Consider the following 72089-nt stretch of genomic DNA (forward strand, 5'->3'; position numbering starts at 1 on the left):
TGCTAATTCCCTCTCCTCGACTACCAACTCTTGCCTCTTTCAAAAATGGAATAGTTATATTTCCCTATATATTGCAGCAGATTCGAAGAATCTATTTTTACTCTGAATATCCCTGGAATTTAATCCTAAATGTAAACAGTGCCCTCATCGACAACCTTCTTAGCGCTCTTAACTAACTGCTATTTAAGAGACAAAAGCCTGTCATTGATTGGTGCTCCTCCGTAATTCCCTTGGTTTAATACGGGATGTTACTGTCCAATCAGCTGGGGTTTCCTAAATGGGTTCGGTAGGCCGGCACTTGACATGCTCAATGTTGCTGCGCAGTTGGACGTAATAAACATGTACATGACATTATGCAGGTGCGATGTAACGAGAATTTCGTTTGTCAAGTCGGGTGAAAACTGAAGGAACCGGTAAGCTTCTTGTCAACAAATTCGCCCAAATCTTACATCATCGGACCCTTCTAACGATGTAATCTTCTGGAACAGCAGACTCCCAATTTTACGGCTTCCACCATGAGCGGAGCAGCGGCGGCGTACAAGTCCGGTTACGATGGGAAAATCGCCGGCATGTACGATCTGGAAGAGACGCTGGGACGGGGTCACTTCGCCATCGTTAAACTGGCCCGGCATGTCTTCACCGGCCAAAAAGTCGCCGTCAAAGTCATCGATAAGAACAAACTGGATGACGTCTCCCGGGCCCATCTCTTCCAGGAGGTCCGGTGCATGAAATTAGTCCAACATCCGAACGTGGTGCGCCTCTACGAAGTCATTGATACCCAAACAAAACTCTATCTCATTCTTGAACTTGGGGATGGAGGGGACATGTATGATTACATAATGCAGCATGAAAATGGCCTAAGTCAGGACCTAGCACGTAATTACTTCTCTCAGATAGTCAGTGCAATCTCTTACTGCCACAAGTTGCATGTTGTTCACCGCGACTTGAAGCCAGAGAACGTCATATTTTTCAAGAAACAGGGCGTTGTAAAGTTGACGGATTTTGGTTTTAGTAATCTGTACATGCCCGGTGAGAAGCTGGAGACGTCATGTGGAAGCTTAGCGTATTCGGCACCAGAGATCCTTCTCGGAGATTCCTATGATGCTCCTGCAGTTGGTGAGTATGAGTGTTTTTTTAATAAAACTAAAGACATCAATTTTTAATAATTGCAAGATTTCAAGACAAGTTTCATTTATAATAATAACACAGCGATTGTACTTGTGAGAAGGTCAATGCCTTCATTAATGTTAGATTATCTGATTGTGAATGATGTTTAGCTAAGGAGAAATATGTTTTTCTCACACAAGAAAGGGAAGCAAGTTTGATTGTGTAAAACTGACATATTTCTTGTCATTTTAGAAAGTTTACATAGCAAAAACTACTTTAAAAAAAATGCAATCTTTCTTAAAACTATAACATGTATAAAGTTCAATAATATTTTAGTGGAGAGCTTTTTTTCTACAGAAATGTGGATTGCAAACGTTTAATGGAAATGGATTTTTTGTTTCAGGAATAACGCATCTCATTACCAACGTGACCAATTAGTCCTACTGTACATGTAATTCTATTACCAAGTTTCATACAAATACGTTCCTTGCTCTATGCATATTAAAAACTTCAAGTTCTGCCACTGTCTCTTGTTCATAGTAATAGTCACCAAAATCCAACAGATATTCACTGTTTGATGAAGGTGTATTGAGTGATTGGGTTTTATTCTTGTGTTTGAGTTTGGGAAATCTCATTACTTTGTTAGACGGCCAGGTGTGCTTTTTTTTCAGGTCTTTCTGCATGAGGTCTCAGGCTTAACTTTCGTCAACTTTGTACGTTGGGAAAGTTATTTAAATCTTGTGTAGTTGTATTTGGTTATATACACAAACATAAATGTGGCTTTTGAAGAATTTTTTTTTTTTTTAAATGGATTCTGTTACCCCTTCTCCTTTTGGCCAATTCAACCCCCCCCCCCCCTTCCCATCTCTTTTTCCACCCTGGGTGACCCTGGGTCAGAGGCAGTTTACGTTTCCATGGAAAACAATTCTTCAACCCACAAAAGATAAACTCACCAAGGCATATTGTTTACATGACATGAACCAAATCCGTGTCCTGAATTTGGAAGAGAAAGAAGGTCTGGTTTCAGTAATAACCCTGCAAGAGTTGAGCTTTTCTTTTGTCGATTTGGAAATTTAATCGGCATCGTGTCTCAAGTCTCAACTTAGAGTAATGAGTTCTGGTTGACTTGGCGAATTCAATGCAATGCATGTTATTAGTTACACATGTACATGTATACAGCGCACATCATGTATCAAATGACTTTCAATTTGTCACAGTGTGTATGTACAGGTATCGTCTTGAAAGTGGATTTAATCAACTTCTTCGGAGAATTACAGTGCAGTACAGGAAATGTATGGATGCGAAAGTGCAAGATTTAATACAGAAGTCAAGACAGGGTACCAAATTGGTCATGATAACACAAAGTACGGTGGAACTTTTTTTTGTAAATGTCATTTTTATTCTTATTGCAGATTTTCTCCTACGTTGGGCATGAATTTTATTTAAACTATATACTTCCTGTATTTATGATCTTAACAGGATTGTTGCAATGAAGCTGAACAAATTTTAATGGACATAAAACAATTTTGAGAATAATGTTCAACCCAACGGAAAAATAAGAAAAGTTGAAGAAAAGCAATTTTTTTCTTCAGACTGACTTGAAACATTCTTTCCAAACAAGCTTCTGTTGTTACAACTGAAGCTTTTTTGGAACGAATGTCGCAACCTGACACCACTTTTTCCTTCATATATAATCTCAGTAAAGGTCAGTTAAATTATTGCAGAATTAAGTTGAAAAGACATGAATCTGGGACTGAGAAACATTTCCAATTTTGTTAGAATTAATACTTTGAAATTGTTCTTGACTCTCCATGGACTTTGTACAGGATTCTAAGTGGCATCAGCCATTATAAACATTCTTTCCGCTTTTTTTTTTCGACCGAAGAGCAACAAAGGACAGATGTCATACAACAGTGTACATACGTCATACAACAGTTGCAGATTATATTTATAGTGATCTTCCCATAAAAGAGAAAGGTCAATTATTCAACTTCTATTAAAAAAAAAATGCCAAGCACTGTTGCAAAATTCTGTTGGGAAAAAAATGACAAAAGTCTCTTTAACATTTTGAATAAAGACATTAATGTAAATTCCTAGGCCCTCATGTTTTCCATATGTGCAGGCATGCAACTTTTCCTCAGATCCGCTGATTTCTTCGGTTTTTTTTTACTTCTCATGAATGCCATTACAAATTGAAAAATACTGTACAAAGTCTTGTGTGGTTTGGAGTTTCCTCGTTTTTTTTCTAAATTCCCAGTTGTAATATGCCTGCATGTGGTAAAATCTGAATTATTTTTTTCAGATGATGATTTGTCATTTTTTTGCTGACGTTTCTGTCATGTTGGTAAAGAGTTGTTTATTTATTATTTTTCTGTATGTGAAGTGCGTCACATATTTGCTACAAATCCTCAGCTACAAATCCTCATGCACCGGCAGCAAAAACAAAATGTGGCTACAGTAAGCATCAAGAAATGAACCAGCCTGATTAAATCTACAGGCCTGGCACAAGCATCGGTATCGATTTAACCTGAGTCATGTCTGCCTCTCCGGGGACCAGTTTGACGTCATAAACTACCCCATCGAATCCAAGCCGACACGCAGGTCCTGCACTCCCTTTGGGATCCGCGCTTGCGGTATCTTCATTTGAAATCTGGAAAGTGTTTTCTCTCTCAATTTTTTTTTCTTGTGGATTGCTTTTTCAGGAGATGCCAAAAATAACCGATAATGATCAAGATCGCAGGGGAAACATTATTTTCAGCTGTTTTTTTTTTCTTTCTTGATTTAGTCTGAAAAGTATTCCTTGACAAAAAAAAGTGAGCAAAACAAATTACATAAGTGTGTGAGAAACCTTTGGTGTCTTCGTTTTCATTCCTCGGGTGTTTTAGGATTGCTTTTTTCAGGAGATGCCAAAAATAGTCGATAATCATCAAGATCGCAGGGAAACAGTTCCTTGAGCTATTTGCTTTCTAGATTTTGTCTGGAAAATATTCCTCACAAAGTGAGCAAAAACAAATTACATAAGTGCGTTAGAAACCTTTTTAAGCAGTGACCTAATTTTTTTCTTTCTTTGGGGGAAGGGGATGGTTATTGTTTGTTTGCATGTGTATTTAGTTTTCTTTAACTTTATATATCACATTAATTATATAATTATAAATTCACCATAATATGCACAGCACAGAATATGTGTGTAGAATTATGCTTTTCTGTCCACCATATCACCATAACATGAAATTAGAAATATTTTACATGCTTCCATTTCATTGAGATTTAGGTTGAGTAAAAAAATGAAACAGTTTCTCATCCGGGTTTTGGGAAAAATAAAGGAGGTGGGTGTTTCCCCCCCCCCCCCCTGTTTTCCCCTTTTTTTCTTCCCCAAGATGGTGGATGTTCCATTATTGCGGATGGATTTTTCCATTTTCTCGACTCTTTGGCTGATATGTAATTGTGTCTAAAGGAGCCCTAACCTTTTCTTCATACCGCTAGCCACAATTTTGTCGGAAGTAAATAAAAAAGGCAGTATTACATATTGACAAAATGTTTGCAAAATATATTGCAAATGTATGAATAAAAAAAATTTAAAAAGGAAGGGGCAGGAAAAACAAGCAGGCGGGGACAAAAAAACATTGTTTTTTTACCAGGCCTTACTTAGTTGACCGCAGTTGGGCTGTACGACGAACCCCCCAATCGTCTCGATATTCCTTTGAAATGTAGGGTTTGGAGATTTCAGTCAGATTATGATTAGTCCTTGCCTTTTACTTCGTGTTCCATTAAAAATCTACACTGTTTACTTTTTTTGCTTCATTTTTATGGCATACAAAATTGTCAATTCAAATCAAAACACACTCCGAAAGTAATGAAGGATTGCAGTGTGTAGACAAATAAAATACTTCTTTTTTTCGCCTTAGGGTCCTACATGAAGAGTGTAGTGTATGCATGGATGAAATTAATTGGTCGGAAATCTGGAGAAGCCCCTAACGATGTAGGGTATTGCCATGGCAACTACACGTACCAATGCGATAATTCTGGCCTGATTTCTCACGGCATTTGCAACAAGAAAAATGTGAATGAAAAAAATGTTAAAGATACACGTTATGTACATATGCCATATTGCTACATGCAGTATCCTTAATTCATAAATACCTCAGACAGTTTAGCTATTCCTATTGGTCGAGAGCCCGTCACGTGGCCGGTATTAAACGGATGATAAAGACATGGCTAGCTGGTCTTAAACACTTTTCCAGTGTCACAATAAAATGTGGACTCCTAAAAATCCAGTGCCTCTTACCGTTTCATTGGTTGAACGTTCACAATACTCACGTAGGCATGCGCAATACTACAAGCGAGTCAGAATTTTATAGTTCTAAATTCAAAACGCAACGCCCCAGGTGCGTTCTGCGTGACATCGCGCAGAACATGTTACGCGCGCGTCAATCTCCATAAAAGGGTTGTTTACATCTTACTCGCCAGCTGAACACTCCATTATTTTGCTAGAGGGATGTTTCAAAAAGCATGAAGTGAACTTGTGAACAAAATCGGGATTTTTTGAACGAATTATTTGAAATTTTTTTACGGATAAGGTATTTATGAATGGGAATAAATATGTGCTCGGTTGGTATTTATCACTCGTTTAATACCGCTTAGAGTCTGGGTGCTGATAATTACCCTCGCCTCCGGCTCGGGTAATTATCAGCACCCAGACTCTAAGCGGTATTAAACGAGTGATAAAAACCTCCGGAGCACACATTTATTCCCTTATTAATGATAATTCATTTTCGTCTTAAAGTGTGTTTTACATGTAGTTAAAAAGTAAACCATGTACATGTCATTGTTTATTCAGTTGTGCTCAAACCAAAAATTATATTTTGAAAAATATGAAATTAAAAATATCTTTCAGCTGAAAAAATTGTGAATATTTCAAGGATTATTTGAAAATGGGTGCATGTACATGTATGTATAGAATTGAACCATATAATTAGAGAAAGTAATAATATTCCCAACAGATTCAGAACATATTTTTTTGGGTGGGGGGGGATGCAGTTTTATAATACAACAAGTTCCATAATTAAAATGCATGAAACTCAAATCTCGACAAGAAAAAAGAAGTCTTATTCATATCACGAAGTCTGGTGAAAGTCCAAGATATGTATTTCATAGAAATGGGGCAGTTATAAACTAAAAGTTAGTGAAAAACAGTGAACCCCACTTTTTTGTAAAACATGTAGTTTAGGCCCCCCCCCAAAAAAGTCGGTCTCTGGTCAGCGCGCGCGTCGATTTTAATCGTGCGCGTCGATCTTTTTTTCCCCAAAATGTTCCGCGGTAGCTCCAACAGCGCCCTCTATTTCCGCACCTCCTCAATTCTTTTTTACCAAAGAGCACCAAGGAATGGGAAATTGCACCAAGGCAAATGATCGAAAGCACCAAGGCAAATTATGGAGGACACCAATGTACATGAGGACACCAAAAAAACAAAATAGTACCCCATCTTGTCTGTACAATCCAAGCTTGAAGAAAAAAAAGAAAAAAAGCCGCGTGGCCGCGTCAATTCCGGAACTTTGGTCTGACCAGAAACCGAATATTATTTTTTTTTGGCCTTAGCACTAAATGCTCAGATTTTTGTAATTTAAAAAAGATCCATTTCTATTTATTTTTTTTCACATTCGTACACGTGTAGTCTGGGATATTAAACCAAAACATGTGAAAACACAGTTAAAATGTGACACTGAATATTCATACTCAGTCTTCAATTTATAAGATTTATTTCTGGAAAATGTGGTCTGAAGCTATTTTACGATTTAAACATCTCAAAAAATATAAGAGAGAGAGAAACCAGTTTATGAAACCCGGTTGTTGTCGAACAAACATTCCTGTAATTTACAAGATCCATTTCTGGAAAAAATAGGCACCGTAACATTCAAACATTTTCGTGCCCACGATATTACAATTCACATTGACTCACATACCGGTGCATATATTATACTCGTATCATGCACACAGCACATTCTTTATGCTGTGTCACTGCTTAGCCATCGCTAGCTGCTTCAGAGCCCGTGGCATTATAGGTGCAGCACGCGTCCGTCCGTACTTCCATGATCCATCGTTCCATCGAGAATTATGAGATTTCCTCAGGTCAGAGGTCACGCTGCCAAAGTGAACTACGCATTTTTTGTTCCCCTTCTTTGATAGGCATATAAAATTTCCTAGAAAAACGGGAAGTATTGTGTCCCTCAGTATTGTTGATAAGATTAAAGGGAATGTACATGTACCATACAACATTTGCTTAAATTACTGTAAGTTTCAGAAATGGATGGATTTGGGGGGTTAGTATTTTATAGCAAATTTATTTATTTATTTATTTATTTCATTTTCCGGGATATTACAAACAGTGAACTACAGACAAAACAATTACATGTACAAAATAACACTTAGTAGTAAACATAACAGAAAACATAACGGAAAACAACACCCAAAAGCTCCCGCAGGATTACCCAAAAGAAACAAGTTTCTGTCGAGGGGCTCTCCAAACTAATTGGATAACAGTGATTAATACAAATATTGTTAGACTGACTTGTTTGAAGTTTTGCGTTCGTAGATGCAGGAAAAACCAAGAAAAAAAATCATGTTCCTGTAGTCTGGTGAAGATGAAATGGAGGAATTTATAGACATCAGGGCATTGTAAGGTCAGGGAACCAGTCTAGCTGGCTTGTACCCACTCATACTGGATTGCAAACAAAAGTCGGACTAACTAAATATGGTAAATTGGGGGCAGTATTTTACAGGATGCTTAAGACTGTCATTCATTATAGTCCAGTAAGGTATTTCATAATAATTTGGTAGTTTTGTTTTTTGATGTTTGCAAATGTAGGTCAACTGGTTTTCCATGCAATTAAAAGACACTTTTTCAAGTAATGAAATAGGCCTAATTGATACGGTAGGATAATTGTAAAATGCCAAATAAAATTGTGTGTAGGCTTCAAATGTGTAAACTTTTGTGATGGGTTGTCCTTATTATTTGACTTAATTGAAAATTTGTCCGAAAATGCTTGATATTTTAAGGTACATGTACATGTACACACATGTTAATGTACACATGTATACATCCATGCTTGCTACAGTTTCCATTTGCAGTGTCACAATATACCGTAGTTTCAGTGTTGATATAAAGTTTTCAGCCAGAATCTATGGTACAAATTTTACAGAGATTAGGGGATTTTATAAACCAGAAAATGTCAGGGATACTGTCCATCATCCATGGGAATTTGTTTTTTTTAAGGTACAGAACTACGTACAGATGTATAGTATCCGTACTAATACTTTCTACAATAATTTTCTGACACACCAGGGTACTAGTAACTGCACATTTCTATGTAAAACAATTGCACGTATGGACTATGTGCATCATTCACACTCTACATTTGTATTATGAACGAAATTTCGATTCATTTCCGGGAAGCTGGTTAAAAAAAGATAACGATCAGATGAGATGTGAATACACCAAGCACCTGTTACAGATGCTTACACTTGCGCTAAAAATAAAGCAAAAGCCGGGACTATTTTTACATCCTATTGGAATGTGGCCTCGTAAAAACGGTCTTGCAGACTGATGGATCCTCGGAGGTTTGAGATTCCTACACGCCATGTTCAAGATGCCTTTTGCTTCTTCAAGAAAAGAGGGGGAAAAAAGAAGAAGAAGAAGAAGAAGAAAACTAGAGGTTTAGGCTAACGTTTGTTTTTGTGACAAACGCATGATGTGATGGGATGGAACCCTATTTCAGCTCAGTGAAAAGCCAATGTAAAAACAGCGGAAATGATGAAATATGGACTCGTTTCTCGATGCAGGCATTACAAAGAAAACCTGAGGAAGAAGAAGAAGAAAAAAAATCTGGCGTCCAGGACTTTGGCACAGATGACACCGTAGTGATGTATTTTTTCGAGTGGTCTCTGTCAAGTACATTGTGTAGTTAGTGCCTGTAAATAATCTCGGCATGCCCGATTACTGATAGTTGACTGATATCGCTTGAAGAGGTAATGGGGTCAGGGTAAAATAATTGGGGGGGGGGGGGGGTTGGATTATACTGGTTTAAGGAGTACATGTACATGGTTAACAGTTAAAGGGAATGTACATCATTGGCTTTTGCTGTAATTTTCAGAAATGAACTATTTTAGGGGTTAGTTTAATAGATAACATATTGTTACACTGACATGTTTGAAGTTTTGTGTTCGAAAATGCTTAAAAAACCAAGAAAAACAAAAATGTTCAAGTAGTCTGGTTCCCTGACTCCACTAAAGATAAAATGGATCCATTTATAGATGCCAGAAAATTGTAAGGTAAGGGAACCAGTTTAGCTGACTTGCACCCGTTCATGAACATGTAACCAATAAGCAAACAAAATTTGGACTGAAGAAATGGTAAATTTTGAGCAGTAGTTGCTAAATAGTTAGGTTTTTCCAACGGTGGTTGGCCGACCACTGTTGGAAATGTATACAAAAATACCATTTTCTTGAAAATGACTTCACACCAGGTGCCATAATTTTACAGGATGCTTTAGACTGTCATTTACCAACATCCTAGCAAGGTATTTCGTAAAAACTTGGTAGTTTTATTTTTCGATGTTTGCAAATGTTGTATATTCCCTTTAACTTTAAATCCATGGTGGTTTTGTTTATAATAATTTTTTTCAGATGTTAAATCATGTGTATGTATCTGTTTCTTTTTGAGGGGGGAGATGTATGTACCGGTACAACAGAAGAACATAAGCGGACTGCTGTATTGTACACTATATTTGTATCACTTGAAATATGGATTAGCACAAAAAAGTCGACTTGTGGGAAATACTGGAAAACATTAGAAAGACACATTGGGGCTGTTTTTTCCCGTCACCCACTGTCTCATTCTAGATGCCCCATATTTAAACATTGTGAACTTGAACGTTGTCATTCTGAATGGCAAATATTAGTAACAACAGAATAATGGTTTACATACATGGTACATGTACGTTGTGTACTTGCATTCCTTCATGTAGCGCTAAAACCTTTCAAAGTACAGTTCCCCATGTTAACGGTTGGCACAGTGCCAAGTGTTTCAGACGCCGTTTCTGATGAGATTTCCTAAGCAGGAAGTAATTATTTTCCTAACTTTGTCATCTACCGGTAAATTGGCAATGTTTGGAAATACCCAAACTCATACTCAACTGTAGGGCAAGGTCGGTCAAGTTGCTTAATTCTGTATCCTTTAAATATGTGGCATCAGGACTTGCAAAGCAAGTTGAAGGTAATATGCAACTACCATATTACGAAATACCTTACATGTACATGTTCTTGACTGTAAGTGAATAATAGTCTCAAGCATCCTGTGAAATCATGGCACCTGGTGTGCTCTCATTTTCAAGAAAAAGTGGAGTTTTTGTATCAAATCCGACGATGGTCGGCCAATCATCAGTGGAAATTTTTTTTTTTTTAAACTGCCCCCAATTTACTAAATGTATAGTTAGTCCACATTTTGTTTGCCGTCGGTTAGACATCCATGAATGGGTGCAACCAGCTAGCCTGGTTCCCTGACCTGGCAATTCCCTGTCTACACAGGTAAATTACTCCATTTCGTCTGAAGTAGAGTCAGGAAACCAAACTACACGAACTATTTTTTTTTTCTTGGTGTTTCTAGCATCTATGAATACAAAACTTTAAACAGGTCAGTGTAACAATAGTTGCTTTAAAAAAATAAAATACAAACCCCCAAAGCAATGTACACATGTGTACTTGTTAAAGTACGTGTTTGCTCACCATAGATTCCCATAGCCAATTCATGCTATCTCAGCGTCTAAGTTTAGCACATTGTGTACACAAATTTTTGCCGTCCAGGTGAGTCGGCACAAAGCGTGCACGCAGTTCAGTCGCACTCCATACTCTGACCCGGGACAAAAGTCATTAAATCCAAAAGTAGCTCGCAGGTGGCCCAAAATACCGAATTACCGATTGAGAATTCTCGGTAGACTTTGGCCATTGTACATTTTGTGAAACTGTCACGTCGTTCATGTAGACATTTAATACACATGCTTGCACGTCATGTGTTGCAATTTGAGTAATCGTCCATTCATGAACTGCTGAAATCCCTTTTGGTGCGCTGTGTGGATTAAGTTTGTCAGTTGTTACTCGATTTGCGTTGGTTTATTTGGCATTACTTGTATTTCCCCAGATTTATTCCTCCTACGCTTGAAGGCTGAGCATTCTTTATTTCCACTCAGAGGATTATTTTTTTGTAGTTATTGATTTAGTTTCAAGGGTGTTTGTGTCGTTGCCAGAACAGATTTTGCTGAATCCTTTACCTAGCTCCATGTACATGTACATACAATGTCTGTTTCCGCATTGTCTGGGTAGGCATTACATTCACTGTGTGGACTTTCGAACAAAAGAGGTCCACATAAACCAGGTAGAGGAGACGTTGTGTGGACTTGGGCAAGTCCACACAGTGTTTCTCCATTTCTGGAAAACAGGTTTAGAGGCATTTTGGGGTTAGGTTTATCCGTGGCAAAATGAAGAGAAACACTAAAGGGGATCATAGGAAAAAAAATGGGTTGAAAAGAGTTTTCACAGTTTGAGAAAAATGAGTTTTTTCACTGTTTTTTTATTAACTACACGAAAGCAATAGAATGTCCACACTACATGTACATGTAGGTATGTAACGTATAGCAAAAAACTACTGAGTGGGTGTGTGTGTGTGTGTGCCGACCTTGCCATCTCCCCACGATGCAGGTTGTGTGAACCTTCTGTGGACATAAGCCAGGTCTACATAAGGTTTTCCCCTCTCTGGGTAGAGGAGACGTTGTGTGGACTTGGGCAAGTCCACACAGTGTTTCCCCATTTCTAGAAAACAGGTTTAGAGGCATTTTTGGGTAGGTTATCCGTCGCAAAATGAAGAGGAACACTCAAGGAAATCATGATAAAAAAAATGGGTTGAAAAAGTCTTCACAGTGCTAGTAAAAGGATTTTTTTCCTCCGTTTTTTAATAAGTACACAAAAACAAAGGAATGTCCACAGTAGTTAAATATAAGGTACATGTAGGCTTGACTGTGCGTGTGTGCGTGCATCATACTTTTGGTTTCACAGTGATAATTCATGTTGGACTTTATGTATTGTACATAGTATGTCACGAACCTTTATACATGTAGGTACGGTAGCTTGCTAGTGGAACCTTAAAAAAAAACTGAATGAGTTTGGACCCCTTAAGACAATATACCAACTTCATTATGGTTAAAATAATTTTCCACCCTAACATAAACAAGACTTGTCATACTGGTATCAACTCAAAACTTGGTATTTTTGGTTAGTCCAGGGATCTTCCAGAATCCTGTCACTTTTTGGACCCCTTAGGCCTTAGTTTTCTCTGCATGTAACTCAAGAAAAACATGGCATATCAACTTGAGACTTGCATGTACATGTGCAGCTACGTGGGTTGTTTGTTAGTAAGATTTCCAGTCCCTTTTGCACCCCATAGGCAAAATGTCAAGGTTCTCATTATTAAAAGCAAAAGAAATAATGTAAATGAATGTTCCATGTGACCCCTGCAGTAAGTTGATGTTAAACATTTGTTAAAAGGGTGTGTCATGTCATGGAAACAGTTAAGGCAGGGGGCATTTGTTTTTTAACACAAAGTTGTCTTGTTTATTTTGTTGCTGGTCGCAGAGGGCCAGCCTCCTCTTTATGCCTATCACTCTGACTGACTGGGCAGTGCTATTATATAGGATTACTGCGTAATGCCAATGAATGGGTTAAAATCCAGCCCACTGTGTAGACCACATGCATGAAAAGGCTTCCAGTGAAGAGCCAATCTGAGTCAATTGATTTCAGAATTTTGTAATGCGTTCAAAAGTCTCTCCAGTGTTCCTCCCAACTGTCCCTTTCTTACTGTTGAGGGGGTACTTGTGCACGGAGCCCATAGATGAACCAATAGAATGCAACCTGGGCCCAATTTAATGGCACTGCTTAACAGTAAGCAGAAAATCATGCTGCTGCTTTTAAAAGCACTATTTCATGCTAATGGTTGCGCGCGCATGGAGATTTCTATTGTTACGTCACTGATTTAAAGGGAATATACAACATTTGCAAACATCGAAAAATAAAATTACCAAATTTTTACGAAATACCTTACTAGGATGTTGGTAAATGACAGTCTCAAGCATCTTGTAAAATTATGGCACCTGGTGTGAAGTCATTTTCAAGAAAATGGTATTTTTGTATACATTTCCAACGGTGGTCGGCCGACCAGTGTTGGAAAAACCTAACTATTTTTCAACTACTGCTCCAAATTTACCATTTTTTCAGTCCAAATTTTGTTTGCTATTGATTACATGTTCATGAACGGGTGCAGGCCAACTAGACTGGTTCCCTTGCCTTACAATTTTTCATCATCTATAAATTGATCCATTTTATCTTTTGTGGAGTCAGGGAACCAGACTACTTGAACAATTTTGTTTTTCTTGGTTTTTCCAACCTTTTCGAACACAAAACTTCAAAAATGTCAGTGTAACAATATTTGATCTATTATACTAACCCCTCAAATAGTTCATATCTGAAAATTACAGCAAAAGCCAATGATGTACATTCCCTTTAAGCAATGTTTTCTTCAGGGGCTAAGCGTGCTTTTGCTGTGCTTACTGCTTAACGGTCCCTATGAAATAGATGGAGGCTCGGTAAGCACAAAGTCAGCTGTTAAGCAGCGCTATGAAATTGGGCCCTGATGTTAGAATGCCTATTCTAAATTAACCGATCAATGTTCACCTGTGCGAACTTCAATAGGACTTGTAACCAACATTGGCAATACTCCCACACATACACATGCCCAGGCGTACTATACGTGACGAATGTCTCAGATAGAATGTCATGGGTACGTCATACCTTGAGGCAGGTTAGCCAGCCGGCTATGTACAGTGACGTCAATTTTTCAGTGATCTGCATTTCTCCGTAAAACATTCTCAAGTTATATATACGCGTAAATCCATGCAACTACATGCACATGTGGCATGTACAGTGACGTCAATTTTTCAGTAATCTGCAATTCTCCGTAAAACATTCTCAAGTTATATATGCGTGTAAATCACGGGCAACTACATGCACATGTGGCACTGTACACTTTAAAAAAAAAAAAAAAAAATGGAAAATGCCAAAACGGAGACACGCGATTGGCAGAGCACAAATTGCAAATGTGCCTACGTGCAAGATTTGTTTTATCAATCAAAAGACTGGAACAAATATTCTCAACAGACGTGTGTCTTCTTGCATCATGTACAAAATGTTGACGAAATCGTGACATGAAGAGTCATTACATGTGATGTCCTCATTTCAATTTTTTTTTAACTTGAAGTCTTTGCACACATGCAGGCGTGACAATGAACTATGTACACATGCAATAAATATGCAGCCTCTTTTCCGTGAACAGTATGTAAGAATGTCGGTTGCATTGCGCTCATGCCCCGACCTGCCATCTTAAATGTCAAGCTGCCTTTCATCGTTGCTCTGAAGACGCATAAAAAGAAAGAAAGAAAAAAAGACGACCCTATGCTGTGTCATTCATGTGAATTGACATCCTTCCCACGATGACGTTCTCTGGAAATGGATCCCTTATGAAAATTTTCAATATTGACGGAAATGTGTTGGATGTATTTCAAGTGTCTTATTCTCCACATGTGGTGGTTCTATGCATGCCTATCATCAATTACATTGTGCATTATGATTGCGATACTTTGATAATCACAAATGTTTCTGTAGTAAAATAATACTGCTCAGTGCTGTTATTATAATTTCAATACAATCATTTTCAGTTCGGTGCCAACATTTTTCCCTCACGAATGTACATATAAGTGATTCAAATTATTATGAGGAAATTTATACAAAAAATACGTGACATATTAGATTGGAGATTAAAGAAAAGAATTATTACAAAAAAAATTGAAAAATGAGACCTCCAGAAAATGTTTTTACTCACGGAAAGATTAACTATACAAATTGAAAATCTGATGATTATATTATTACCCTAAACAACTACAATCAATTTCATGTTTTTTTATTTTATGGAATTCAAGTATACATGCTTGTCTCAGCTCAAAATTAAATTTGTTTTTTTAGTGAATCAAATTAATGCATTACTATTCTGCAAAAAATAAATAACTACAAAAAATAAATAATACCAACAATCCTCTAGCATGTGCTACAAATTATCTAAAAACACAAATCAACAAAAAACATGGCAAGTGAATAGCATTTTACTTAATCTGTGAGCAAGGATGATTCATAAATTATATCAGTATGAAATTAATAATCACATGTATAGACATGTACGCTATGAAAAGGTTATACTGCGCTAAATGATTAAATTATTGATCCAAGCACCAATACAATAGAATTAACTCAGACAACACCTTTGTTTCATGAGTTAATGCTGTGCGACAATCGTATACACGTCATCGCACACATAACACATCCTTTGCACATTTTACAACTCACACACGCGCCCTTCACATCACAAACACCTCCCTGACACCGCGCTCAGCGCAACCCGAGTCGCTAGTTAATTTCCCAAGCATTTACCATCTCCCGTTATTCAATCCAAGCGATAGGCGCAACGCATAGCCCGAACCCTTAAGCCGCGAACAGAATGCATTATACGGCAATCACGCCAGCGCGGTCTGTTTATTTGCCAACCCCTTAAACACAATCCCGCAACTGAACACTATCACTCCTCCCAACACATCACGCTAGTTATCTCAATCCCCCCCCCCCCACCCCAACGTTTCTATATTTACCACAAACCTATGTTTAATACCCATTACAGACGCTGAACCTCCACCCTATTAAAAAAAAAACCAACCAGAGTGAAAAAACATACAACCGGAAAGTTAAAAATAGAATTCACGAGCGACACAGAGCAAAATTAAAAAAAGAAACAATGTTGTTTCCAGATTTGAAATTGATTAATTTCTTATCGTGTGCATCGTAGGGAGTCACTGTTACCGGAGAATTTTTTTCCCCCGTTTATTCATTTCCATGGCTCACAAAAGGCCAGGATTGACGTCATTCGTCTAGGCGCTCTGTCGTTGTTGTGAAGGAGGGGGGGGGGGGGGGGGCTGTAGATGTCCGGGTAGGTAAATCCAGCCAGGACAAGCACAGACTGGAGCTTTTTGTCCCCCTAGGCAGGGCTTGGTAAAGGATCTCCTCATCTGGCTCAAAAACAAGCCACTGACTTGTTGTTTGTTCCAGAACCACCGACGCAGGTCGCTGCCACGAATCCAAGCTGCATGAAATGACAAAGTGTGCTCTTCCCGCTGAAAGCGGAGCATTTATGAAGCTCTGCCAAAATATGTCAGTTTTTCTTTACATATTTAATTATTTCCTTATGAAATTTTTGAAGTTTCGTCCACGGATCACAAAAATGTGTGCATTGTTTAAAACTTTTAGCAAAAGGAAAACATTCACACACATCCCTATGTGACAGTGATTTGTTTTCGTATTGCCACTTACCTCTCTACATGTATGATCCATGGACAGAACTTTAAAACGTTGGTTGTGTTTAAAATTCAGTAACTTGAAAATTACCTGAATGATTTGAATGATTCTTGTACTAAAAGAAAGCTTATGAATTGGGCTTTCATATCCTAGATTGTGAAAGTGCTACATGCAGAACTTCACTAAAAAATACATTTGGGTTTCGTTGTTTTTTACTCGCCCTGTATAGATTTGTCGGGGGAGAAAGTCAATGTTATGCAAGTGCTAATTGGTTTATTAGAGTAAAACTGGAAATAAAAGGATTAGGGTTTGGATGAAGTAAATTGAGACCTCAAAGAAAAGAGAGCCACCCCCCTCCAAAAAAATCATGATTCCAAAATTAAAAAGACACCATTTGCACCTTGTTTTCTCTTATTCTTCATATGTCTGTTACAATCTTTTATTTCAATTTAAAAGCTCCTGTACATGTACCTCAAATGTAAGACGATTGCAGATTCATTCTAAGCTCATTCCAAATCTTGGTCAACCGTAAAATTTCCACTAGGTGAATGCCAAAAAATTCAAATCCAAAAAGTCAAAAGCCTTCCAACGAAGACCCAATCAATGAAATATATATTGAATAAATGTATCAAAATCTCGTTCCTCTGAGAGTGGCATTGGATTTTTCTGTGAACCAATTTGAAATTTTTTTTTTGTAATATAATCCATGTACTTTTCTTTCTTTTTTTTGGATACAAAGTGCAACACCTATTAGCCTCAGGTTTTTTTTCTCCGAGGACATGATTCAGCCAAGTTGAGATTTAAGTCTGGCGAAAGAACAGACCATACTTCAGCATACAGCGGATGTGAAGATTTATTCTGAGAGACCGGGAGTACAAAATTCTGGGAAAAAGAAAACCTATTTTTGTCCGTTTATAATTAGTGGATGTGTGTATGGACATGTACAAATGAACGTCATGCAAACTTCTAATATGTGATGTATTAAAACTGAAATCCCCTTTGCATTTTCATTAGGAGCCATCCTTTAAATCCTTCAAAATCCTTCAATGGCGCAGTCTAAATGTAAAGTAACAGTACTGGGTTGCCAAGCTCTACCTTCCTCAATCCTGCAGAATCCTAGATAAACCACCCTCTTCACAAATTTGAAGCAGGAGGGTTAGTGTAACAAGCACATCCTTAGATGTCATTAACCCTTACCCTACTAGACCCTCCAACGCATGCCAATATGTGCCTCAAGAAAATCTCCTATGTTTTTTGCACGGCCCTCCAATATCTGCCATGTCATTTCAAGGGTAACTGGACAGGCACTCCAATACATGCCACAGAGAACAATGAGAGTCCTCTGATAACAAAGTGAGTGCCCCCAGCTGGTCAGTATCAGGCACCCTCCAGGGCCTCCAACTCCTGCCAATTGGAGCCTTCACTGTTAAGACAAACTATCTGCCAATAAACTGCAGCTGGAGGGCATTGGCATAACCAACTGACATGCAGTAAACTACCCTCAGAGAGTAAGGGTTAAAAAAGAAGTCAGAAAATGCCATTAGAGATGTATTTATGATAGGGATTTTGACTTTCTTTCTTTTTTAAAATCTTGACAAAACACTTTTTTAGAGCTTACATGGATGCTTTAGAAAAAAAAGCCACAAAAGACACATTTATAAGGAAATTTGGCCAAAACATGCTCTAAAGAATTCTCGCAGACTGTAAAATTGTGCAAGCATCATGTACATGGACAAGTGGATGTTTTTTCTTTTTTTTTCTTTTTTACAGCCGAGGAATCTTCAAGTCGAAATTAGCCGTACAAAGCTCTTTTCCTTTATTTAGTTTTTGTAGTGGGTGGAATTACTCTGAAGCAGCAACCTTTCACATTTCGATGTGAAGGCACAACTGCACAATTGTATCCACCCACACACAAAACCTCAGAATACGTAATTCTGCAACCCTGCACTCATACTCCCTTCGGATTGGCCAGTTAGTAAGGAAAAAAGGCACTAATTTTTTTTTTTTCGGGGGGGGGGGGATCCATGTATTATTTACAGTTGTTTGTTATTTTTGAGATTGTTGTTGATTATTCGGATTAAGGGTCTTTCTTGAGGTCGAAATTGACTACAATTCGTTGTTAATCTAAAACCGTTTATTAAGGTACCCACTTTTGTGTGCATTGCCATGGCTTGTACATGTTCATGTAAGGCAATATAATTTTTTTTTTTTTAAAATGCGCATGTTTCTATTCAAACACACAATAATTACTTGGATGTGTATACACACATTTTTTTTATGATCACAGCAATTCTCATCATATATACATTGTACAAGCGACTTACAATACCGACCTTTATGTAGGTTTTTTTGGCGCAGGTACATACATGGACACAGGAACATAATGTACATGTAGGAAGTACATGAATGTTCTTCTGGGCTGGGTTGCTACCCAGCGCTGAAAAAGAACAGACCGTCCGAAAAATTTGGCTCCACTTTTTCATTAGTGAGCACTGTTTTATCAATAGCATACTCCATACAATTGATCAGTGCTGCGCAGCAACCTTTTTGCTTGATGTCGGAATTATGTACTTTTATCCCCAATCAATTCTGACAATCAAATTTTTAAAGAGCTTTTATACTGAAGGGCTCTGGTATTATAAAAATGCGACTTAACGTAACAAAGACTTTACAATGTATTCAGAGGCTACTGAATCTAGAAGCATTATTGTCTGTATGGATATTCAAGGTTCATGCATGCATGCACATGATGCGTGTACATGCACATGTGCTTTACAATCATGTAATGGATGTGTGTATATTCTGCAGTGCCTTGTAGACCTGCGAATGTACTAATGTATTTCGCCGACTACCCCAAGGCAAGACGCAGTGTGAGTAATGAGTTTCTACTACAGTGTAGTAGAGCCACACATAATGTGCGTACATACGTGTAGTTGATGCTCCACACGCCCTGTATGCTTGGCATCATTTGCACGGCGCTTATTCAAGTTACCGTTCGTTTCTCAAAGATGTATTGTTGAATTTGTTCCGTCTTCCGAAGGCGTCTTCGTTTCGTGTACGGACAAAAGCAATTTTACCAAGTTACATTTTCCCCCCAAGATGAAGTCGATCCTCAAATACAATCCTTGGTTTCATTGACAAGTTCGGCAGATTTCTGAAGTATAAATTTACAAATGTATGTCAAAATTTTTATTTGTTCTGCGGGGATTTAAAATAAGGAAATCTGCTTTTTACAAGGAAGCTGCTGTGTATTGATGAAAATACCGTTCATTATTTTTGTATGACTTTAGTTGCTAATTCAAATCAGGAAGTTACCATCACTCCTCACAGTTTTGTCTTTTATGTATTCAATACAAATATAATATGACTCCTTTTTTGTATAAGTCTCGGCATTATCTGATGTTGCGCATACATGTGCATCTGTTTCAGCTGCACTGTAACAAAAAACTGGCAATTTTCCTTTTTAACCAATCGCAAACTGGTCATTAGCTTAGCGTTGTGTCTTCTGTCAGCAAAATTGTACAAACCTTGTTTTCTCATGATCAACTTCAACGTCTCAATATTCATTATTTAGAAGAGCAAATTCAAGCAACGGCATACCTAATGCTGTGTTATTTCAGGTGATATGTCTCGTCATCCACAAGCAGCTAGAGGTTTTTCTGCTTGGTGTAGCGTGACCCAAGATACGCATCCCTCATGCTGTACATCTTCTGGTCTCTCTCTCCCCCTCCCCCCCCCCCCACCCCCTCTAAATCTCAATAATTTATTACCTTATCGTTCCAAAGCCTGTCATGTTGTACATCACGGAGATATTTAATCTTGTTACTTGAAGGGTTGGCGGACAGTGGAAATGCGGTCTGAATTCTGTCAACTTGTCAAAACTGACTTGGCATTCTAAAACATAATCCTCTCTTCGAATTTGCAGTTGACAAGGGTGAACTTTAAAAAGTCAGTCGTCAGAAATTTTCTGACTGTTTACCATATTTGTCCAATCAAGAAGAGATTTGCTCTGCTCAAGTCAAATTTTGGACTGCAGACTTCTGACGTCAGTAAAATCGTTTGTTTCCATTTTGACAACGTGTGTCTGCAAATGTACAATCGGCGAATTATTCTTCAAGTACCATTTCCTGTGGATTTCATTTTGCTGGGTCTCTCGACATATCCATCATTGTGGATTGCCACTGATGACCACTCTGAACGATCTCGTAAAACAGCGCTGACAGGATCGTTGCATACATTTTGAATGAGAGCCGGAAACCGGAATCGCGACAACAAGTCCAATAATTTAAGAGCCCGTTTAGTGCCTTCCCTTCATTCTTTTTTTTTTATTGACATTCAAACAGGGTGCCCATTTAATGTGTTGTAAGTGACAACTAATGTTGGAGTAAAGTCTTTCCTTACATATTGATCGAGATGTTTGCTGTACATGTACAAATATCAGCGTTTTAAATCTTCTTTCTTGAAGGATTTGTTTACGATAGTGTAACGTAGCTTTAGGTGCATATTTGTCACTGTAGAAATGACACAAGGCTTCTACAATTCCTGAACTTTGTCAGTATTGTTTATTTATTTTTTAAATATTTGACAATTCTTTATAGTCTAGATGACGATTCTTGAACATTTTCCCCTGAAGTTAAAGCCGTGCTAACTTGCAAAGTTTGGATACTATAGACTATTGAAGGGCGAAATTATCAGAAGTTGAAATATATGGCGGGCATTTGCCGTGCTTGTTCTGACAGATTTTGTACTGTTGTGCATTTGGAGTGCATAATTATATGCTTTGACATTTATTGTGCTAGTTAAGTTTTTTGTTCAAGCAGTTTTTGCATGTATTGTCACCCTCTGGCTGACGTTGCAGCATTTCTTAACAATTCTTCAAAATCAACCAAATTTGCACTCACAAAAGTCCACCCCTCAAGAAATGTATTTCTTTCTTTTTTTGTCTCCTTGCAGATGTTTGGAGCCTCGGAGTTCTCCTCTACATGTTGGTTTGTGGTGAGCCTCCATTTAATGAAACAAACGACAGCGAAACGTTAACGATGATCATGGATTGTAAATACTACCTGCCGGACCACATCTCCGAAGAGTGTAGAAAGTAAGTCCAAAAACAGAATTGAGCTTGTCTTTCTTTTTCTTCTCTTCTGTTTTTCTTTTTCACAACTCCGCTTTCTCGGTCATGAAATATTATTAAACAGCACTACACTTCAGAGCCCGTCCTTAGTTTCTCAAAATAAATGGTAACTTGAAGAGCCAATCTGGCAGTGTTTTGTTTTTAGCAATGGTCGGCCATTGCCGAACCACATCTAATAAGATTCTCAAAAACCAACTTCCTTTATATTTCTCCCTCTTGTCTCACTTTCCCCCTTTCTCGGTTATAAATAGCCCTACACTCAAACTGGTCCCTCTCCTAAAATAAATGAATATATTGGAGTAGCCATATTGGGAGTAATTTCCATTGACGGTTGGCTGTTTCTGGAACATTTCTCCGATGATTGTAGGTAGTCAAAAAAAAAAAAAGGCAGAAAAACAACTTCTATCGTTCTTCCTTATTTTCCACTTTAATTTCCTGGTCATAATATATTAACAGCACTACGCTTCCAATCCGGTCTTTCCCAAAGTAAATGGGTAACAGAGGAGCCAAGTCGGCAGTATTTTTTCAGCCACGGTTTTCCGCGATAGAATTTTTTTTTTTTTTTTCCCTTTCAATCTCAAGTGCAAGCAGATGGCTTCGGCGAAGGCAAGAATGCCGAACGATAACCATCATGCACTTCAACACGCTGTCGTTCCTGTCTGCTCACCGTATGCATAATCAGCCCAGGGTTGCAGGCTGCTTCGTTTCCCGGGTAGTCAGAAAACCCAGACACCTAAGGGGACATTTTTCTCCAAACCCAAAACGAACGAAGAAATGAAAAAATAGATTGACTGCACTTCAGTGTTCTGTTCGGCACAATGTTGTTTGTCTGTTTTGTTCCGTTTTGGTGATTCTGATTTTTCATTGTTGTCGGTGCACACATCAGACTTGAGAGTAATTTTGTTTGTGCATTCCGCCCCCCCTCCCCCCCAAAAAACAAAGAAAAGAAAAAGAAGCAACTTCACATTGACAGATACATGTATCTCAAATAAAACTTAATTAGGATACATATTATGACAATGTATGTGTCTGTTTCATTAAAAGGTCTGCCCACTCCCTGTATTTTATATTTTAGATTAAAAACAACAACAGGGATTTATAATATCGTTTGCTCAGGAAACCATACAAATTGTATAAGTGAACCTTGACCATACAAAGAATACCTACATGTACATGTACATGTACACAGGGAGGCAAATTCAGGCCCGTGCTGAAAATAGGAAAAAACTGTTGGAGAAGACTTTTCCGGGAAAACCTAAGTAATCAGTGATCGTGACATGAGTGCAAGTGTATTCACAATGTGTGGGAAAGGCATTATTGAAGCGTACTTAAATTTAGCATTGTATGAGTGGAGCTTTGAAACCATTCAAAGAATACCCACCGGGTACATGTTCAAAGGAAAGCAAATTAATGCCAGTGCTGAAAATAGAAAGAAACGTTGGAGAAGACTTGCCAGGAAAACCTAGATGGTCAGGGTGGTTGAGAAATGAGTGCAAATATTAATAGCTGGGAACATTTTTGATGTCTTGACCGTAATTTAACCCTGAGTGAGTGGGTGTATGGATGGATTCCCCCCCCCCCCCCCAATCAGCCGCACCGTGCCATTTTAAGGATCGGCGCTTTCATAACCGATCATGATCAGGTCAAAATTTAACGAGGCATTGCCAAATTAACGAGCTGTGTCCGTTATATCACACCGGTCACGGTCCATGGCCTTGCAGACGGCGTAATTTGGTGTCAGAGTGTGCTTTCAGATAGATCCTGTCACATTTAAAGTACAAGGCTCTTTATCTACGGTGTTTTTGAAACCTGGGCTTTATCTTTGTGTTTGGCTCAAGGAGATATTTTTTGGGCCCTGACTTTAGGGAAACTGGCTCAGTGAATCCTTGCATATTTGAGGTAATAGTCTAGACTATTTTTATTGGGTTTTGGTCTTACTATTTCCATTTTTGGAATTTGTCCATTTGAACATTAAGTGCTCCCAAAGGTTTCTGAAGCCAGTGGTGGAGCCGATACTGGAGACATTGCCGAGATTTCAAAAATGCACTTGGAGTGGATGGGTTTAATAGCACTCTGTGTCCTCCTCTATTCTGGCTCAAGTCCACTTCAGAAAGGCACCAACCTGAAATGTTTTGCCTTTTTTTTAACAGCTTTAATATTTGTTAAAATTTCTGGAAGCTCTGGGAAGACACTTAGGGAAGTTCATTTGTTGTAGAAAATGTCACGGTAACAATCATCGTAGATCCTTTAAAAAAAATTGTGAAGTGCTACTTGCTTTAGTGATCAAAAGCAGGGGATACGATAATGTTAATTTTTAAAAAAGGAAGACGGCTAAAAAAAAAAGGATTTATGTAGTTTTGGGAACCTTATTTTTCTGAAAATGTTGAGGACAACTTGTTTTTTAAATATTGAAGAGTGGAGAAACTTGACAAATATTGCCTTTAAATTACAACATTCAATTAGAATATTGGTAAATGCTTTGAACAATTGAAATCTTTGGGTTCCCATATAGATCCCAGCATCCCCCCCCCCCAAGAAAAAATTAACTGTGTCTGTTGCATCTCATACAGTACTTGTCAATTTCATAGACTTTTCTTTGTCTCTGGTATTAGTCTCATTTCCAGCATGCTGCAGCGTGACCCTGAGAAGAGACTAACCTTAGAGCAGATCTTCAACAGCTCCTGGCTGAAGCAGGGCGGGGAGGCCAAGCCCATGGAGCCCCTCATCACCAGGCACGACATCACCAAGAGCGTGCACGACAGCATCGTGGAGAGGATGATCAGCGGGAATGTCGCCGATATGGCTACCATCATCAAGTAAGTAGGGGAGGTTTAAGGCATATATGGCCACACACAAAAAGTCTCCGGTTTCTGGTATGGAGCTTGGCCCAAAAGTGGTGCAGCGATGGGTTTTTTTTTTTTTTTTTTTTTTTTTTTACCCACCCAACTTTTTTTCCTCTTCAAATGTCAACTGATGTTGCAGATGACGCTTTGATCCCCTTAAAACTCTCAAAATATCCTTCAGAGTGCAGCTTGAGGTGACCTCAGTAAGGCCATAAGGCTTGAGAAGTATATTGAGCTAATTAATTAAAAAGCGTTTACAGTTTCCAGATACACAACCATCGCTCCGTCAGTCTGGCTTCCAGACGCACAATTACAAAATTACAACACCGTCTGCAAATGGTGCCCAACTAAATTTAGTGCAAAATATATGGGAGCCTAGAGAGGCTACATAAAGCTTATACTCGATCGTAACTCCATCTAAAAACACGTTAAAATTATGCAGCAGCAGGATTCCAGTCAAACCAGTGAGTTTGGCGGTTTTGAGACATCATTTTACATTGGGAAAAAAAAAAGTTTTAATTTTGCCGACGCGCATGGCTACGGCGACGCGCGGGCATACCAGAAACCGGAGACTTTGGGGGGGGGGGGGCCTATAGCAACATTTTTGCTTTTCATGCATTTTGTTCGTTTCCAATATAATAACACCACTCAGAATTCAAAGAAGAACTTTCAAAACCTAACCTGTTGAAGTTTCAGCTCAGTGGATATTAAACTTTTCAAGAAAACAGTGGAAAAACAACGCAGACCCTTTTGATCACGAAACACGATTTCGTCCATATCACTCTTTATTCCCAAAAATCAGTCAATTGACTGAACGCTGGAAATCGCCTACATTGCTTGATTTCTTCTAAATGACAGCAAGCCAAGAGTCGACAGAATAATTTCACGGAGTATTTAGCATCAGTACGATCTTTAATCCAAGTCAGCTTTTGATAATAATATGGTGGGTTACTTTTGGGAATACAAATGATCCTATAATATGCAAATGATCCTATATGCAAATGATCCACTAAATATGCCTTTAAAAGCAGTGTCATATAGTCGAGTCCACCACATTCAAGTCCAAGTCCACGTCTCACAAATCAAACTGGAGTTCATGTCCAATTCCAAGTCCGAGTCTGAGTCCTATATTTGAGTCTGTGTCCTTCCAGTCTGCGCTCCAAGTCCTAGAAACATGAGTCCCAGTCCGAGTCCTATTGTCCACGCCCTAGTCTGAGTCTCAAAAATCTTAGTTCTACTAGTCTGAATCCGAGTCGTATTGGAGTCATAGTCGTTTCAAGCGTATTTCACAGCAAGGACATGCTCGTGTTTGCACGCAAAGATTTATATTGTTGCGTCAAAATTTTTAAGCATATCGTGCCTAAGTTATCATGCTCCTTGTTCGTGTTACGTAAGTGGGAGGCTCTGTATTAAAGCAGAAAATTGTGTGCTTAGCAGCACGATGAAATCTGGCTATTAAATCTGCATTATAACTATAAGCTTATGTATGCTAATGCTGATACAAATGAATTCACTGTGTGAAAAAAAGAAGTGACTAAGTGTACTCTCGTTACAATTTATAGACAACCAAGTATTTTTAAACAATTCATTATTTTGAAACCGAATTGATTAGAATGAAGACCATGTCAAATATTTGAGAGTCTGAATGATTCATTTAAAATAAGGGGGGAAAAATATAACGATATGATGAATTCCATTTTAAATGTCAAAATTAAGACTTAAAAAATAAAACAACAGACAATCTGCATAGATACAATGATTAACTCGTATGTCTGAAAATGTTTTTCCCAATTTCATGTTCATCCATGTCAAGTCTTATTACACCTACACAAAACACCCTGTCGTGGGCAAAAATATCCACCGGAAAATATACATTAAATATTTCCAGGAACGGGCTTTGCATAAATCCTACGAAACGTGTGGGCAAGTGTGCATGTACATGTACATGGGCGCATAATGTGAAACCATGTACATGTAGGCTCTTGACATTTGAGGAAACTGGTTGAATTTGGTCAACAGAGGGGGTACTTCCATTTGCCTGGGAAAAGCTTGCAGCAAGTTACATGTACATTGTACATAACATGCACTCTATAAGCCATTTCGGAGTTACAAAAATGTACTACTGCACGTGCGCACATCAGACTCAACGATTTAGTGTCGGAAGATAAACAAAGCAGATAAATGCACACAAGTCTATGGGGGACGTGGTAACCAAATCCACATTTTGCAATTTTGTTCTAGTAAAACAGAAGATGGATATATTTGTTCGCACAAAAGTTGGAGAATACAAAACATCTTAAACCATGGTGCCGTTGAAAACAATCATCGAATCAACATTTTGCATCTACTTCAAAAGAAAAGAACTTTTCTTTGATTTCGTTGGTACCCCGCTATGATTTTGCACGCGTGTGGCGAACTGTTTATCCCCCGACCCTAATCGTTGTCATGGGATGTGCGCATGCGCAGTAGTACATTTTTGTAACTCCAAAATGGCTTATTGAAGAAAGTTGAAATGTAATTCTTTACCTCAAAGAAATTCTTTCAAACACTGATTTTGAAATTGAATAATCCCTCGCTCTGTCTGTGACGAATAGAGAGAGTTACCCTACCAGTCAAAATCTATCAAGTGACAGTTTTTAACAGTTTTGTAAATTGGGCTCATAATGGTTCAATGGGCTTTATTCACGAGTCGGCCATATTAAATTGAAAGCGAGGTAAAATCTTAATTTTTGGAACTTGTAAAGGGAAAGAAAAGCAATGACACAAAGTTAATTACAAATTAATACCAGTCTGCTCTGATGAATACAAATTTCTGATTAAGGCCCTCCCCCCCCAAAAAAAGTCTCCGGTTTCTGGTATGGAGCTTGCCCAAAAAGTGGTGCGGCGATGCGGCTTTTTTTTTTTTACCTGATTTTTTTTACTTCCAATGGCGGCTGATGACTGCAAATGGTGCCTGACTAAACTTAGTGCAAATATATGGGAGTCCAGAGAGGCCACATAAAGCTTATTCTCGACCATAACCCAATCTAAAAACACCTTAAAATTCTGCAGCAGCATGATACCAGTCAAACCAGTGAGTTTGGCGGTTTTGAGACATCATCTTTCATTGAAAAAAAAAATGTTTTCATTTTGCCGACGCGCATGGCAACGGCGACGCGCGCGCATACCAGAAGCCGGAGACTTTTTTTTTTTTGGCTTTAGGATGCAGCCTCATACAAGCAACCTGTCGGCAGGCTCCTTAGGCCGAATAAAAACAACCATGTTTCTCGTCCGGGTATTTGAAAAAAAAAGAGGAAGCGGGGCTTTTTATTTTTTGTCATGTTTTATTTTCAATGAAATAATTTTAAAAAAATAAATAACATAACATAATACATTTGCGGGGTGAATATACAAGAGAGGTCACCCACTGAAAAAAAGGCGCTCTCTCTTGCCCACAATATTTCAAAAAAGGCGTATATGGACCTTATAGGTAGCAGTCATCAAGGCAATACATTTGTCTTGCTGTGACATACCAGAAATAAACCTTTTAAGCACTCATTGTTACTGAATTAAAATAACGAAGGATGCCCTATAAGATGGCCGCTATACTCATAAAGTCTACCCATGAGGTCTAAGAAATACGAAGGGTGCTCAAGTTTAAGGAATAAGTCAATCTGGCATGAAATGTCATCATGGCCTACGTCAAAGTGAAAATGCACAAAACGCTGCTCCGTCCCATAAATTCAAAACTTTTATTTTTCAATTCATTGACATTCAACGGTTGTATTAAAAAATGCTATCAAAAGCTTGGAAAACACAACGACTATCCTCTATCAATAGAATTTCTGTAGAAATATAACTATGCAGTTTTTCTAGTATATATTTTCCTGCTCAGTCTTGCAATTGACTTTGTATTTCGTTAATCTTTCAGAAATTTGAGATAATTAACACACTGTTATAATGCAACTCAAAATAATTATAATATACACGACTACATGTAATTGTCGCACAGATTTTTCATATTATTCAGGGAATTATTGTAATGAAGGGAATTATTGTTGTTAATGTATTTTTACTCTGTTGGACGGTTTTTAATCAAATTTGGTATACTACTTTTAATTGGATAGTTGTATTTTTGGGAGACAGGTGTTTTTACCAATTAATCTGAATAAATAAAGTATTATTCCATCCTGTATGCTCATTGTATCTGTCCCTTTGCCAGATTCATGCTATTGTGTCTCATTCAGTGCACATCACTGGAGTTCGTTTCATTCCCTTTAACGCGTTTCTATCATTCCGTTCCCCCTGTGAGCGTCCTTTGTTTGTCTTCTAAGGCCAAAAAAAGTCTCCGGTTTCTGGTATGGAGCTTGCCCAAAAAGTAGTGTGACGACGCGGCTTTTTTTTTTTTTACCTGATTTTTTTGCTTCAAATGTCGGCTGATGACTGCAAATGGTGCCCGACTAAACTTAGTGCAAATATATGGGAGTCCAGAGAGGCCACATAAAGCTTATTCTCGACCATAACCCAATCTAAAAACACCTTAAAATTCTGCAGCAGCATGATTCCAGTCAAACCAGTGAGTTTGGCGGTTTTGAGACATCATCTTTCATTGAAAAAAAAACTTTTTCATTTTGCCGACGCGCATGGCTACGGCGACGCGCGCGCATACCAGAAACCGGAGACTTTTTTTTTTTGGCCTAAACAAACTCTACATTAAAAAAGCCACATTAAAATAAAAATAAAAAAGTAAGGCAAGAATGCATAGTCTGGCACCATCCCATTCAACAGTTCACAATTTATAAAATGCATTCAGGGAACACGACCAAAATGGCTTCCTCGTGAATAAGGGCCATTGACAGGCTGTGGCAATTTTGTTAACTGAGGGTACCATGCCTTGACTGACAGTAATACATGTAGATGTGGTGGATTTAAGTACTGCTGAGTAAAAAAAGGTAAAGGTAAAGATCCCATAGCCATTATTGGCCGTAGGGGCAGTGGGATGTTAAAGGTCCACTGTGTCTTGGGCGCGGCATATGAGCGGCGGTGCCCAGTCCTCTCCTCTCGCCGTCTTACCTTCCCTGAACGAATCAGGTACCCATTTTACTGTTGGGTCGTCAGAGAGAGTTTTCCAGGTTTTGGTCCGAATGGGATTCGAACCGCCAACCTTCCACTCCGTAGCTCCACGCTCTAACCGCTCGGCTACGAGGCCCCTGCTGAGTGCCTGGCAATAATTAATTGAATTCTGTAACAATGTATGCACAAAAGGTTCATTCATGCAGATTCCAGCAAAAGAGAGGCATTGCCCTCTAAGATGGCTGCTATGCATAAGGTCTATAGAATTGAAGTAACAGTTGTAGCAGTATTCAATGACACCCTGTCTATCAAACCCCTGCAACTGGTTGTGACAGTTATGTCATTTAATTTGTAGGGGTTCTGCCTGTTTGGCAACTAGCCTGTACAAAAGCTATGAGAGAGGAAATGGATTGATTTTATTCAAATTAACATTCAGTCATTTCCTGCATTTTTTGTTAGCAATGGGAAAAAATGGAACCTAATTTCTTGAGCTGACAAATGAACACAATTGAAATCCAGAAAAATTAGTTTCAGTTAAAATTGCATCCCCGTCAATAAAGTTAAGAACATAATTTTCTCAAAGAATTACTCATTATGTAACTGTTCATAGAAGAATTACCATCTTTATGGTTGGTGGAATTCATTTTGCAAAGAATTTCCAGTAGCAGATTGAGGATTTTTTTTGGGGGGGGGGGTCCATAACTGTCACTTCCTCCCCCCCCCCTCCACCCGGTTCAGCCGAGCTGACTAATGTTATGACACTAGTAAAAGGGGGCCAAATATTAAATGGAATGCTAAAGTTCGTAAACTTATTCTCAAATTGTCTTAGAATGCAGATTTCAAACTTTTCCGGTGGCAGGCCCTTGGACCCCCCTAACAGGGCATGCTTTACACTCAATCACCCCCCTCCCTTTATATCAAACCCCCCTCCCGTTTCCTGAAAGCTAGATCCGCCCCTGATTTCCATGGTCCTTAACCATACTTCACATGTCAGTAACGTGCACATCTTCTAAAATCGTCTCTGTACCTACGTGCAAGTCTGTACATGTAACATTGAGCAATCTGACCAGGAAGTAAAGCAGGAAGTACCTGTTGTCGTTTCCAGGGTAGCCACATGTCTGATGCGTGCTTAGAGCCCCACTGTTTCCCTTGAGGCCGCGATGTTATTTACGGCTTTGGTAATTATTCAGGGACAATTGTTTCATTGTTTTGGCAACCAAAGTGCGAATCACATTCAGCGGCGTAGGTCTGTGTTGACAATTAGGGGATGACTCTGCGAAAAATCCCGCTGCCTTGCAAATTCAAGAGAGGAGGAGCTGGACATCGTTCAACATTAGGTGGCGCTGTTTACAATAATATCTTGGACACATGCACGCTTAACCTAACGTCCATTAATGGCAGGTTTTTACTGTTTAACTCTAAATTCAACTTTAATTTGAGGGCTTGGATGTTTGGATGTTTTGTCTTTATTCACAAGTTTTCTTTCCCCAAATAAAAAAATTATGCGTCCTGCACACCCTCTTCTTTAGTCGCATCCTCTTTTGATCATATGCAGAGGACCTATTTTAAGAACATCGGAAAAAGAAATCTAAAACATTCTTTGATTTCTTTTTTCTCAAACCTTTCTTCCAGGTCCTTAGAAAGCGACAGTTATGACCACATCACGGCCACCTACTTCCTGCTAGCTGAGCGTAAACTCAAGAAGCAAGTCGGCGCGGTTAGCGACCTGAAGGCCGAAGATAACAGTCTAAGGAGGCATTCCTCTGTCCAGCCACAGCTTGCTTCCTTGGCACTCTCCCCAAGGTGAGAAAAAAAAAACACCTCCGCTCCCCTCCCCCAGCCCCCCGCCCATCTCCACCCATCATGACCTAGCCCCCATCCCAACACAGAACCCCACACCCCACTGCATCCTACTTCACCCCACCCCACAACACCCATCCTACCCAATCCACCCCAATCCACCCCAACCCAACCCACCCAACCCTAACCCGCCCCAGCAACATGTCCCAAACCCACCTAGAACCCTCACTCCCACCCCGTTCCCACTCCCACCCCACCCCAACTCCCACCCCAACCCATCCCTACTCCCACCCCACCTCATCCCTACTCCCACCCCACCCCATCCCTACTCCCACCCCAACCCATCCCTACTCCCACCCCACCCCACCCCACTCCATCCCATCCCCACCCACCTTAACCCCATCTCAACCAGTCACAGCCCTGCTGCTGTCTTGACTGTCGAAGTTTGTAAAAAAAGCTTCTAAAAATTGTTTTGCTTTGCGATGGCAGCGATAATAGGAGTAATATTAGTAAAGATGCTGTCAAAATGCTTACATGCTAGGTCCCCTAAGATTACGTTTTTTCATTGGGCCACTCGGTTTCATCAGTCTAGGTTAACATTTTCACAAAAATGATCACAAATTTCAACAAAATGCATTAGACTGCTCTTTCTAATTGATTTTTTTGGCTGTAAAAAAAATCTTTATTTTTAACTTAAAAGCTGGAAAGAATTCCACAAAAGCTTAAAATTAGTAAGTACAAATTTGGTCTCAATTTCTCGACTCTTAATTTTACCGTTTACTAGCCACTATTAATAACTATGATTTTTTTTTCTGGACAGAATTTGATTACCTTAATTTGGTTGTGCATTTTGTGTTTGTTTCTGATTTTGTAAAAACAAAAAAAACAATCCATAAGAAAAAAAAAATTCTTCAAAACTTCCATTCTTAACCCTTAACCCTTACCCCTAAGGGTTCCTCAGGACTACCCTGCTAAATCCAACAGAGTCCAACGGTTACTTCCTGCTCAATCCAACAGAATCCAACTGTACCTTATTTTTAGTTGTCTGTTGAATCCAACAGAATCCAGCTTGGCATTATTAATCAGTACCCAACAGAAGCTGACTCTGAATATGTACATGTACTTTTGTACAAGGGGTTTACTGCTCAATCCAACAGGCTCCAACGGGTTTATGATATAGTTGGATCCTGTTGGATTCAGCAGGGTTAATTTGGCCCTATGTTTTAAATGTTTGTTTCATTGTAACTACTGATATTTAAGAAACAGAATGCAGAACACCTTTGGTGTATTAAAACCAATAATATGCTCCTGTAACATCACTTGTCAATTATCCATATAATTGTTTGGTTTTCTGTTTTCCAATGCTAATTAATCGTCTCAATAGCATAATTTATTACAATTAGTGACTAGTATGCCTTAATGTAAGATTAAATCATGCACACAGGAAATTTTCGTTTGGTAGATTTGTTGAAAGCCCCATCAATAATATGTGTTTGGCAGTGATCCACATAATTGTAACAGTGCTCTCAATGCAGTATTTTACTCCTACGTGGGAAAAAGTAACAGTTGTTTTTAAAGGTAATATACAACATTTGCAAACATCAAAAAACAAAACCACCAAATTCTTATGAAATACCTTACTTGACTGTAAGTGAATATTAGTCTCAAGCATCCTGTGAAATCATGGCACCTGGTGTGCTGTCATTTTCAAGAAAAGTGGAATTTTTGTATCAATTTCCAACCTATGGTTGGCCGGCCATGGTTGGAAAAAAACTGACTGTTTTTCAAATACTGCCCCCAGTTTACCAAATGTAGTTAGTTCACACTTTTTTTGCAATCGGTTACACATCCGTGAATGGGCGCAAGCCAGCTAGTCTGGTTCCCTGACCCGACAATTCCCCGACAGAAGTAGGTTCGGGGAACCAGACTGCAAGAACAGCATTTTTTCTTGGTTTTTCAGCATCTATGAACACAAAACACAAAACTTTAAACAGGTCAGTGTAACAATATTTGCTATAAAATACTAACCCCCATATCCGTCCATTTCTGAAAATTACAACAAAAGCAAATGTTGTATTTTACCTTTTGTTAATATTGATTTTAACATAGTACATGGATTGCGGATACTGATAAATTAATTTCATTTTTGTCATTTTCATTGTGGCTTTCCTTTCAGGAATTCCTGTATAGTACTGGGGTTTGAATGTTTATTTAGGACTGTTGAGAACTGTTGCATTTATTTGGGGAAAAAACAAATAAACAAACCAAATAAACAAATCAAAACAAACAGCGTAAATTTTTTAGACTTACAGGAGCATTGTACTTCCTGAAATAATTGAATATTTTTATATTATGTTTAACGCTCCTGTTGTTTAAACAGTCACAGACAGTCAAATTCACTTCCACTTCCCCTGCTATACTTTTAACAAAGGCTAGTCACTATCAGTCAGATCATATGTCAAGCAAGTACTGTGACTAGTCAAACTGGGGCAACAGACAAGGCAGTTTTATCACAGCTGTTTTATCACTCACCGGGAGTCAAAGCATAGCTGTATCAAGTTACCTAAACTGTCCCAGCCAGTCAATCCTGCTTTATGTAGGCTGGAAATTCTTAACTGTTGAAAACAGTCACTTGATTGATTTTTGACTGAAAGGACAACTTGGCACAGAATGTATGTTTGCATAGGAAGATTAATACTGCATCTACATGTATGGTTATTCATATTGACATTTCTTCTCTCTACAATGTATTTATGACTTTAAAAAAAAAAAACTTCACTTGCAAGAATTTGTTTTACTTTTACTTCAGAACTCCACTTCCCGACCACCCAACCATGGACAAACCCATCAATAACAACATAAGTCACCTCTGCTCGCCAGTCACCACCCAGCCCGTCTCCAAGCCCATTAGCATCCCCTTGCCCCCGCTAGCCGCCTCCCCGGCCCTGGCAGCCATGGCGAGGTCCAACTCCGAAGAGGAGGTCTCGTGCAGTCCGCGACGGCACCGCATGGAACGAGAACACCTGACCATCCACCCACGGCATGGGCGGAGCATCGTCAAAGAGGGGCTGCAATCGCTAGAAGTAAGTCACGATTGTATCGGTCAATGAAGTAGTCCGGAGAAATCAAATAATCACTACTTCACCGTTGTGAGTTCCAAAATCTAATTTTAACCCACCCACGTTTTTCCCCCCAACGCTGCTGTGTATTTATTGCTTTTGTATTGACAACGCATGCAACCTCTTCAACACCCCCTTCCCCGTTCCTTCACTCACTACCTCTTCGTTCAAGCGGCTTACATAGATAGAATAGAGGCATCATTTTATTTAGACATTGTCCCAAAGTTGTCCGGGGTCCTTGTAACTTATAAAACAGTAAGAGACCAGTCAGTATTCCGGTGATGGGTGCAACGTTGTAACATTTGGTGGCAGATGACTATCTATGATGGATGCAAACTCCTTCCCAGTTCATCTTATCACATTTCAGATCAATAAATCCTGAAGGTCCTTGTGTGACATTTGAAAATTGTCTTTCAATCTTACAATACAAAAATTTGAAATTTTTTAAATTGAAAATAAAAAAAAATTCACCAAACATATTCTCATATCCACGCTTCCATGCTTATGTTTTGCCCCCTTTTGCCCTATTTTTTCCCCCCCTGAACTCTGCGCACATATTTTTGGTAAAAACTGGGAATCAGGAAGAAGAATTTCAGCACATTGCCGATGAGGAACTGGAATCTACCGAGGAGCCGATGATTTCGCCGTCTTCGTCGGCAGACGGATCGTGGGGGAAGAATCGTCGATCGCAGGGGACTAACAACGCCAGGCCCAACATTCAGAGCACGCGTCTCAACCCGACGGTTCTGAATCAGATTACCGAAGAAGAAGGTGTGTATGATGGCAGGGCGCTGCTTACATGTATGACTTCTTGGGAGACATTCTTAGGACTGTTCTTTTTTTTTTTGTTTGAGGGGGTGCAGAGGGAGAGAAGAGAGGGTTTTATAAAAGTGATGTTGGGCGATTTTGGAATTAGGTTAAAGCATACACAAACAAACACGCAAAGAAAGTTTGTAAAACAGTGAAGCTGAAGTCATGGTGACAGTGAACCAGAGTTGTAATGTAGTAATCACAAGTGATCATAAGTTGTCAGAAGACATCACAAGTTGTCATAACCCATCACAAATTATCACAGTCTCAAGTCAAGTGACGAGTTATTCAAATGCACTGTAACAGTGGCATATCCAATCAACCAATCTGGGCATGGTATCAATTCCATCACGAAGGCCCCCTTCAATGGCTCAAAGCATTGCGCTAGCTTTTGTACAGATGATCCGTCACGGGGCAGTTGCTTTGTATGATAGCATGCACAATGGTTTCTCCATTGAAGAGGGCCTCGTGAGTGTACAGTGATCACTAGCCTTGGTCAAAGCGTTCACCGGTAGTGTCCGATGGTCGATGGTCGGCCGCTAACATACACAGCAGCCACAGGCTACGCACTCACACGTACATACGGTATGAAGCGCAAACAGCAATCTCACGCGGCTAGGCTACAATATGCAAATCCCTGGTGCTGAATGAACGCCTTGAATCATCCATGGTGTTTGACTTTCTGGTTTTTCTCTATTTTGTCTCTGGATTTCGAGCGACTACCCCGTATGTGTATAAAGATGAGATTAATATTCAGTGCTTGGTCGTGGAGGCCCATATTTTACGTGAACATAGAGCTGGATAGTGTGGCTACGTTCTCCAACAATTTTGGAGTGTTCAGACCCAATATAACTCGATATAAAGCCAGCGACAAAATAACGAAAATTGCCGAAAAAGACAAGCCATCACTATGGTTGTTCCAAGGCGTTCATTCGGCCCCACCTGATTTGCATAGTGTAGCCTAGCCGCGTGAGGTCAGGCTTGGCACAGTACGTGTGACGTGAGTGCATTGTTCGCAGCCAAACATCGATCATCGGACTCTATCGTCGAATGCCTTGACCAAGGCTTAGTGATCACATGCCCTGGTACATCAATTGTTCATCTCCTTTTATTGACTTGTAATTTGACGGCAAACACAAATCGACATATCACATCAAAAGTTTATTGAATTTTTTTCCCCCCAATATCCTTCCCAATGACCATTATGGTTATGAGCATTCATGTACTCATTTTGGTTTATTTGGCAGAAGCACACTGCAAGATTTTGTTTCTTTTATGGCACCCCTTTTTATTTTGAGATGAGCACTTTGCTGCGCATGATTCCATATGTTCCACTGTGTATCCTCTCTGTACATTGTCAAATCACTTGACATTTTCCAAATTAACAAAACGTTTGTAAGTTCATCAAGTACATGTTATATTCACAGATATTTTCTACAGTTCATTTACTTTGGGTTTTTGTTCCATTTAAATATTTATTTTGTATAAAGATTGCAGAAATTAGAAATATAAAAAAGACACGTCACTGCTCTTAGGAGAAAGTTTGCATCTTCAACAGGATTTGATTCCTATTCGTAAGATGGAATTTTACGTTAGGGTGATGTAAATCAAATTAGGTTTTGCCCTTCAGGATTTGATTCCTGAAACTTCATTCATAAATACCTGAGACAGTTTACCCTTTCCTATTGGTCGAGAGCCTGTCAGGTGGGTGGTTTCAAACCGCTGATAAAACGCCGCTGCGTTCTGTGCCACATCATGCAGTACACGCCAATTTCCATATAAGGAGATATTTAGCACTACCCCTGCGAGGCACATACCGTAGACATGGCCAGAGGGGTGTTTGATAAAACATGAAGTAAAGTTGTTGAACGAAATTGTTAAAATTTTGTCCCTTTTTAACCCCATAATGTCCCTTGCCTTCGGCTTGGGCCATTATCCACAACCAGGCTCCTAGCCAGTTTTAAACATGCCATAAAACTGGCTAAGCATATATTTATTCCCTTATTTAAACTTTCATGAAGATAATAATGAACTGGCCCCTTCAAAGTAATTGATAACTTGAGCATGTGCATAAAAGTAGATTTTGTTTCATCATATTCAGTTGCATCTGTGTACTTGTTGCTCCATTAACTCATAGTCACAACCATGCTCCATGCTTTGCCACGTAGTTCTTTCCACTCATTTCAGATAAAGCTGGCATGCGTATTTAAATAGATGCGTATATTGAACCTTTTTCCACAGAATGAGATTGAAGTCAGAAAAGTTTCAAATTGAGATTTCGGTGATAGTGAATTCTGAACAGTGAGAGGTTTACCCCTAATCCCTGGTGTCTTTTAATAAGTACAGGACCAAGTCCACCAAAATCCAACACCGACCCTGCTTCACATGATGCTTAACCCTAGCTCCCTAGCATAATTTACTAGGAACCGTACCCACCCTGTCAAATTCCAACACCCACATTGGAAATCGTACACACACACTGTTGGACTTAGTTTCTGGAGGTATGCCAAACCCAATGTAAAAGACCATCAGTTTAGGGGTACTGTACCTATCCCAACAGATTTCCACAAAACCTGCTGTTGGGCTTTGATGGGCTGAGTTCGGTTAGGGTTAAAGACCAAATCCACTTAAATCCACCACAAGACCACCACTACTATAGGTGGATTTTGATGGACTTGGTACTCATGGCTTGTCTACCAAAATGTCCAAAATGGGGGGATGGATTCTGATGGAGTTGGGGAAGTAAGGGTTAATGTATATTACCTGCAGGAACTCATCACGTCAGTAAGGTTTTTTAAAGTTTGAGAAAGTATCAAGCTGCCTTAATAAAATAACGTGAGGGGAAAAAAACGATAAAATTCTCCCCAAAAGCTTGTAATCACAATTTGCCTTTAAAGATGATCTTTTTACCTTAAAATTGGCATAGTTAAAAAGAAAGAACCTATTGGAACTGCTATGTAGCATCACCAGTCTTTACTCTCACATCTTTGGAGAGAGTTTGATAAAAGAACTTTCTTTCTTCACTCATTTCAGGTAGTTTTGCTATAACTGAACAGCTTTGCATGCTTAGTTTGCTGTGTTTTTGATGCTGTCTGTGTTGCTCTAAGCAGAAAAAGCGTCATCCCATAACAAGCTTCCTCTGACCACTTTGAGCATATTCAGTGTTTTCTTTTTTCATTAATGTTGTTCACCAGTTAGATTTCTTCTGGAAAAAAATGGAAATACAGAGGGGGAAACAAATCCATTTTCACTGGATAGACTTTCTTTTTGAACAATTGTGTGGTTCTGTATGAAATCATTTTAAGGAGTCTCACAAACAGCATACAGCATTTGACATTTTTGCTGGTAATTAATGTTTTCTGCTCAGCAAAATATTTTGTTTTTAGTAAAGTTTTGTGTTTGGAAGCTCAAAGAAGTTGAAAATTTGGACTCAAACTTACAAAGTCTTCGTTTTTTGTTTTGTTTTGTTTTATTACAGACGAGCAGGAGTCAGACGATGAAAGGCCCAGTGGAGTGGACAGTCTCCTAGTAACCCGACAGATCCGCCATCGCAAGACCGTCCCGTCCAAGGACACGCCCCACCAGATCAAGACCAGCACCAAGATGGCCGCCCGCGGGGGCTACAGCTCCTCCGACGCCAGCGACGATGACACTGACACGCGCCGACGCTCCGAGAAATTCGACATTCCTCCCAAAGGTCAGCGACGGGGAAGCAAAGACGGTCCGCCGAATGGCGGCAGCAGTAGCGGCGCGGGCAGCAACAACGGCCCCGGAGGTGGCACAGGGGGTAAGTACACTGGATCCAACAGCTCCGGAGGGGGTACCGGCGGTGACAGCAACGGCGGTAACCCGGGCAACAACGGTAACGCCTACGAGCGGAAGAAGAGCAACGAACTACGAGAGAGCCTCAAACAGAGCAACTTGAGCATGAACTCGTCCAATTCCTCTAGCTCTTACAGTATCAGCAAGTTTGCCATCGATCCTAATAACACCACCCCAAGTGATTCCGACGACCCAAGTTCAGACGCGGTCAAATCATGGTCCAAAAAGGACAACTTAAGCCACTCGGACAGTAATCTGTACATTATCCCCAAAGACTCGGACAAAAGTAACATTCAGAACGGCTCGCCGGTGAAGAAGCAGCTGAAGCGAGACAGTTCCAACTTGGGCGGGAAGAACGGCCCGGACTTGAACAGCAACGCCGCCGCTACCAAACCGACTAAAGGCCGGAACAAAGAGATCAGAAAGAAAAGGAATCGTATCGGAAGCATTGAAGCCGACGAATCCCCACTGAAACCGGGCGGCAAATCAGACAGCAGTTGCTGCAGGCTGGTTTGACGGTGATGAACAAGTTTGAAGGGGTCAGGCAAGATGGCGGCCACTAAGCACCAAATTCATGGATCTGCTAAGCGGGTACCAGCTGGGTACCAGTCACGAGCAATATACATCACATGACATTTTGGCCCGTCACAGGTGATTGCTAAGCAAACTTCTTTGTGATAAGCAGTTTTATGAAATTAGCCCCTGCCAGCTCCAATTACATAAAGCTGCTAAGCATAGAAACTTTATGCTTAGCCAAATCAGGTTACCAATCAAAATGCCATGCGATGTGTATTGCACGTGACTGGTTCTCAGCTCATTTCTGCTTAGCACATTAATTTGCTAAGCAATTTTATTATCTGCTTACCAGCTCCTTGAAATTGGGCTCACATTGTACTTGATTGGTTTCTGCTTTTGTATTATCTGTGTAGATGATGAAATATTTTAGTAATATTTTCCGCCCGTGTGACGTGATTTTGTGGTGGTGTGATGATTTTTTTTTAATGAAAATTTGCCTGGCCCTTTCAAACTGTTTTTTATTTTTAATGAATATGTTACTTTAGGTTATAGTTTCCTAGCCAAACCTAATGACAATATTGAAGGCCGAGTAAAAGCGCCCTCTCTTGAGTTGTAAAAAAATAACACTTTTTTGGTAGAATTATGGGGGGGGGAAGTAAAATCCATGTTTTGCTAGCTGTTACTCTCTGTCGGTAAAAAAAAAAGTCTTACAAACTGTCATATTGACAAAATAAGACCCCAACGTACGGTAGTATAGCTCAAGTTCTATTAGTGAGCTCGAGTACAGTTTAAGATCTCGGTTGTTTTTGTCCGAATGAAAATTGATTAAAATGTACATTGGCCCGCATTTTGTTCCAGAATTCAAAAACGAAGACAACGTCACCAATAACTTTAGTTAGTCATATTTCTTTGGTGATAAAATGTATTTGGATTGTCATGAATTGTGTGAATTTAGATTTAGGTATATATGACCCTCGTAGTTGAAAATGTAATGACTACAAGGATTGGGGGGGGGGGGGGGGGTAGGGAAGAAATGGAGACGACACTCTTAATTTGAGACAAACTTTTACCCCAGATTCAGCTTTTTGAATTTTGCTGCATTCTTGTTAATCTCAGTCCTCTTTTTGTAGACTGTAAGGATTCACATTCGCGAAAATGTTATCATTTGCTCTTTGTGAAAATTAACTTGTGTAAGAAAAATATCGACGTGGTTTGTAAATATACATGTAAAGACAAAATAACTATAAAGAAATTAGTCCAGAGACCCAAGCTGCTGGTTCAGATTTGGGTCGGCAAAGATACAGTTTCGAAAAAAATTAAATTATTAAAAATCATGTTTTGTAAAATGGGACCTCGGATGATACTTGCCACGTACGGTTGTGTGCGAAACCCACTCTTCCGTTTGTTGAGGTGTTAAGAAAAAGATACTATGTTTTTGTTTTCTGGGAACAGTAACATCGTTTCTTTGGCCTCAAAGTAATTGCCTAAATCAGATGGAAAAATGACAGTCAGAATGAAATAAGTCAAGGTCGAGGTTTTGAACGTTAAACCAAATATAGGAAATGATGAAGTAATGTGTCGTACGAACGGCCCATTATTCCTGAAACTGTTGACAAACGGTTTTCTTTTTATAGCAAGACTAGGCGCCAGCTTCTTAAGACGCTCAGTAATTCGGACCAGCCTTACTAAAAACCTGCAGAGTACCAGTCACTGGTCATCTGCATCATGGGATATTTTGGCTGGTATCCAGTTTCTGCTAAGCTAATTCCTGTCCTAAACAAAATTCTGTTCTTAGCAAGATCTGCTGATATTTCTGTCATATGGGAGCATTTCAGGACCATTTTCCATCATGCTTAGACAAAACAGACAAATATAGCGTTGCCCATAATTGGACCAAATATAAATCTGTGTCCATTGTTTGGTTTCCACATAGCGCCCCCGTATGGTCACGCATGGACCCTTTAACTCGAAACTAGCCTGGCTGCTCTTGTATTTAAATCATTATCCAATCATTGTAGTTTTTGTTTTTGTGGTTTATCTTTTAATTTATTGTTTTACGTTTGAAGATGTAAGAACTAAAAAAAAAAAAAATACTAAAACTGAGCGCTTTCAAAAATATATGAATGTGCATGAAGTATTAATTACTGGAAAATGTGCACACACTCTGGGCTTTGTCAAGTGTAATGTGCGTGCTTGTTAACAGAGTTGTTTTTATGTGTGGTGTGTTTGTGTGTGTGGTATTTTTTAATTTAAGAGTTATAACAAACTAAATTCTAACGAAAAATTCTGACTACGGGCACCTCGGTCTTGCTCGCACAACACACTGTATATAGTGTACATGACTATGTATTGTATAATGGTGAGTTTGTGTTGTTTGATTGGGGCAAAGCTGCCGTAGCGGGCTACGCAGTCGGGGAATTTTTAAAATTTGTTTTACTCTTGTGAACTGTATCATAGCTTCGTATTGGGGAGACAAAAAATATATATATACAAATGTACCATAGATTGTTAGCTCTGTATATGTACATTGAGTATGTAAATTAACGTGTGCAAAAAAAAAACTGTATCAGATGGGTTAGTATGAATATTATCGACAAAACAAAAAAATTAAAAAGTAAATTATTATTCTTAATCACCAAAAAATACGTTGACTGTTTTATTGATTGTTTATATGAACCGAAAGGTTTTAAGGCCGTAGATTTTAGAATTTGTAATAAATGAAAGAAAGAAATAACACTACGTAAACGAGTGGTTTTAGATTTAAGTATTGATTTAAGTATTTGATGAATGTCTGTAAGAATTAATGATTTTCAAGAAAGAAAAAAAAACATTGGCAAGTTCGGGTCATATGGGTCCTTGTTAGTGGTCTGTCGTTACTGAAACACTCGACAGCGATCTTGTAGTGTAAGTAGCATAGATTTGTTGCCATGGTAATACATAAGTACATATATTTTATCTAAATGGTCGCCGTCACCCTTGTTTAAGATACGTCGGTCCAGTCGAACGCAGTTGTAATTTTTACCCAATCTTTTCAGACAAAGAAAGGAGTTCATGTAACACCTTCTGTTGAGTCTTTAGGTTGTAAAAATGTGTCCAAAACTTTGTCCAGCTAACAAAATAAAGTACATGTAGCAGCCCATAAAATATTAAAGTCAATTTTGCCAGTTTTGCTTTGATAATAAAAGAAAACTAATATATTTAACTGTTGGGTAAATATCCTTTAAAAAAATTGTTAATATACCTTTGGAAAAAGGAGGAATCTCTTCATTTTGGAAATAGTAAGATACCCGATAGTTGCCATCACTACTTCGTGAAGCAACAAAGGAATACATTTTAATGGTTCTTATAAGAAACAAAATAGGAGTGACCACATTTTGCGAAGTGTTTGGTCATATATGCAAAGATTTTAATTGCTTTCCGGGAGATTTTCCTGCAATAGCATTTCAGAAACATAACTGTAAATTATCCTCGGTCAAAAGTGAGCCGTATTCGTTTAGAAATTGTGCTCATTGTTCCCTCCTACTCTGAAGCGTCTGTAGTAGTTTGTCGTCCAAGACGGTCTTTTATTAAAAACTGTGTCTTCCCACCGGCCATGTAGGAGTGATCTTTGTCTTTCTTGTAAGCTTCTCAGTTGTATTCCTATCTGCATTGTGGTCCTACCTCCTCTGTATGTAGTTTGTTACTTTTTGTTCTCCAAAGTTTTACTCAGGAGCTTAAACGGAAAATGGGTGATTCCACACTAATGGGCCCAAAAGTGTGACCCTTGTGGAGACCTTTTGAGTTTTGATAATAAAACTAGGATCTTTGTCTCTCAGTTTTTTGCTGTAAACATTGCAAGCTTTGGACAAATATCCTCACCTGCAAAGGATATACATGTACATTGTATTTTAGAAAATATGGTGGAAATTGTTTGTACAAGAGTAACGTACGTAACGAAGGACAGACATAAAGTCACAAATAGACCAGGAGCTAGGTGGAGTTTAATTAACAATTTGAGCACAAAAGGTTTGATGCTACCAGGCCATTGTCCGTCACGGGGTAGTTCTGAAGTGGCCATTCTTAAGTTGCCCAAGGTCGGATGGGGGTCAGGGTACCAAGGTCAAATGTCCAAAATTGCGGGTTTAATTAACATGTCGCGCACAAGTGCCGTTTTTTTTATTAAAGTGTTGGGATTGACCCCATGATACCAAAAATGCTACTTAAAAACGGAAACAAATTCTGCATTTGTTAACTTTATTTTTATTTTTTTTACAATACAGGTATAACATTTTGCCCCTTTTATGGTGGTGCTACATTTTAAAGTACATGGTAGGGCAAGAATAGTACATACTGACTCAAAGTCATTTAATCTACTTCAATTAAATATTTCTGATTTCGGGCTTCTAGTATCCTGTAGCAATGTATGTACATGAAATCAACTGTCAGAGTCAACATAAATGCACATAATATAGTCGTTTTCCCGTTGTGGTTTATTTTATAATTTGTGATAACAGCTGTATCCTGTCCCTGTTTGCCATTTCCCGGGCTTGCATCATTGCTAATACGTTGCTAGTATCATGACTTTGGGCGTGATCCCTGCTATATGGCACCGTTTATGGCTTCTAAATTTTTCTGATTGAAAAATACATTGACGAATGGGGATACCGCCAACATTTGCTGGATAGCTCTGTAGGTATAGAGCACTACAACAATCTGAAGGTCGCAGGTTCAAACCCAGTTCTAGTTATTTTATTTGTTTAACTTTGAAAAAAAAGCCACAGGTATCAGTACAACACTTGAACGAATTTGAACAAAATTCTAGCCAATTAAGACCTGTTTTTGACCAAAAGTGGACAAAAAATCTTTCTCTCAAACTTTTTTTCTCAAGCTTTTTCTCAATTCTAAATAATATAAGTTCAGGCGAAACACTTTCATAGTATTGGTACCAGCAGGTCCCAAATGTGGGCAAGGAATTTGTCGTTATTAACGACAAATTCCTTGCCCATATTTGGGATTAAATCAATAGGTACTCTTTTTACTAAATGCAAATGTTCTTACGTGCCTTTTAAGGATGCTCTTTGAGTCTTGACAGTTGATTTAAGGTGTACACATAGGCTACATTTATAGCTTCAAGCCCTTAAAGGGAATATACATCATTTGCTTTTGCTGTAATTTTCAGAAATGGATGGAATTGGGGGGTTGGAAATATATAGCAAATATAGTTACACTGACTTTTTTGAGGTTTTGGGTTCGAAAATGCTATAAAAACCAAGAAAAACAATCATTTTCCTGTAGTCTGGTTCCCTGACTCCATATAAGAAGAAACAGAGCAGTTTACATACATTGGGGAATTGTAAGGTCAGGGAACCAGTCTAGCTGGCTCGTACCCGTTCATAGGTTTGTAATCGATTGCAAACAAGTGCGATGGTCAATTGGGGCCAGTATTTGAAAAAAAGCCAGTTTTTTCCAACGCTGATCGGCCGATCAGCGTTGGAAATTGATACAAAAATACCACTTTTCTTGAAAATGACAGTATACCAGGTGCCATGATTTTACAGGATGCTTTACACTGTCATTCACTAACAGTCCAGCAAGGTATTTCAAAATGATTTGGTAGTTTTATTTTTTGATGTTTGCAAATGTTGTATTTTCCCTTTAATATGAAATGTTTGAATGACGGATCCACCATTAAAGCATTTTGAGCCAGTACAAAAATGTATGGAATATTAATCCCCTACTTTGACATGTTGTTCCATCTTAAAAGGGGGAAAAAGTCTGTTACCTTTAATATTGTCTTGACATTGTATTGTCAAAATATAGTTAACGAATACAGAATTTGTGTTTTTACCACCAAAATGACGAGTTGGGCCTCGTTTGAATTGTGCTGCTTTAACATACTGCCTAGTGTATTTAGGCCGCGCCAACCAAATGGGTGATAGTAACAAGTTGTTTAACGTTTGAACTTTTTTGACCATTAGTCAAAACCTAGAAAACTCAGAGTCAATGTGAAGAATTGTTTGATATTTTATAATCAGGATTTAAACGTACGAACAGACTGGACATTTGTCACAAAGTGTCTGTCCCTGTTCGTACGTGACCCTAATCACATCATAACTTTGAAGCCAGTGCAAAAACGGTTATATTTTCGCTTGACAGCAATGTAAAATGGGGTGATAATGCCAAATGAAAGTGCCTTTTCCTTGCAGTGTGTCTGTCCATGTTAGTTACGTATAACACAGACAAAAAAAACTGTTATTTTCTCAAATAAAAAAGATATCATTTCTTGTATTTTCTTGTCCTAGTCACTTTCAACTTGGCAAGGTATAGGAAAAAATAAAGAAAACACTAGCTCATCTTTTACCCTTTATATGCAACCTCCATAAACGTATCTAATTGGCCCATTAGTGTGGAATTGCCCAAATACATATGGATCACAAACATGGATAAATCTGAGAGAGAATCGGTAATTTGTTTTTCTGGAGGCCATTTTATTTTTTGGTTAAACTTTGACAAGCAATTTTAAGGATCTGGGACTAAAAATCGAACCAAAAAAAAGGACACCAACAGGAGAGTAGTTACATGTTAAGTGTAAAGACAGAACTTTTATTCTCAATTGGGTCATGTCCGCAATTGGTCCTGTGACCAAGGCAGTTTGGATTGTTAGTCTGTGTTAGTGTGGTTCAGTCGCCATAGCAGCCGCACTAGGACTCAAATCGAAATGTGCTATTTTAAGTCATGTGTTTCATTATATTATTTTTATCAAAATTCTTACAGTATTATTCCAAGTGGAAACGAATATATTTTCAGCGAGCTGTTTTTGTCAGAAAAAATGCAGTATACAACATCATATTTGTGTACAGTCTTGGCAAATGTAGGTACATTAGAATTATTTCAATTTACAGAAAGTCTGTAACATTTTTTTGTTCAAAGCCACGCATTTACCCAGAAAAGTTCCTGCCAATTTTAAGGCCAGAGACCTTACTCAAAGTGAAGATAGGACTGGTATCAAATACCCTGCAAAATTATTTTGCCTGAAATGATATTGTTTGGAAGTATTAAAACTGACATTGAAGATGGCTTCAAAATCAACATATCGCGGTAGAATCGCGTTAGAATCGCAGCTTGTAATATATTGACCAATGACATGATATACAAATGGACGCGGAACGCGCAACATCCGAGACAAATCAAATTTAGCGTACAAAATCCCATGGGGTTGTCTAAGGGGCGTGGCTAACTCACAAACGGCGATAGGTCAATAGGTGCCCAACACCTAAAATATTGTGCAGACGTTTTGCACGATGTTTTCTAAAGCTGTATATTATCCACTGAGCTGAAAGTGCAACACATTAGTTGTTATGCACCTTACTTAAAATTTTGAGCAATTTTGTTGCTTCCAAATGAAAACAAAAATTCTCAAAAGGCAAATTTTTCTTTAATACTGGGCGTGTCCTTACTTTCAAACGGAATATACATGAATTAGAGTTGTATACTGCATTATTTCTCCATGTACATTTTAGGGACTACATCCTTATTCTTCGATGGTGAGCGTGGAGTTGCGTAGACAAACTTCCACCAAACACTTGTATACCTCACTGTGTTTCTTACGGACTTGTGTCCAAGTGGATCGTAGTGTGTTATTTTGTCGTCGTCATGGTAATTTGCAAAGTAGCACTTTTTCTCGGAGGGGTGAATGTTAAAGAATCTATGAGTTGGCACGTTTACTTAATTTGAATACTTTAGCACCCCAGAACTGTTGACAATTTGAGAAAAAATGGGAATAAAGAATGTTTAGTGAGACTGAGATATCTGTATTTGGTTGGCATTTCTGTTCGTATGGATGTTCTTTATAGATAAGTATTTAGTTGGTGACTTTACAATGCATTTATTCCCATATTAAATTTCTTAAATGCGTTTTCAAATCTGCACTTTTCTAAACTCCTGTGAAATATTCAAGGTAGAGTATATCGTTTGCAGCTATCCAAAAAGTAACTGACGAAATTATTGTTCAAAATCATACTTGGTTTATACTTTAGAGATGTAGTAATGGCACTAAACTCCCTGTGAAATTATTCTTTCTGGCATGCTGTCATTTTGAAGAAAACAATGAAAGAAGGTCATTTCCAAAGACGAATTTTCGGAAATTTCAGTTATAGTTCAATTTTTATTTGGCAAAGCCATGAATGGGTGCACGCAAGCCTTGACACGACGCACCCGCGGTTGCTATTATTCGTCGGTTCAGTGCGCAACATCGTATAGCTGCATGAGAAAGTGTCCCAGACGCTGATTTCGGGCACAATTCAAAACATGACTTGGCAACTTTTGAATTGAAATCGAGATCCTAGAATATTGTTTTCTTGGAATATACAGCATTCACGTAGCTAAAACTTCATCAGGTTTTTTGTTAAAGGGAATATACATCATTTGCTTTTGCTGTAATTTTCAGAAATGGATGGAATTGGGGGGTTGGAAATATATAGCAAATATAGTTACACTGACTTTTTTGAGGTTTTGGGTTCGAAAATGCTATAAAAACCAAGAAAAAACAATCATTTTCCTGTAGTCTGGTTCCCTTACTCCATATAAGAAGAAACAGAGCAGTTTACATACATTGGGGAATTGTAAGGTCAGGGAACCAGTCTAGCTGGCTCGTACCCGTTCATAGGTTTGTAATCGATTGCAAACAAGTGCGATGGTCAATTGGGGCCAGTATTTGAAAAAAAGCCAGTTTTTTCCAACGCTGATCGGCCGATCAGCGTTGGAAATTGATACAAAAATACCACTTTTCTTGAAAATGACAGTATACCAGGTGCCATGATTTTACAGGATGCTTTACACTGTCATTCACTAACAGTCCAGCAAGGTATTTCAAAATGATTTGGTAGTTTTAATTTTTTGATGTTTGCAAATGTATTTTCCCTTTAAGCACCCTTATTTAGATTTTGAACACTTTTGTTGCTTCAAATGAAAAAATGAAAAAAATGCACAAATGACAAATGATACACAATACCTTAAAAACAACATACACAACCACACACAAAAACAAATCATCTTTTTTTCCCAATTCTTTCCATGTAAATTTATTGATTACTATTTTCTAGCATAAAAAGAGTACCAACCAGCCAATATTGGATGATTAATATTCTGCAAAATTGTTCTTCGATAAGGAATGTATTTCAGTATTTCAGACTGATATCCAATAAAACCAAAAAAATTAATAATATCAGGTTGATGCGAGAAAGCCATAGTACCTCTCATATAAAAATAGAATTGAGTGCAAAAATTACCATATTCATGATAATTAGTAGTTATTTAATGATATGATTATACACATGTAAGTCTAGACCAGATTTCAAAAAAATGTGACATGAAGAGGCATTTTTGAGTATAAATACGAAACTCACATATTTTACCGAAATGACACACCGAGTTCAAAACGTGAGGCTTTCACCCTGAAAATAGAGGTAAACAAGTCAGGTGTGTTTACAAACACAAATGCCCCGCAACGGTGACAGTTCCCATGACATAACACCACTCTTTTAACATCAACTTACATGTACCTTGGTCACACGGAACATTCATTGACAGCATTAGTGTCTTCTGTAGGTTTTATATGAATTAATCCCTAATCCCTATAATCTCAGAATAAATACATGATTTCTATTGTTTTAGCCACTGTGAACTTGACCCTTGACCTTTTGGCCCCAAATTCAATAGGCTTCTTAGGATTGCCAAGAACAATCCACAAACCAAATTTGAAGTTCATATGTTAAGTATTTCTCAAGTTATCGCGCTGACAAGATTTCTATTGTTTTAGCCACTGTGAACTTGACCCTTGACCTTTTGGCCCCAAATGCAATAGGCTTCTTAGGATTGCCAAGAACAATCCACAAACCAAATTTGAAGTTCATATGTTAAGTATTTCTCAAGTTATCGCGCTGACAAGATTTCTTTTGTTTTAGCCACTGTGAACTTGACCTTTGGCCTTTTGGCCCCAAATGCAAAAGGCTTCTTAGGATTACCAAGAACAATCCACAAACCAAATTTGAAGTTCATATGTTAAGTATTTCTCAAGTTATCGCGCTGACAAGATTTGTCTGGACACACACACACACCCACCCACCCATACTTGTTTCACATGACTAGTGTGGACTTTCCATTGCTTTCGTGTAGTTAAGAAAAACCAGTGAAAAAACTCATTTTTCTCAAACTGTGAAAACTCTTTCAACCCAATTTTTTTTCTATGATTCCCTTTAGTGTTTCTCTTCATTCTGCTACAGATAAACCTAACCCAAAAATGCCTCTAAACCTGTTTTCCAGAAATGGGGAAACACTGTGTGGACGTGGGGTAAGTCCACACAACGTCGGTGCTACCTACATTATGTGGACGTCTTTTGTTCGGAAGTCCACACTGCGTATGTAAGACAAACTCACCCACACACCCACCCACACACCCACCCACGGAAGGACAAGGCGGAAACAGTATGCCCCTTCGGCTTCGCCGCGGGGCATAAAAATGGCGAAAACAAGTGCAGACGACGTAATGGAAATTCATGACAATAAGTCAGGTCCCTGATATCTTTGTGGTCGTTGTATGTGCATTGCACATGGGATTTCAGACTAGCACGCTTGAGTCAGGTAAACCTGTTCACTCAATGTAATGGTACTAGGTACCAGATCAGCGAAGTATGTGCCTGTATCATGTGAACAAGATCGCGTTTGGAGGAAAAGACACAATTTTTTTTTTTTCGTTTAGCTTCCAGTAGATTTCCTCCACATAATAAGTAAATCTTATTAATATAAAGTATGATATTTTTTTTATAAGTTTTGACGAATGTGGGAAAGAATGTTGCAACCTGATGCTGCCTTTTTCTTCATATATCATCTCAATGAAGGTGGGTCATTGCAAAAATGACGATAAGATGTGAATCTGTGACAGAAATATTTCCAATTTCGTTAGGAAATACTTAGAAAATTGTCTTGACTCTCCATAGACTTTGTACACAGCTACTGAAGTAGCGTCAGGTTGCAACATTCTGTCCCGAATGTGGTGAAATTACAAGGTTTCAAGAGTTTTTTTGTGTGTGTCAAGTTGTAGAGGTTATCAAATCTTCATGCGCCTGCAAGAAATGAATTATTGGTACCATGTGTTAAACCATAACGTTCTTACATGCAATGCAATACATACATGTACGTTACAAATTATTCATGATAGTATTAGTGATATTCACAAACTAAAACTTAAAAAAAAAATCAAAAACATTTCATTGAAATATATATTTTGGCAGTTAAGACACCTATAACATGTATACAATATAGTTACACGATTTAGCAAATACAGTATATGCAGCTTCTTTTGGACACTGAAGGCAAGATCAAAAAGGCCTTGACATCGACATCGTGCATGTGCTGCCAGGCTGGTCATTAGTCTGCTCCCTTACATAATCGCATTAATTAAAAGGCGTTTACCAACCTCGTCCCCAGTGCTTACTTTATTTCCAACCGCGTTTCCAATAGTAAACCCTGGATAGGAAACTTTCTTCCTGTATCCTCATTGGATACCGCAATTGGCTAGTAATGGATTTTTATCGTGTACTTGGTGCTATATATTCACAACGTGCAGTACGTGTTTTCACGATCATTCGTCCACGCCTTCTCGAAAATAATAATTTCCTTTCCAATTTGCTCATATTAATATGAAATATGATACTGCATGTTGTCTTGATAAGATCGTAACAGTTTGATTTCATAAATCGTGTTTTCGTAACTCACGCCGTGCTCGCGCTGCTACGAATTGACTCTGTTTTTACCCCAGACACCGCATACAAAAACAAACGCTAATGTGTAACGCATATCCAGGCACCAGACTGTTCCTCATTTGCATACGTGTGCAAAAATCTTGCACATGCAAATGATCCAATACCAGGGTGAGAGAGCAGGTAGTGGTGGGCGCGTACTGCTCGACACCCTGGGGACGAGGTTGGGCGTTTACAGGTTCCAGACACACGACAATTGCTCCCTCAGTCTGGCTTCCAGACGCACAATTTCAAAATAACAACACAACCTGCAAATGGTGCCCGACTAAATTTAGTGCAAAATATATGGGAGCCCAGAGAGGCCACATAAAGCGTATACTCGATCGTAACCCCATCTAAAAACACGTTAAAATTGTGCAGCAGCAGGATTCCGGTCAAACCAGTGAGTTTGGTGGTTTGGGGCATCATCTTACATTGAAATTTTATTTTATAATTTTGCCAACATGCATGGCAACGGCGACCAGAAACTGGAGATTTGTTTGGGGGGGGGGGGGCCTTAGATAACATGATTGACAGGCTCTGTCACGGACATTACACTTCCTTTCAAAACGTTAAAATTGCGTAAAAAGTAAATCACTTATGACCTGCTCACATCAATTCCCAGCTTGTGCGAAATAAAAAGTCACAAGCTTGCTTGGTTTTGAATCAAACCCACAACCTCCAGCTTACAACTTGTCAAATTGCTACTATAGTCTAACAAGCTCTCTGAAACCACAAAGTATACAGTGCTTATAGAATTATCCGTTGGAAGGCAAAACCAACTATTAAAATTGTACATCTCTCGCTTTTGAATTTTTTTGTACACATTTTTTTGAGTAAAATTCTGTCAAATGTGATTGAAGTGTGATTCATTAGGTTCTGTGTTGTCTTGAAATTCTTCGACCTTCTTCATGGACGTGGCTTCCACTGGTTCAATCGGCTCCTCTTTGCTTGTCTCTCCGTTCTCATCACTGTCACCACGGCACCACTTCTTCCAAGCCAGATACAGCATGACGAATCCCAGCGCCTCGAGGATCAAGAACGGGCCGATCAGAGACGGGATGACGAAGATGTCCTTGAGAAACTCGCTGTCTTGGAAGGTGATTAAGACGAGCGCCAGCGCCAGGCCGATGTTCTGCGCGCCGGTCTCGAAGCAGATGGTGCGACACTCGACGTGAGGGCGCCGCACGATGAACGCGAAGAGGTAGCCAAAGGCGTAACCCAGGCAGGGGAGGAGGAAGGTCGCCAGCCAGACCTGCCAGGGAGAGGTGAACATGGAGGGGTTGATGATGCCGTTCAAGACGATGTTGACGAAGATGGCCAACAGACCAAAGATGCTGCCAAGCTACAAGAAACGAAAAGACAGTAAGTCAGAAAACGCGGACTTGCCCCACAGCTCAAGAAACACGCCTCCTAAGAGTGGAGTTTATAATTATCCAATGACTCAACAAAATTGGACACAACAAGCCCAAGATTTGTGGAGCTCTTACCCGCGTGATGAGCTTACACCAGGCAGGCTTCTTGTACTTGACGAGCATGCCCAGAGCCACGGGCACCAGAATGAGCACCAGAGCGATGGCGATGTTACTGTAGGGTATCACAGCACTCTCACCCGTCCACGACCGACTGTAGATGAAGAGGTTGAGAGGCATCATTCCCATAGCGAGCGTCGTGGACATGGTCGTCATGGTGATGCTGAGGGGGGCGAGAGAAAATTGTTCAAGAAATCGCCCTAAGTGGGAGCTGAACCTGCAAACTGGAGATCACACGTTCAAACTCGGCTCCAGTCTAATTCTTATTATTTCCACTTCAAAATTTTAATATACGTATGTCAAAGTACCACGTGACCATCTGGTTTCCACGTGATCGGTCACAAAACTTTAAACAGGTCAGTGTAACAACATCTGCTATAAAATACCAAGCCTCAAATCCATCCATTTCTGAAAATTACAGCAAAAGCAAATGTTGTATATTACCTTTAATGCCGTCCAAACCAAAAAAAAATAATTTGAATCATATTTTACCTGAGACATACATCACCCTCCGTCCAGTAGGTATAGAGATTGGAGGTAACACCCCCAGGACAAGTGGCTACGACCAACAAGCCCAATGCAAAGGATGCCTTGAGCTGAAGGGCGTGGGCCAAACCAAAAGCAGTCAGAGGGAGAATCACAAACTGGGAGAGAAATCCAATTAAAACACCGAATGGACGACGAAGCTAAAGGAAGAAAAAAAAACATTTAAAAAAATAAAGGGGGAACAACAAGAAATGCTATTTTACCCTCAAAAATTATGCTTGTGTGGACTGAGGTCAGGGAGAGTCAGGATGGCGCAGCGGTACTTTCCTCGCCTTCCACCACTGTGACCCGGGTTCGATTCCTGCCAGGGCCACATGTGGATTAGGTTTTCAGTCTCTACCTGATTCCGTGGGTTTTTCACCAGAATATTCTTCTGGTTTTTTTTACACAATTGCTTTTATGAAATCTGATAACAGAATTGCCAGGCTAGCCAGCCGGGCTACTGAAACAGACTCTTAACTAGCCCGCGGGCATTCTCATTAGCCCACATGTTTTTCTTTTATATTGTTTCATAAACAACAATGTGCATACATGTAAAACGTGTATAGAGCCTGAAAGTTGACCCCTGGTAGCACGCTTCAGGGCCCCTCGAAAAGGAAAATTAACGTGTAAAAGTCAGAGTTTTTTAAATTAGTTTTGGTATATTGATTGCTCAAAAAATCACCCTCAGAATTGTATGGAAACTGAAAAATTGCATGACGTGAAAGAGAAATATCGTGCCAAAAATTGACCTGTCACTTCCGAAAACTTCCGCGTGGACCCGTGGAACTCGATCTAATGTTGTGGCGGACAATTTTTTTGAACAAACTTGAAGAATTTATTTTCATATAATCAAATCTGAAATGACCGTTGATAAGAACTGTATTAAAACGTGATCCAAACGAAATCTAGCATCCATCAGTATATATGTCCATCAGATGTAGGTAGGTTAATCTTTGCGTCGTTATTATTTTCGTTCTCACGCAAGTACGCGATGTGAAAACAGACGCAATCGAATAAGGAGACCTAGGTACGAAAATAGGTCGTAAGTAAAACTCATTTTTTACCCATTTCCAACTGAATTCTCATCTATTCTGAGGCAATTTCTCAGTGCTTTTAATAAACCGATCTTATAATTTAAGTATAACCCTTTAAAACAGTTGATAAAATAATACACAGATTGGTACAGGTTCGATTTCTGAATTTCATGATTTATTTCTTCCTGTCCTTTCATCTTTGCCGTATCCCAATAATTTGTTGACTTGCCAGCCGAGCTACTTAAGGAATAGTTTGACTAGCCCGCCGCTGTTTTGACTAGCATTTGGCTAGCGGGCTACCGCTAACTTCGAAGCCTGGTAAATCTACACTTTCAGGCATGTCTTGTGTACTCTTATCTGTAGCAGATTGCGGGTCTCTAAAATCTACAACTTAACTACGCAGTATACAACCACTTGACGTTTTTTTTTAACTTGGGCACAGTGGCACTACACGAGAATCCAATTCCGCAAATAATGATTTGAAGGGAAAAAAACACCCCAAACTCATCAATGAAAAAAATAAATAAATAAATGGACAGGACAATGACAAAATCTGGTTGAATTTTGGAACTCATTGATGTGCAGATAATAGAACGATTACAAACAAGATTCTTCCTTCAAATAAGACAATCAATTAAGGCATGCCAAGTAAAGCAGGTCCCAGAGCGCACACAATTCTATTCAATTGATTCAGAAGGACTTTTCAATGAACAGTTTTGTGCATCTGGTTTACACAATGGACCGGATTTAGCCCATTTGTTGGTGTTACGGGGTAATCCTATATGATAGCACTGCCCGACTCTTTTCAGTCAAAGTCACAAGTGACAGTCAAAGTCAGTCAATCAGTCAGTCAGTCAGTCAAGATAGGTACAGTCAAGAGGCCATTAGGCTGGTGCTCTGGGCCCAAAGAAAGTAATTCTTTCGTTTTAGAGTTTCCTTGTCATTATTTTTTATTGTTCCCCGTCCCCAATCCGTTAGCTATACATGCATACGTACCACTCTCTTGAAATCGTCGATAGTGACAATACACCCCATAGCGACCATGATGAATGCAAGCAGAGCCGTGATTATCACTTTATTGGCTTGTTTCAGGTCCTACAAAACAAAAACATTAGAAAAACTACTTCGAAAATAACAACAAGGCTTTGAGGATAGGATAGGGTACCGAAGTGTGACGTCATTTTAGCAGGAAATGTAGTGCAAACGAATGGAGAACGCGGGCGTGTTGGTTCACGGGCTGAATCACGCGCTAATGTCTTTTACACACATAATCGTGCGCGGGATGTATTCACTTCGGTACTCCATAGGTTGGGTTGTTTTTGCATCAATTATGCATTGTTTGCAGACTTGTAAGAATGGGCTACAGTATAATTAAGCCTAGCCCTATGTTAGGGCCCCAGTTCCATGCAAATTCCTGATATGAAACTACCGGACTCCTCTCAAATATAACACTCTGCAGAAACTGAACCCATAATTAAAATACATATTACATAGTGTTGCATTGTATTGTAGACCTTCTACAGCTTATAACATTGTAATCTGTATTACAATGTATTACATTGTATTGATTTGTTGATAAATCCATAAAAACGACACAGTGCTGAGACAGTGTCACCCCCCCCCCCCCATAAAAAACTTCACAAGCGGCTTTTTTCGAAAGATGCTGTCCAGCCTCCCCAACTCCCCCAACCCCCTCCCCACCATCCCTTTTTGATTTTACAGAGGCCAGATGACCGGTGAATTGACCGAATGCTACAGAAACTGCTCTCCCCACCCACCCACTTTCCCCCCTATGGTGAGAACGCTGGACACACCGCTGGATATAAGTGAACCCTTGGGGGGGGGGGGACCAAGCATGATGAGTACCGGCTAGCTAAAGCGTATACAATGGGCAACTGTGACGCTCAACACCGGCTGTGACTGTGAGGCTCCTAGTCCTATTTAAATGCAGGGGATTCTGTGATGCTACTGACAAATTTATGCAGGACTCAAAAACGGTTAATACCTGGATATATTTGGGTGGGGCGTCGTCAAACGTTGGAGTTGTGGCATTTGGGAACATCGTCAAATTCCAGTGCTCATCTCCGTCGGCGATGTACGCGCCCAAAGTGGGGTTCACTGTTGCTCCAGACATTGCCAATGTTTTTGAACCTGCCGAGACAAAGCAACAGGTTCATTTTGAAACACTATTTTGAGCAGAAAAGATGCGATACTGGTCGAAAGCAGTGTCGAAGAGACCGTGAGCTTTCTCTCACGCATGGCCGGCCGGCCTGCCGTACTTTTTTACTGCTCAGTACCTTTTCATGGGACGTGCTTACGGTTTTTGTTAATGACTTTTTTAATTGATAATTCATTTCAGCAACAGATGTTTTCTTATACCAGTACATTAAATACACATGCATATAAGCCGCCCTGTGCATAAGCCACGGTAAACATTTTCATGGGCAAAATCAACGTATAAGCCGCGGCTAATATATTCCGAAAATTACGGTACTGTTGTTGGCATTTCACTTGAAATGAAATGTTCTTTTTGGTCTTTTTTTTTTCTCTCTTTTTTTTTGACTTGTTTAAATTTGTGTACATGTGTCTTCGCACATTTTCATTGTTTTACAAGTTTTGTATATAAACATTTCATATGTCTCATCCTGTATCTAGAGATTGCGTCAACTTGAAAAATTTATGTTAATATTTGGTCACCTTTTTGTCCATCTGGTGTATGGATTAGTCTTCTTTAATTTAATATGTTTTATCGTGTATAAGTTGCTTTATTTCAATTAAAATTAATTTATGTTAAGTTTTGGGTCAATTTTTATGTGCAGTTTTAACTTCATTCTATAGGCCCTATGTCTTATCATAAATACTGGTTACAACTTTTTTGCCCTATTAAATGTACCTCATTTTCTTTTGAACCTCATTTTCAATTTTCGTTTTGCCGTTTATTTTGATGCCTTTTTTGTTTTTATGCTGAATGCGAATTTCCATATTCATGAACAAAACTGTGATGTCATTCCGGGCAGAAACCTCAATTTTACAGCTATTTCAGCACAAAAAGTTGATACAATTTTCAATATTTTGCTGTCGTAAATGCTCTTTTCTTTGGTGATTGTAATTACTACCCAGCTAACGGCGGTACCGGAACCCAAAGGCTCCTGGGTGCCGGGAGAGAGGCAAGGGGGGGGGGGGGGGGGATTGCTCAAGGACACAACATAATGGTCAATAGCCTGGATGTGAACCCCTGACCATCTGATCATGAGCCAGCCAACCCCCCCCCCTTAGTGTTTGTAGGGGGCATTCCTTAAAGGGATCATGCAATGTATTTTTTTAATGCTATCCTCGAAAATGAACCTTTTAACCTCATTTTAGTATTTTTTTTAAATGCTATCCTCGAAAATTAACCTTTTGAACCTCATTTTCAATTTTCGTTTTGCCGTTTATTTTGATGCCTTTTTTGTTTTTATGCTGAATGCGAATTTCCATATTCATGAACAAAACTGTGATGTCATTCCGGGCAGAAACCTCAATTTTACAGCTATTTCAGCACAAAAAGTTGATACAATTTTCAATATTTTGCTGTCGTAAATGCTCTTTTCTTTGGTGATTGTAATTACTACCCAGCTAACGGCGGTACCGGAACCCAAAGGCTCCTGGGTGCCGGGAGAGAGGCAAGGGGGGGGGGGATTGCTCAAGGACACAACATAATGGTCAATAGCCTGGATGTGAACCCCTGACCATCTGATCATGAGCCAGCCAACCCCCCCCCCTTAGTGTTTGTAGGGGGCATTCCTTAAAGGGATCATGCAATGTATTTTTTTAATGCTATCCTCGAAAATGAACCTTTTAACCTCATTTTAGTATTTTTTTTAAATGCTATCCTCGAAAATTAACCTTTTGAACCTCATTTTCAATTTTCGTTTTGCCGTTTATTTTGATGCCTTTTTTGTTTTTATGCTGAATGCGAATTTCCATATTCATGAACAAAACTGTGATGTCATTCCGGGCAGAAACCTCAATTTTACAGCTATTTCAGCACAAAAAGTTGATACAATTTTCAATATTTTGCTGTCGTAAATGCTCTTTTCTTTGGTGATTGTTGAATAGGTACATGGCAGTAAGCCAGTGAGCAGGCCAATTCCCGCAAAATGTTTTCATTGAGCTAAGGTTCACAATTTGAACAGAAAACCCAAATTGAATAGTGTCTTCCTGAAATGACATCACAGGCACAGCAACAGCGCCCTCAGTTGTCAGGAAAAAAGCATGGGATTTAAAAAAAAAAAGTTTTAAAGAAGTGCACTTTCTAATGAAATTAACCAAAAAGGGATTCTAAATAGTTTTCATACATTTTTAAGAGGAGTAGAAAGTTGCGCAAAATGTTGGTTGGTTAAGTATGGTACGCGTACGCGACGTGATTCTCCTCCTCGCTTTCAATAATAGCGCCCTCTCGTGCTTGCAAATATTAAGGCCTACCTTACCTATCGGTATTTGAGTTATTTAGAAAGTATGTTCACCGTAGTTTAAAAAAACAACAACCAGAAAGTATGTTTCGTAGTTTAAAAAAAACCCAACATTTAAGAGAGAAAAACTGATTTGAAAATAAGCGCCCTCGCCCCTCAAAAATAGGGGAAAACAATCAAAGCGAGTAACAATTATTGGCGACACAGTTTTAGCGCGTACGTACGTACGTACGCGTACGCGTAGCTAGCTAGCTTCGCCCATCGACATGGATCGCCGCATTTTGTCAAATGATGTGGGGATAATATGGGATTATGACAGAACAACTGTATTGATCAAGGACGCGACACAGTATTGTTGTAACACAATAAAGCGTAAACATTTTTGTATTAAAAAAAAGAAATCATGGTATTATGGCCTACAAAAGTTCTGAAAACGGCCACAAACCAGCTGGTAGAATGACATTCATTGCCATATTAGGAATAATTATTCAACGACGTCATCGAGCGCGTGTGCTGATTGGTCGAGTGTACCTTCTTGTCCAGGTACGCGGGCGATGATTGGCTAGTGCTTTCAGTACGGCCACGCGGTTCTCACGTTGAATAAAAATACAGCGCAGGGTCTAGTGTGGCGCGCGCAACAACTTGATTTTTTTTCGTCGTCTGCTTCATTTCATTACTTCAACAAATTTCGTCATCGAGAAAACTATCCACGCCCAAAATTGCCGACCTCTTCTCTTTGGATCTTGCCAAGGTGTTGTTGCTCGCTGAGTAGACTTGAGAAATCTCTCTCGACTTCTGTTTTGGACAGTAGGCAGACGCAGCAGAAAAAGCGACAAAATGGGTGAGTGGCAACATGGAATTTTCGGTTGTTTCGACAACATCGGGATGTGCATTTTCTCGTACTTCGTGCCGTGCTACACCCACGGCAAGACGGCCGAAGCGCTGGGCGATGATTGCTTGCTCTGCGGTCTGTCGCTGTTCGTGCCGCTACTAAATATCTACGCCTTGGTCGTCACCCGTGGTAAAGTCAGAGAAAATAAAGGCATCGAAGGCGGCCTGATTGGAGATCTGCTGATGATCTGCTGCTGTGGCATATGTTCTCTGATTCAGGAGGCCCAAGAAATGGGCGTGTCAACTCCTCTTGGGGCTGGAGAGTCGATCGCCCGGTCATAGATGGCAGAACTTTCACCACTCAGGATTTGTTCCCTTTCTCAGATAATTCCAACCCGCAAACAAATAACAGTACTGTAACCAGTTAACCTTAGTTCTGCATAGGCACAGACCGTGGATAGATCTACATGACCCAAGCAGCCCGTTCGGAAATGTACCAACTAGGCCTACATCCTCAGACTCTGACTTGAAAATGAAATGTACTTTACATCCTGACATCCCCAGGCATGCCAGATGCTTTAACAGTGACGTAGAAACAGTGGAGCAACACATGCACAAGAGTCAGCCCTATGACTTTTGAAGAAACCATTGAAATTTAACCGAGTCAACTTCTTTTTCTGAAGTTCATCACACATCAAGCAGCTCAGATTATCAGTGACAATTAATGCTCTCAAGTGTCAAGAGCACACGATGAACCTGGATTTCCACGGTTGAAGCTGATTTGGAGCCCATCGGCTTTTGGCATTGCTACACCCACCCCAAACTAGTGCCAGATGTGTTTTACCACATTACTCCAACCATTCAACTCTTACACCATGATTATTGCAGAATGGATGTTCTAGAACTTCATCCAGACAACTTCATCACCATGGCAACACATCTTAAACAGCGCTGACGCAACAAGGAGTTCACTATTGCGCAAGTCTAGTGCCACGCCACACCCTTCAAAATGGAAAGAACATTATTTTGCAATGACTCACACACACAAGCTGTGGACCGAACATCATTTTATCCATGGGCTGTGAATCAGCAGTATGCATAGATCTATCATCTGTCAATTATGAGTCAACTTGAGAAATATGGATTGTGATGGAAAGCTAATAGTTACAGTTCTCAAAGAATGTTGTATCCCGACGCCACTTCAGTGGTTGTGTAAAAAGTCTATGGAGAGTCAAGAGAAGTTTCCAACAAAATTGGAAATGTTTCTCAGTCCCAGATTCATGTCTTTTCAAAAATTTTGCATTGACTGACCTTTAATGTGATGATATTTGAAGAAAAAAAAGTGGCGTCAGGTTGCAACATTCTTTCCATAATCCCACATTGTTGTTACAATACACTTTTGCTATCTTTTTTTTTGACAATTGCCAACCTGTAAAAACCTCGTGTTTCATCTCGATAAGATTCATTCCGTCAATCCACAATCGGAACTTAAAACATGTGAGGGTAATAAAGATGGTTTTTGAAACATACTGATCAAGTTGTACTTGTGTCTTGACGTAGGTGAGGTGGCTTTTCACCCCAATAAAATGAAAAGGAAAGAAAAAGTGGATTGTATTAAGTGAAGTTGTGAAACAATTATCCATAATTGAGCTGTAATAGAAATTCAGTTTGAAAATCGAAATGTTATAGTAGAGTAGTGAAGCCAATGCGGTGTTTTGACTTTTTTTTTTTTAAATCAAAGTGAACAGTGTCTCAGTAATTGACGGAAAGCCTTCCTTCGGGAATTAGTGTGCAAAATTCACGATAAAAGATGGATTCAATTTCCTGGATGAGGATATAAAAAAGATCATTGGCTTCATCTTATCTAGCATAACTGAAAGTAGAAGTTATGCATTATGTATCCGTGTCTGAATGTGTAGATTTAGAACTTGCAAACGAAAAAGTTAACAACTCATGATTTTTGTAACATTTTAAAAAATTTTCACATGTTTAAAGAAAGTGCCATTACTTTTTTTGTATTACTCTGTCAAACACATACATGTAAAATGAAATTCAAACTTTTGATAATTTATCAAGATATTTTGAAAGCAACACCTTCACAAATTCCTCTCTTGGATCTACTTAGATTGTTCTCACAATAGAGTACCTGGCATAAAACAATAAACCACTGAGCAGGCTGTAGCACATGTTTGCGTTGCAGTTGTAAAATCGTTGAGACTGACCCAATTGATAATTTTATAACCAGACCCTTGCTGTGTGTTACAGTTTTTTGACCTTTTTTTCTACTGTTCAGTGGCTGAAATTATATTTTTTAGAGGCAAAAAAAGGGCCGGACAGATTCCCAATATCATTTTGTTGCAGAATTTGTACAACCTTTTGTGGGGCTTTTTGTAGGTTGAAGAGAGAAATGGACAGGCAAAATTTCTCAACATAATCTGTGGGATCATACAATGGGTTCTTGACCAGAGCCCTGAACCCACACAGAAAACCCACACAGAAAACCCACGAATGTTTCTTTAAAATTTGGCTGGGCGTGGCAGCCGGCATGCTGGGTCAGCCGCTGTTTTGTTCAGCATGCAGCAAGCCAGGTGTTGTGTTACAATGGACTGTATTGGGCTGGTTCTGGAGTATGCCTATTCACAATGGCCTGGCATCCATAGAAGATTTACCCACAGCCTAAACAAGCAACAAAGCAGATGTGTCTCAATCCATTCACACCACTCATTTTGTGCACCGTGCCGATTTTGTGTTTTGTTTGTACTGTTTCGAAGGACATCCTTTTTTTATCAGAGACCCCAATTTTGCATGAAATAGGGTTGGGATGGGGCAGATAAAACATTATAATGCACAGCATGGATTTTGATGGTGAGTCAGTCGCCATCTAAACCAAATTTAATTTCCACTGCTTTGAAGTGAAGTTTTAATTGTCATGCTGGTTCTGCTCTGATGACCCCTAGTGACCTTTGACCCCAAGCCCGGTACCAGGATTTCTCCTCTTGTCTTGTAAAAATATTGTATTGAAATAATTTGAGTGGTACAGTCCCAGAATACATAAAAACATTTGAAATCAAATAATGTTTAACCATGTTTGATGTGCTTTTAGACGTAAAAGAAAATAAAATAGACCAATTTCACATAATTGTGAATTTTGGTAAGGTGGTACATATACTCTGTAGCTTTTTAGAAACTGACAAGGAAAAAAAATCAGTTGAGTTGCTATTGTAAGGGTTTTTCTGTAAGAATTTTGAATGCTAGTGCTTTATTACGTATGGTGGCATGCATGGACAACTTAAAATGATTTGCCTTAAAAAAATCCTGCATTATTCTTTGTACTAAAAAAGTATACTCTATTTTCCTGATTGTAAACAATATATTTTCGATGTTTTTTTTTTCTTCAGTACTGCAGTTCGATTTTTTTTTTTCAAAAGTGTCTTACAATTTAACAAATATTACTTTTTTGGAATAGTACAGGCTGTCTTTAACAAAGAGGCTTTACTACTGGTGCATAGTATCAACAACTTAGTTCTAGTTTGTCTTTTCTCTATCCATAGAGCAAGGAACATTGCTCTATGCTCTGTCCAGTGTGTGAATTATATTTTAGAATGAACTTAACTTGCACAACAACTAACTTGGTAGAATTTCTGTATTTAATTTGAAAAAAAAAACTGACAGAAGTCACAATGCTGAATGCTCTTGGCCTTTTCACAACTGGCTGAACAAAATGCTGAAAATACAAAATGTAGTTACATGGGAAAATATTTCATGATTTTGTTGTCTTTTACGGTGGATGGGGCATTTTTTTCTGAGTTTGTCGTCGTGTGTGATTGTCATAATTCCATGCAGTTGCTTGATGTTAGAAGAAAAACAATTTCATTTGATGTAGAATTATTACTTTTGATGTTCACTGCTCAGTACTTTTGAATACATTTTTTCGTCTGCTACAATAACGAATTTTCCACAAAAATATATCATTTCTCAAAAGCTTAGTTCTGGAGGTCAGTGAAAAGGTATGGCAAGGCATCTGGAAATACTCACTGTATCCATTGTAATTTTTTTCTGTAACAAAATAAAAACAATTCTCATAATGAAAAAATGTGGTCATGGAAGTCGTGCAAAATCGACATTATTGTAAAAATACCGTGTTGTCAGTAGTGTCTTTTTGTCACCAAGTTAAACAAGTAGAATATTCAATTTTTTTTTAGCATTCTATACTAGCCTTTTTTTAATGGAACCTATAGTACTATAGAATTTCACTAGAAATAGCAAGGACAGATATTAAATGTCAATTTTCGATTTTTGAAATTGTCAAAATACTTGGCAAAGTGTTAATTTTGTTCATTGATGTCCCATAATGCGTAGCCCATCCCTGAAAAAAAAATCTTTGGAAGTTTTTCAAAAAAAAAAATACAGAAAAGAAGTGTTTCATACAAATTACAAAACTACCATTAAAAAAAATAATACGATGCCAGCATCTTTTAAAAGTCGATCAGATTCAGAAGTGGCACTTGTGTGTCTTGTTGGAAATGGTTGAACAAATTGTTAAATTAGTTGTGACAACTTTTGTCTCGAAATTATACAGGCCTAAATATGCCATTAGATTTTCATATTTTGAAGGTACAGTTTGCGGGTTGTATCCGTGGAATAGTTACCCATTTTGTTTAATGGTTTCACTTTTTTTTCTTTTGTGAAAGCCAGAGGTCTTACGGTTGACTAGTCTAAGTAGATAAGCACGTGCACATTGCAACCCACATTTTAGATTAACATGCATGTACATGTACATTGGATCGTGTATGCATCATCCTAATGCATATCCAATCATGCGAAATTAACGAGAGGAATATATTGCCCTTGTATAGCGTTTGACCTATGCTTCGCATGGGTATCAGTGCATTCATTGTACACGACGTACATGTATATAGGCTACATGATTGTACATGTACGTGCAGTGTGAAAGCTGTCGTCTGCAGAGAAAATTTATTCGACCTTGTTTGAAGCTAGACGCGGTAGTAAGGGCGTTGTTTTGTGGGCTCGGGCAAACACAAGGTCGCAGGCCTAACATGTGTACAGGGTTACTTGGTGCATGGAGGATGCTTGGTGTCGGCATGGTGTCGGTTTTAACAAAGGTAGCTAAGGAAACCGGCCCGGTATAGTTTTTTTGGAGAGTGGAGTGAATAATGGACAACCTTGACCCCGTACAAGCGCTGCTTGGAACCACGGAGGCCTCGATGCGCTCAACAGGCGCTGCAATTCGATGTTACAAAAATACCCTTTCATGGCAAAAGTGCATGAGGGAACTTGAAAGTTGAAGCGCTGCTTTCATTCAAAACAAGTAATGGAAGATTCCCGCGTTTTGCCATGCACTTTCGCTTTCGATTTCAGCAAAGTTGATTTTAACGAAACTGAATACGACACTCTCAAACGGCAATTATTTGAAATGTTTACTTGTCACCAGGAATTTCTATTTCACTGTGCAGTTTTATATCACTGGGGGAAAAACCCAAACTATTTTTCATGTACCTCTTAGATTTTGGCGAATTTTTGTATTTCGAATTTATTCGACCAACTTTGATATAATTTATATAAAGAAAAAAATTGGATCACTTTCTTGCGTTGCGACCTTTCTTCATCAAATCGAAAACCTAAAGAAAATGATATAATGTAGGAGGACGAGACAATAAGAGGAAAAAAGGACCACTAAAGTTTAGTAAATGACCTAACTTATTTTGATTCATGTACCGACGAATTATGATCGTAGGCCTATTGGATGCAAAGTTCCCATTTCCTTTTCTTTTTAACGAGACTTAAATCTTATTTCTCCGTGCTAAAACATGGAGGAAGGAATGGACGTAATTTCATCAAGCAGCATGTAATATAGATTTACATATTGTTTTCCGAATTACAAAAAAGCAAACATCCGAAATGGCGAAGCTATGGTTCTGCAGTAAATGCAAACAGCCATCGCATTCCTCAGGTCTTCACGTATCACACGTACTGCACCCTCCTTCGCGAGGAAGTTCTTGTTGGGATCCGGGACTGCATTCCGGGCGCATTCAGTGTGCGAGGTCAAAAACACCCATGGCCATGGGTCATTGCTCTGTGTTGTATTACAGTGCCCTGTCACTCATAATGTGTGACACTGTGGGGTGCAGACCCTGCAGTACATGAATTCTCATAGACATGATATATACCCTCACTTAATACATGGAGAAAATGGAGAAAAATATAACTCCAATAGTCCGAGACCATGGGCGTCGTGAGGGGGGGGGGGCGCAAGGGCAAGGGGGCACTTGCCCCCCCCCCCCGGAAAAGCAAAAAAAAAAAAATGCGCAAAGTCATAGTGGTGTAAAATTAATGGGTTGGGGGGCCTAAAACTGATAAATCGAGAATGTGTTGAGAAATACAGGCATTTTTTTGGCAAAAATATGTTTTGCCCCCCTCTAGAAAAAAATCCTGGCGACGCCCATGTCCGAGACACATCAAATTGAAGCTTGAATTACATCTTTTACTTTCTTGTCCATTTTGTTTAGCAGTTAATCGGTGACTGTTCACCCTAAAATTAAAGCCCATCCGTCGCCAATTTGGAAAACGATCCCTCGACTCCATAGCAAAGTATGCAGTGCGAAATATATTGCATCACAAATTTCTCTGATGAACAGGTTCAAATACACTCTTCCAGAGCCGGAACTCTTCGTTGACAAAAAATCATTAAGTGCAAGGGTAAAACACTCTAATAAGAGATCAAGAGATGAATTAAACATTTGGATCTTTTTACTGGTCTGCAGCTGCAGCCCGCACGAAAAACATCATGTGTTTTGAAGGAGTCAGGGCAAGCAATTTTTAAAAACGTTATGGGGCAATGGGCATGCAGGATGTGTATGTAAATTGTTTTAGTTTCAACAGGTTTCAATTCAATTCAACAACATTTTATGTATATTCAACCTCAAGCAGTTTCATATGCTTGTTGACATTGGAATACTGAAATTAAACTCGAAATCTAAAATAGTCCAGGAAAGGTCAAATAAACATTGTGACGGAAACTACATAGTATCAGAAAATCAAAAACTCAGTACATCTCGCTGAGAAAAATTGAATGCGGATATAATTAATTGCCAGGAATAAAAATCGAGGAAAAAAGCATAGATTTAACCAAACTTTATGCAGAAAAGAGGGTTATTACAAGTTTTTGAAGATTTTTTTTGTGGGGGGGGGGGGGAGTGACCCCCCCCCTCCCCAGCGAAGGTCCGTCCCCCCCCCCGGGTTGCCCCCACCCCCACGCCCCATTTAAAATGTAGAGTTGCACCCAAAAAAATCCCCAATATATTATCGGTTGCCTTCAGTTCCCCTCTTGAAAAAAATGGTGCACCCCAGAAGTTTAACCCGAGTTATGCTACTGGATAAGGGTATAAGACGAGGTAATATTCATGTTCATAACTTATTGAAATGAACGAAATTGCAGACAAAATGGGAGTACAATTTCAATTGCCATGGAAACCAGGCGGTTAACCTTTGCAAGTTAATGAAATATTAATACCTTCCCACCTAACGTGTACAACCGGCGCGCCAAAATGAAGCCACTGAATATTGAAGGCTGCTATACATAAAGATATGGCATGCATATAGCAAGGAAGGAAGAGTGATTGCCGCTCGCAATAAATAAAGCTGAATTTGTGAAGATGGTTTCGTGGATTACTAGCTCATGACTACCTGAGGTTTATCAGAATATTATAACCGAATTAACTAATTAATATAGCTGAATTTGTGAAGATGGTTTCGTGGATTACTAGCTCATGACTACCTGAGGTTTATCAGAATATTATAACTGAATTAACTAATTAATATAGCTGAATTTGTGAAGATGGTTTCGTGGATTACTAGCTCATGACTACCTGAGGTTTATCAGAATATTATAACTGAATTAACTAATTAATATAGCTGAATTTGTGAAGATGGTTTCGTGGATTACTAGCTCATGACTACCTGAGGTTTATCAGAATATTATAATTGAATTAACTAATTAATATAGCTGAATTTGTGAAGATGGTTTCGTGGATTACTAGCTCATGACTACCTGAAGTTTAGCAGAATATTATAATTGAATTAACTAATTAACTACTTAATTAATTGTGGCGGTCAAAGGGCGAGGTTACTCGTGTTGGGGATTTTCCAATCTTTTCGACGAAATAAGAGTATTGATGAAACGAGCAGACGTCGCCTGGGTTTTGTATATACGTGTATTTCAACTTGGTCTATCGAGTCATTGTCTTTAGCATGCATTTCTTTTATTTTCGTTTTGAAGCAACCAAACGGTTCAAAATCTTAAATAGGGTGCATCAAAACTATATCATAAAAATTTAGCTCAGTGGCTGCCGTAAATTGTGAGAGCCGATATATAGAGAAAACATCATTTTCTCCCAAAAGATTCAATATCAGGCAGCATAATTTTCGCATGGTATTTTACCACTCCTGTCTGCACTTTGAGCACTAAGCTTCTGACATTAAATCGGTAGGTACTTTTCAAGGTACGTGTATATTTTGGATCCTATACGTGGCTTTAATCTGCTTAAATTTGCCACGAATACGCCGTTCGCATGTTATTCTTGTTGAACAAAATAATAACTTAAAAAAAAAAATAGTGATTTCAAATCTGTCTCACGGAATCGAGTTTCGGCAAAAAAATACCATTTTAGAGAAATTCACCGGCTACAGTGTAGTATGGTATGCTGACAGATATAAAAGGAGGCGATTTTGGAAGTATTTCAAAAACATGCATAATAGGCTACCATTCGTGAACCAATAATGGTTGAACTAATTGGCGTCTGCTCAAATGGCACGTTGCCAAAACAGGTTGGCCTACATTGGCGGTAAAATAACGGCGGTCTCCATGCACCGAGGCTGTGACCAACTATACCTGCGATTAATTTTTTCGTGAGTGTTGATGTTATGTTGTCATGACGATATTGACAATTGTATTTACGAGTGCCAACGCAATGGGGCGTATACCACGATCAAACAAAACAAAATGGAGGATTTTTTTTACAAGCATATTTTTGTATAGAGTGTTTGCTTTCTGTTATGCGATATGAAAAGGCGTGTATATCACGTTGTTAAGGGAAGAGGAATACAAATAATAGTATTTGTGGATGGAAACGAGTGGTTGTACCTGAGAAGAGTTGTTTTATTCGTCATAACGGGTCGACAGGTTGGAAGTTGTCGTCAACGTGCATCCACGAGCGTCCATTCTATAATGACGTCCTAATTTCAGAGAGAGAAATGAAGGAAAAAGTAATGCATTTTATTTTGTTGAAAACAATACTGGATATTTTGACCATCTTAGTCAGAAAACACCAAACAATTTGCCCCTCCCCCCCAAAAAAACAGTTGTGTTCTGGATCCGCCCTTTGTCACTCGAGTGCAAACTCGTTTATTCGAGCAAATGAATTTCACGCTAAATCGCCGTGACCCTGTCAGTTGTAATGGAGTGAATTTTCACTCGCTGGAATTGAGAGAGGCATGGTTTCATTATATAGAACCAAACAAACAAAGCAACACAAACAAACACACACAACACTCCCCCCCCCCCCTTCAAAAAATATTCCAAATGCACCTCCAAACGAGGGCAAACTTAATTTTAATCTCAAATGTGCAGTGTGAGAATGCCGGTTTGTTAAAAAAAAACAACCAAATCGACAAAGGTGGGAAAAAAGCTTTGTCGATTAACAGAAGAAAAAGTTATATTCTTTTGCACGGCACTACCCGTATAGAAGGTATGCAGGGTGAGTAAAAAAAAAAAAAAAAACCCAAAATGACGCCACCAATTTTTTTTTAAAGAAGTTCTGCATGTAGCACTTTTCAGATCTAGGATGAGAATGCCATGATTATTTTACTCAACGAAAGCTTTTTAAATTTTCAAATCCTTGATCTGAAGAGTGCATGCTACATGCAGAACTTTCTTTTAAAAATAGGGACGCCATTTTGGGTTTCCTCTTTTTTTTACTCGCCCATACATGCATTACATTATATAGTAAGTAAAGAAAACATGACATGTACATCATACATGTACATCTCATACGCGCCGTGCGCAAGGGCGGATCCAGAACACAATTTTTGGGGGGGCCAAAAAAATGTTTGGTACCCCAAAAAAGTGGGTCAAAAAAAATTACAGCGTGGGGTTCGGGGCCCGCTTAAGGGCCCCGAAAAATTTTTGGATTCTAGATGCTCTGTGGTGCGATCTGAGGCAATTTCTGACCACTTTAACCAATGTTTTTTTGAGGAAAAGATGGTAGTGTACTCATTGCCTGCCTTAATTGCGATGTCACATAAAAAAAAAAAAAAATTGGTTTCGTTTTGGGGGGGGGGGGGCCATGGCCCCCTTTGGCCCCCCCCCCCCCTGGATCCGCCCTTGGCCGTGCGTGCGTGCAGAATACGCTAGCTGTTTATTTGTGGCGAAGGTTTTTATTTGACATACATCGAAACTTCACAACAGCACAACTACATGATGACCCCGTTAACTTGTGGGAACTTTGGGCGGACCTTGCGTAGATTGAACAGGAAGTCTGTCAAGATTTTACTTCCCTTTTTGTGTAGTCTAAGGACAGCTCCATTGTTTTGTATTGTTCAAAGTTTGAGTTGCACAAGGAACTGATATGCTATATCTGCAATAGGCCCTTGCATAATTAAAGCAGCCTTCTTTGATTTTTATCTTTAATTCATAAGAATTGTTGCACAAAAAAGGTCTACAGTCATATCCCTGTATAGAACGCACTCTCTTTAAGTTAAAGATGGCTACAATACAAAGATTCTATGTACATGTATATCGAAGATGTGTTTTCTGTAATAGCTACGACAGTACAGTGATTTTTCCTGTGCATTCATTAACTGGGAGCGATAATTACTTAGCAGTTTTCAGAGAATATAATTATTACTAATTGATGAATCTGCGCTGTTATTTTTATGCGCCTAATTGTAATCCGCTAGCTCGTCGTGTAATAAATAATGGATGTACATGTACATGTACATTATTCATATGACTGTGTGGCGGCCCTGTGTGGCGGCTCCTACATCACTTTATGTCACTGAAGTAATGCTCATTGCTCTGACTAAACACAGACAGACTGTGACAGACAGCGCTGTGCACAACGGGGAAATGTTTAGATATACAGGGCGAGTAAAAAATGCTACATGCAGAACTTCTCTAAAACAATAGTCCCGACATTTTGGTTTCGGTTTTTTTACTCACCCTGTAGACTTTTCTTTGACTGTGCATGATGAATGCATGTATTTTGTCTTCCTAATCCCACCCTGGCCGCAATTATTTGTTTTGCAACCAAGTATAGTCAATGATGCATAATGCGCGTGCTCTCAGACTTAACTTCCCTTTAAAAAAATCCTCCAGAGCATTGAATTTCATTTTATCGATCATATCAGGAGTCGATTAAAGGGAATAAATTTAGCTTTTGGAAAAAAAATGAAAATCTAAAATTCCCCCCAGGGATTGAACCTGGAACCTCCCGCATTTTCAGCGATTTAACGCACACGCCACAGCGAGACCACGCTGATCGTCGTGGAATAAGAACTTATACCGAATCAGTAACATATTTAGTTGTTCTCGTGATGCTTCACGCATGCGCATTATGGTCATTCACTATATAGTTGGCTGCATATAAAAAATGCACCCGGGCAACATGGGTGGATCCAAAAGGGCGGGAACAGGGTGGGCAAGAATATAATGATTCAGAAGTAAGACAAAGCCGTTAAACAAATGCCTGTAAATTTTAATCGAACAGATTATTCAAATATTAAAAAAAAAAAAAAAAAAAAAAAGGACTTTAGAAAAAAAAAACATCCCATTCATGAAGGGATTAAAAAAAGTCGCCCATTTTTATGTACGAATTTTATGAAGCCAGCCTATAAAAGACCTCACTGTAAGTACTGTCACACCTCCAACTACCAAACATAATCAAACAAAACAGTTGTAACCGGTATCGGCAAAAAAAAATCACAAGTGGTTATCACAAAGCTATAATCTTATCACAGAGCCAACAGTCGGTTCCATTGATAACGGGAGAAAAAAAAGCTGCAAACTTGTTCAATTTTGATAAGGACGTGTGATTGTGAGTGGTGATCGACGCAATACGGTGGCTACACGCTGTAACATTTCGAGTATGTTTGCCGAAGTTGTTGACTTTTGATATGTACGGTTGACAGTTATAAATGAGTCCTCGGGGTATGGGGTCTGCAACTTTCAGAG

The 72089-nt window shown here is 39.0% G+C and overlaps 3 protein-coding genes across 3 annotated transcripts; 2 read left to right on the forward strand and 1 right to left on the reverse strand.

The window, feature by feature from the left end:
• The first annotated feature begins 286 nt into the window (after nt 1-286).
• Nucleotides 287-43283, forward strand: LOC119736890 (SNF-related serine/threonine-protein kinase-like). The gene is made up of 7 exons (XM_038210907.1): nt 287-1116; nt 21553-21694; nt 24343-24546; nt 31258-31428; nt 34235-34508; nt 35126-35315; nt 38833-43283. The coding sequence occupies exons 1-7, from the start codon at nt 516-518 to the stop codon at nt 39690-39692; spliced, it is 2442 nt and encodes an 813-aa protein (XP_038066835.1). The 5' UTR covers nt 287-515; the 3' UTR covers nt 39693-43283.
• An 8687-nt stretch (nt 43284-51970) lies between these two features.
• LOC119738690 (ileal sodium/bile acid cotransporter-like) lies at nt 51971-56733 on the reverse strand. The gene is made up of 5 exons (XM_038213613.1): nt 56566-56733; nt 55557-55655; nt 53491-53684; nt 52957-53161; nt 51971-52811 (listed from the first exon to the last, which is right to left on the reverse strand). Exons 1-5 carry the CDS (start codon nt 56692-56694, stop codon nt 52314-52316), a joined length of 1125 nt encoding a protein of 374 aa, XP_038069541.1. The 5' UTR covers nt 56695-56733; the 3' UTR covers nt 51971-52313.
• A 3115-nt stretch (nt 56734-59848) lies between these two features.
• Nucleotides 59849-60184, forward strand: LOC119736538 (protein PLANT CADMIUM RESISTANCE 2-like). The gene has a single exon (XM_038210551.1). The coding sequence runs from the start codon at nt 59849-59851 to the stop codon at nt 60182-60184; it is 336 nt and encodes a 111-aa protein (XP_038066479.1).
• The last annotated feature ends 11905 nt before the right edge of the window (nt 60185-72089 follow it).

This window comes from Patiria miniata, unplaced genomic scaffold (genome assembly GCF_015706575.1).
Source record: "Patiria miniata isolate m_02_andy unplaced genomic scaffold, ASM1570657v1 HiC_scaffold_3, whole genome shotgun sequence".
NCBI lineage: Eukaryota > Metazoa > Echinodermata > Asteroidea > Valvatida > Asterinidae > Patiria > Patiria miniata.

Coding starts and splice junctions, on each gene's coding strand:
- LOC119738690 (XM_038213613.1), bottom strand. CDS start 56,694: ATGTCTGGAGCAACAGTGAACCCCACTTTGGGCGCGTACATCGCCGAC. Junction 53,685..55,556: donor TCGACGATTTCAAGAGAGTG/GTACGTATGCAT, acceptor TTCTTCCTTTAG/CTTCGTCGTCCATTCGGTGT. Junction 52,812..52,956: donor GGTGTAAGCTCATCACGCGG/GTAAGAGCTCCA, acceptor CGTTTCTTGTAG/CTTGGCAGCATCTTTGGTCT.
- LOC119736538 (XM_038210551.1), top strand. CDS start 59,849: ATGGGTGAGTGGCAACATGGAATTTTCGGTTGTTTCGACAACATCGGG.
- LOC119736890 (XM_038210907.1), top strand. CDS start 516: ATGAGCGGAGCAGCGGCGGCGTACAAGTCCGGTTACGATGGGAAAATC. Junction 1,117..21,552: donor CTATGATGCTCCTGCAGTTG/GTGAGTATGAGT, acceptor GTCTCCTTGCAG/ATGTTTGGAGCCTCGGAGTT. Junction 21,695..24,342: donor ATCTCCGAAGAGTGTAGAAA/GTAAGTCCAAAA, acceptor CTCTGGTATTAG/TCTCATTTCCAGCATGCTGC.